At 33.3% G+C, this 72,089-nt stretch overlaps 1 protein-coding gene across 1 annotated transcript; it reads left to right on the top strand.

Moving 5' to 3' along the window:
* The first annotated feature begins 44,309 nt into the window (after window positions 1-44,309).
* Window positions 44,310-53,194, top strand: LOC134853173 (uncharacterized). Its single transcript, XM_063869129.1, has 6 exons — window positions 44,310-44,396; window positions 44,847-44,927; window positions 46,529-46,604; window positions 47,409-47,908; window positions 49,857-50,112; window positions 52,035-53,194. Exons 1-6 carry the CDS (start codon window positions 44,319-44,321, stop codon window positions 52,877-52,879), a joined length of 1,836 nt encoding a protein of 611 aa, XP_063725199.1. The 5' UTR covers window positions 44,310-44,318; the 3' UTR covers window positions 52,880-53,194.
* The last annotated feature ends 18,895 nt before the right edge of the window (window positions 53,195-72,089 follow it).

Here is a 72,089-nt window from a genome sequence, read left to right as displayed (position 1 = left end):
ACCTCTAGTAAACTAGCAACAGCACAAGGATCAACATTAGTAAATTATGGAAAAATCCAATTATTCTTTCTCCCCACAAGAACAATGGAGCAAAACAAAATTCTAAACAAACCATTTAAACAAATATTTCATATTACTGATATTAAGCACAATATCATTGGCATACCATTTATATCTAAATGTATACCAACAATCAACATCTTAAATAGTAAAATACTAATCAAAGATAAGTACACAAAAACAAAAAATACAGCTCTAACATTTTTTCAAAGATTAAACAAACAACCACCATTCTTCTCAAAATTTTATCCAACTTATAATCAACAACGGAAACACCTGAAACCATTATCAGGAAATGTATATAATTTTTCAATAAAATAAGTTCACCAGTATGATAAAAGTCAAAATAAACAACAACTTTTTATGTCAGACTTTGAATTTAAACCTTTTCACAAATTTTTCAAAATCACGAATTCATCTATTAAATATTTGAAAAACACGAATTCCGATATCATTTCGTTTCACGTGTATAACAATACACCGTATCAAGTAACATTACCCTTAGGACTCTTAGGATATTGTGAAACAAACGCTACAACTTCACCCATACATGAAGTAACCTACCGCGTAAATAATATACTCCAATTATTAGATATTTGCCAATCCACAATTCTTGACGAAGAATTATCCATAAATAACATAGTAAGTAATGAAAAGAGAAACACAGATTACTTCACAAAAACACCATATTTTAAACCAACATTCAATATAACAAGTTACACAAAAGAACAACAAAAATTTTTAACAATGTTTAATTTTGAACACTCACAAATTACACAAATCGAATTTGATAAATTAGCAAAACAACTGTTAAAATATTGAACAGTCTACGCAACATCAAAATTTGACGTTGGAAAAGTCAGTTCATCACTACATCTCCCGTTACAACCTGACGCAGTTTTCAAAAAACAAAGAGCTAGTAAAGTACCAATTCATTTACACGACAAAGTAAATAGATTACTTGATATTTTAGAACAATACAAAATTATCTCACCAGGAAATAAAGAAGAACAACCACAAGGTAACACTTTTATCAACCCTGTTATCATTCTAGCAAAAGGTGAATCATTAAAAATAGTTTCAGACGCTAGATACCTCAATTCACTAATTGACGAATCGAAATGCAATTGGCCTATTGAACCAATACAAATTATCTTAACAAAGATAAATGGAAAATACTTTACAACCGCAGATATGAATAGTGCATACAATCAAATGCAACTAGATGAACAATCGTGACGTTTAACACAATTTGTTATTGGAAATCAACAATATGAATTTAATCGCTTATTCTATGGAATATCCATAGGACCAGCAGCATTTTCAGCTTTTATGAGTAAAACTTTTAGACCACTAATACTCAAGAAAAACGCAATCACCTATTTAGATGATGTTTTTATGCAATCACAAACCAAAGAAGAAATGTTTACAGTTTTAGAACACTATCATAAAAAACTTCAGAACGAAAATCTGAAGGCCGCTCCCAATAAATCACACTTCTTTCTAACATGAGTTAAATTTTTAGGACATAATATTGAACGAAACACAATCACTCCATTAAAATCACGCATAGATGCTATTCAAAAACTTCCTCAACCAACAAACAAAAAAAATCCAAGAATTCTTTGGAATGTTAAATTTCTTAAGCAAGTACGTTTATAAAATGCAATTATATTTAAGACGGTTCTATAATATCCTCAGACAACAAAATAAATTTGAATGGACCACTGAACATCAAACACGATTTGAAGAAATTAAAAAACTTTTAAATTAACAAATTTTAAACAGAATTCCAGATCCAAATCAACCATTCTATGCAATGTGCGATGCTTCAAATATTGGCATCGGCGCAGCATTAGTACAATCACATAGTGGTACAAATAAAATGAACCTTATATCAGCAAATTCAGCAAATGAGCTACGACTCTCAACTCTAATGAGAGAATGTACAGCTATAATTTAAACACTTACAGAATATGAATTTCTGATACTTGGATCAAAAAATCTAACAGTTCTGTTCACAGATCATAAACCAATCATTTTTCTCTTTACACAAAAGTCAAATCCAAATCATAAAGTTTATAGGTTTCAATTAATTCTAATAAAATTTCTAAACTAACATATAGTTTGGACAGCAGGAAAAAATCTTGCATTACCAGATACATTAAGTCAAAATACACCACCTGAATTACTCACACGAAAAACTACAGTTGAAATACCAAAAAATATAAAATTTTACCTTGCAAAAGACGAAACATCACCCCGACTAGAATGCAAATATGCAGTAAAAACTGACATTGATCAATCACAAATAAATAACCTTCAACACTTTCCACTTTACTTAGATTGCCAAAATAATCATTACGAAGTTGATCTACTAGGAACATCAACTTTCAAACCAATTCCATACTCACAATGGATAAAAAAAACGCCCAACAAAAAAGAATAAAACACCACTCGCATAAAAAAGACTTTTTTCCATTAATTGGAAAAGAAATTTTAACTGATAAAATAAATTTATCAGGACCACAAACAAATGATTCAAATTACACAATAAATCAAGTTTTTGACCTCCAAGCCCCACTTGACACAATTCCCCTATCAAAACTAGAAACTGACAATATTTTTCTCCCTCCAACAGATAAAATTACACTTGAACTCTTAAAACAATATCAAAATCTCGACCCAGTAATGAGACAATTAAAATCATGGCACAAATACAAAACTAAGCCCGTAAAAGCAGATACCACAATTTTAGGAAATAAAACACTCCTCCGATATTTCCGAAAATTGAATAACACAGCAATTAATGAAAATACAGATCTTTTGGAATATCAATTAAATGATTCTACAGTTCCCTGTGTTCCTTTAAGTATGATATTAATAGCTTTTAACATCTCACATACACGAAATAATAAAGAACACTCCGGATCAGAGAAAACATACTCAAACTTTACACAAAATTTTTATTTCCCTAATGCACCAATTTGGATGAAAGTACTATGTGACGATTGTATAAAATGTCAACTAAATAAACCTTATCCAAATCAAAAACAAATAGCACAAAAACAAGATTTTAAAGGACAAAGTTTATATTTTAACCACCGTATTTCATTCGATACAAAAGGACCAATTTCACCATCCTCTGAAGGAAACTCCTACATTATGGTAATTGTCGATGCATTTACACATTATGTAGCACTCAACCCAGTACCACATTGTAATGCTTACACGACACTTTATGAACACTGGATCGCTAAATTCGGATTACCCGAAATCTTAGTTACAGACAACGGTACAGAATTCATAAATAATGAAATCATCACACTATGCCCTTTATATAACATCAAACATAAAACACGTACATCTCATGCACCTTGGAAAACGGTTTAGTCAAAGGTATGAACCGTTCACTACAAGAATATCTCAGATGTATCATAAATGGAAATGATACAAAATACACAGAATGGTCAGCAGATGTAAAATTATTTCCCTGAGCATTTATTTCACAAATCACAACAACTCTAGGAATGTCACCATACGAAATGGTTTTTAATCAAAAGCCACGTAAACCAATTATGTTTACAGCAAGTTCTCATAAAAATGCACAAGGTTATTGCCAACCAAATAAAGACTCAATTTGTTATAACCAACCTTTACACACGCATGATGAAGATCATTTTCATCACCCACAAATCCTTAAATTAGCCTCCGGCACACACACCGAATGGATTTCAAATAGAGATAAAAAACACAATGAAATTTACCAAAAAGTAACAAAAAAATTGTTACAAAGGCAAAACATTAACGAACAAATTAATTCACGCTTTACACCAGCCACAGATTTGAAAATTGGAACATTTGTCTTAATACCTAACTTTAATACACAAAAAGGAGTTTCTAAAAAAATACAACCCCTTCGCAATGGACCATGCCAAATAATTGCCAAACCCACTGACGTAACGTATAAACTCACCGATTCAAATCAAAAAGAAATTGTTCAACATCGGAACAATCTATTGCCTTTCTACCCAAAAGAGTACACACTACGCGAATTAACTCAATTATATTCTTTCACAGGTTTAAAAGTTATTCAAAATTATCCACATACGGAAAAAAATAGATGAACAACACAACTTTCATCATGAAAAACAAAATACAAAACCAACTACAACTCAAAACAATACAAAAAAGCCAGATCAAAAAAATACCTCAAAAAGAAAGAAAAAATAGGAAAATGATAGAAAAAATTCTACCACAAAAATAAGTAGAGAAATCAGAAAATAAGGAACCATCACGACTTAGAAATCAACCACGTAAAAACTACAAAACATCCATCCCACAATCTAAAATATTAAAGAAAGTTGAATTTCAAAAACAACTTTAGTTTTCAAATTAATAATCCTTTCCCCTCTGGATCATATTGAAATTTCATTTTTCAAAATAACATGCTGACAAAACACGCAACATTTCTAGTTCAGATTCAGCCAATAGGATTCATTCAATCCGTCAACTTCTATAACTATAACACCAACCTGTTACACGAATGATATTAAACTCCAGGCATATCTATAACTATAATTTTACAACCTCCAGGTCAAAAATAAGCAAACCACTCAAACTTGACAACTAAAATAAAAACCACCATAATATCATAACCCTCCCTTATCTAATAACGCAAAGATCAACAATATTTTCCCAACTTAGACCTCAAAAACCCTCCAACCAAAAAGCGCAAATTAGCCTAAAGTAAAAATACGACCGTATTCATTTGGCCTAAAGTACAAAAATCTCAAAACTACCCCAGATCACCTGAAAAACAAAAATAAAGCAAAGAAGACCTCCCAAACACCATGAAATTAGCCCCCAACAACTTTTCACAAAACTCAACCCACTTGTCAAAAAAATCAATAAATAACTCGACCACACTTGAATATCGCCCCAAAAAACAGAAAATATTCGACCAGGAAATCATTTCTTAAATGCTCTTCTTTCGATCAGTCAATATCTTTAAAAATACAATTTTTAACATTTTCATAAACTTTTTCCTAATACTTAAACTTTTATTCATATTTCTATTTGATACCTTTGAAACTCTTATAATAATTTTAATCATTTTTTGCAACATTTTTTAAATTTTCTACTCCCTATTTGAAATTTACCTCCAACTTTCCCAAATCATTGACCATATTCACAGGTACGATAACCCAAAGTTTATCTAAATGATACGAACAATTTTTAGTGGAACAGATCTTTTTTTTACTATTTGTAATTTTTATAACATTTTTATCATCCCTAATATTGACAATGTGCAAATGTATAAAAAAGGCAATAATCACATTCGCTTTAGCAACAATCCTTTTAATTCTTTTCCTTGAAGAATACCACAATAAACATAAACTTTTTCACTAGAAAAAAACCAATCAGAATACTTTCTAAAATTGCTAACCAACAATCACAAAATCAGTCTTCACCGACATCATCCCAAGAAAACCCGACAATACCTACAACTACCCAAAATCCCCAAACATCCACACAAATTTCTTTCCAAGATAACCCATACACTTTTGAAGAATTAAGTAGAATAAGAAACATTAGTCAAAATCAAAATACAGTTGAAATAAATAGACAAACTATACATCCACGACGAAATAGAAATTTTCAAACCCCCCGAGTTCATTTTGATATACCCCAATCACCATCACCAATTACTCCAGAAAACCCAAATAGCACATTACCAGAAACTCCCCCACTCCTTTCACAACGAAGCACCTCAAGTATACCCTCAGATAACTTAGGTTCAACACCAACATCTGAACAAATACGTGAGAATCCCTTTAACCCCCCCAATCTCACAGCACGACTACCATATTGGACAACGCACTCATTTACACAAGGTGAACCAAACTTAAGAAACGACCCAATAGATATTTCTACGGATACCACAACATCATCATCACTACCATCAACACCATCAATAAGCCAGATTTCACCGAAGCCTTTCCGTCTAAATTTTCCAAATAACCTCGACGCTAGATATCGAGAACAATCATCAACAAATATCCCTTTAAGATTAGATTGGAATACATTCACAGCACCCCCACCATTATTTGGACAACATCAAGAAAGTAACAGACTCCATAATTGGGCTCAATAAACTACAATATAGACAAGATATCCACGAAGACATTCGTGAACATAACATTCAAATACTCCAACAAAATAGTCTCCAATTGAAATTCGAAATCACGATTAAACTTAATAACATTTTTCAACATCCTTACCCATTAAACCCACCCAATATAACAGCTCAATCGCTACCACCACCATTTATAACAACTGAAGTAATATATAAGTACGACAGATATACCAAAAACACAATTGGTTACATCACATTTTAAAACCCTTACTCAGGATTATTATACACATGTGTATTCTAAAAATATTAACATTTCAACAAATCTTTTTTCTAATATTTTACGATCAGAACACAAATCCTTCTCCTCGCACAGGACCCCAGGACTTATTAGTAACACTCTACGATTGTGAAGAAAACGAACAAAAAACACTACACAAATATGCAACAAATCAAGTATCACAATGCGAAACAGAACCACAAGCTATAGAAACTACAAATGTAATAGCGACACTGTATTCAAAAGCCCGAGCAACAACAGTCGCAGGATAATAATTTACAGCAACATTTTCCGAAAAGAAAGTACATTTTTCACAAGTTTCAAACGGAAATAAAAACCGACTTGATCACGAATCATTCTACCAAAGTAATATAGAACGATTTCTACATCTAAATCCCGATGATTGTAACTACTCAGACTAAACATCACAAGAAATAAAAACACGGACAGAAAAATAGTATATTTTCAAATCTTTGCCGATTCTGTACATCAAGCAGAACTTGAAAGATATCAAGGACATATAAAACTAGATGAAAAATACCCATACAACGGCGCACACGGAAGATAAACTTATGACATACACGATAAACACTGGATACCACACATTGGAATAAGTAATCCCTCAAACTGCAAAGCAGACACAAAAAATAAAGGATATCAAGAAATAATGTTTTTTGATTGGAAAATACAGCTCGAAAAAGTACAACTCACACGAGATTTATCCGACAAGACAATGATCTATCAAGGAATTAGATTACCTTGCAAAAACGATCAAGGTTTTTGTGATCCTACAACACGGACACAAGCAACAATTGTTTGGTTTCCCGAAGATACATGCACAACATTTCAAGTAGCAAAAATACACGCTCGAATGATAAAATTTCACGAAAAATATTTTATAGAATCAATTCCATACGAACAAGTCAATCCATCCCGAAAACAAAGTACTGATTTTAGAAATATCCATAATATAGAAAATAAATTAACACGTTTCCAAATATATCAAGAAACAGAAATTGCATGCAAATACAGAAACCCACTTTACAAAACACAATATTCTGAAATACTAGTTGAATACGAAAAAGAATTCGACATGACCACTGGAAAAATAAAATTTGACCCTTATGCCACAGGTCACCCTCTAAACGAAGGAACATCATATATACCAGTTAACTTTCAAAAAAGCACAGGTCAACCTGGTGGAAAACTAAAACCACATGACAGTAGAAGTACACGTTTACAAGAACTATCACTATTGAATAACACTTATTTTGGTAATATTCACTATGATATTCACTTAGATATGAAGTTAGACCACACAATTAGTCGAATTTTTCAAAATGTCACTTTCCGAATTAGAAACACTTCACCAACTATGCGAATTAGAACCGACACAAATCCTACAATCACTTGCACTAGCAGTATTAAAAATACCCTACGCAGGATACTTATTGTCAGGAAATAGATCAAATTTTCTTGACTACGAAGGAAAATTTTTATGGTTTTATACTTGTACCAAAAAAGTATCACCACTATACGTTTTTGAAGATAAACGCTGCTATAAAAGAATCCCTATATTCATAAAAAAAATAAAGTAAATTTTGTTGACACCCTTTCAAGACGAACATATTTTTGGGATACCGCAGTCCCATGTGGATCAGAAAATAGCCACAATGTAGTACAATTGAATCCTGATGAAGATAAATTTTATCTCCTTACTCCATTCCCTACTTTAATGCAATCACTCAAAAAATTTTCACCCGAAAGCATCAGAGCTAATGCTCGTAATCCAAATATTGATTTACAATCAATTGGAATATATTCTAAATCAGATATCCAACACCACATTAGAACACAACAATTCCAAGAATTATTAACAAAAATGGACACTATACAAAGACAATCAATTGATCAAAATTTACGAAAACTTGCCGAAACCGCAGGATTTGCAGATAAATATACACAAGATTATAGCGGATATCTTAAAGACATTAAAGACTATATATATCTAAACGGTGAAAAATTCAGACCACAAGATATTTCACCTAAAAATTGTTTTAGCTTTGTTACCCTAAAAAATGAAATTCTAGATTTTCTAGGATGGCCATATTACATCTTAGAAAAATTAACTATCCTATACGCAATGTTTAACTTTATAGGATTTCTTTTTTCACTTTTAAAAGAAATCTAAAACACATGCGCTATACACACACAAGTAAAAAGACAAGCAAGTGTAGCACGCATACTGTTTGCAGGATTTTTTGGAATTTTTTCATCATCATTGAACAAAATACTTCTAGACGCACAAATAAAAGAACATAACACGAAAATATCCACAAGACAGAACACTTACGACGAAGAACATAATAATATAGAAATAACACCAACTGCACCACAGTTGCCAACCCTACCACAAAACCATCCATTATCATTAGTCCCACGTAATTTCCGAAACCTAGCAATCACAAATAATCACAAAATAAAAATAACCATCATACACCATTTGATACAAACTATTTATCATCCGATGAAGATGATTATCACCAACCAGATATTTTTGCACCATATACTAAAGAATATCGCACACAAAGATCACGACAACCTCAACCTTCTCGAAATATAAAAATTTACCCACAAAACCCAACAGATGTACAACATCCACAACAAATGCATATGCAAAACCCATTTAACACACAATCTTTTCAACCAATACAACCACAAAATCCAATGTCAATGCATTCATATCAACCAACTCAAATACAAAATGAAATACCGCTTCCATATTACCTTCAACAATACGAAATAACAAGAAATCAACTTTCAAATTTTTCGCAAATGCCAAATGCCGCAGAATCACTACAGATGACAATGAATCCATACCTCATGGGTGGATCATCAATAACATCCAATAAACCACTGATGGTATTCACAGGAACAGACCCTGAATATTCTGTAGAAGATTATCTAAATGCAGTAACAGCAAATTTAATTTTAAATATAGGACTTGAACCAATTAATACGCCACTACATCAAAATTGGATACATAGACGCACAGCACTGATACAAAAAACCTTAGATGGCGCAGCTCAAAAGTGGTTTTCAGTATTACCTATGGAAATAAAATCAGACTGGAAAAGATTTACACAAGAATTTTCAAAAATGTTTGACTCCGAAAGAAATAAACAACACCAAAGAGTTTTATGCAATGAAATTCGCAGATTACCAAATGAAACTATCAAACAATTAGCAGTACGTATCGAAACACTAGTTCGAAAAGCATATTCACTTAATACACATGACTATAAAAACACAAAAATGACAGAAATTTTAATGATGACCTTAACACCTCAATTAAGGAAAATAGCCATAAAAAAGAGAGCATCTCATCCTTCCTCAATTCGAGAACCAGATTTAGATTTCCGAAACTTATTAGATAAACTAGAACAAGCAGAAATCACAATGAAACTCGAAGAAACAGAAAATCTAAAACTACAATATGTTAATCGAATTGAAACAAACACTACACATATAAATAACATACAGGAATCAGATACAGACCTAATTGAAAAAATCACTGAAATACTAAATATCTATGAAAAACATCCAAATTTTAAAGGCAAACCATCCTTCAAAAAATGGTGTAATTATTGCCGACGATACGGACAAAGTATTTCCGAATGTAGACAAAAACAACAAGATAATCAGAATAGACCAAATAAATCGTTCTATCAATATATGAAAAAAAAAAAATCTACCAAACGAAAATATATATACTAATAACAGTTCAGGAAAACCACTTCCAAACAACACCAATTACACAAGGAATCAATCACCATATAACTCAAGTTATAGAGGAAGATCACCAGAACGAACAAATACACAAAATTCTTCACAAAATAATTATAACCGATCAAATAGTCGAAATAACTATTCAAGATCAAATTACAATGCAACACAATTTGTTTCTAGATCCAGTTCCCAATCAAATCCAAGAAATAAACACTATTCCAATAATCAATCACGAAACTCATCATACAACAGAAAAAGAAACTGTTCACATAATAGAAATAGAAGTTATTCGAACAATCGAAATCAGAATTACCCGAACAATCGATCAAGAAATAATTCATATAATAGATCAAACTATCACAGATCAAATGGTAATTATCAAAAAAGATCACGGAACAATTCACAAAATCGAAATTCAAGTTACAATAATCGATATAGAAATTATCGAGTCACCACATAGGAGTAATAACTATTATCATAATTCTAAACATCGATACAGAAGTAGTACACCAAAACATCAAAAACATATTAATCAAGTACAGACAAATGAAGAAACAACATCAGACCCCCCAGGTATTGATGACACAGGAAGTAACGAACTACAACTAAATCATATAAACTGTGGATCATCAGATACAGAAAGTGATACAGAAAATACCATCTCTGTAAATATGATAACAGTCGAAAACGACTATGAACCTATCATATATGAACAACCTTTTACATCACATATATATGAAAATCAATTGGAACTTCTTCACAATTATTATATTGGACCCACCAATACTACACAAACTGCACAAGAAGTAAATGAAATTAACACGGTAATTAAACCCGATTGAAAAGGTAAAACACAATGTTCAAACACAAATCATATTTGTCAAAATATATAGAAAGAACAACCCAGAGAAAAAATTTGAACAATACCATTTCTCTTAGAGAGTCCAAGAAACAAAGAATTTCAACCACCAGATCTTGAAATTGATTTTTTAATTGATTCAGGAGCAGAATCAAACATAATTAATATTCCCACATGGAATGATTTCAAAACATTACATCCAAAATTAACGCCTCGTGCAACCTCTAGTAAACATGCAACAGCGCAAGGATCAACATTAGTAAATTATGGAAAAATTCAATTTTTCCTTCTCCCCACGAGAACAATGGAGCAAAACAAAATTCTAAACAAACCATTTAAACAAATATTTCATATTACTGATATTAAGCACAATATCATTGGCATACCATTTATATCTAAATATATACCAACAATCAACATCTTAAATAGTAAAATACTAATCAAAGATAAGTACACAAAAAAAATACAACTCTAACGTTTTTTCAAAGATTAAACAAACAACCACCATTCTTCTCAAAACTTTATCCAATTTATAATCAACAACGGAAACACCTGAAACCATTATCAGGAAATATATATAATTTTTCAATAAAACAAGTTCACCAGTATGATAAAAGTCAAAATAAACAACAACTTTTTATGTCAGACTTTGAATTTAAACCTATTCACAAATTTTTCAAAATCACGATCTCATCTATTAAATATTTGAAAAACACGAATTCCGACATCATTTCGTTACACGTGTATAACAATACACCGTATCTAGTAACATTACTCTTAGGACTTTTAGGATATTGTGAAACAAACGCTACAATTTCACCCATACATGAAGTAGCCTACCGCGTAAATAATAAACTCCAATTATTAGATATTTGCCAATCCACAATTCTTGACGAAGAATTAACCATAAATAACATAGTAAGTAATAAAAAGAGAAACACAGATTACTTCACAAAAACACCATATTTTAAACCAACATTCAATATAACAAGTTACACAAAAGAACAACAAAAATTTTTAACAATGTTTAATTTTGAACACTCACAAATTACACAAATCGAATTTGATAAATTAGCAAAACAACTGTTAAAATATTGAACAGTCTACGCAACATCAAAATTTGACGTTGGAAAAGTCAGTTCATCACTACATCTCCCGTTACAACCTGACGCAGTTTTCAAAAAACAAAGAGCTAGTAAAGTACCAATTCATTTACACGACAAAGTAAATAGATTACTTGATATTTTAGAACAATACAAAATTATCTCACCAGTAAATAAAGAAGAACAAACAAAAGTTAACACTTTTATCAACCCTGTTATCATTCTAGCAATAGTGAATCATTAAAAATAGTTTTAGACGCTAGATACCTCAATTCACTAATTGACGAATCGAAATGCAATTGGCCTATTGAACCAATACAAGTTATCTTAACAAAGATAAATGGAAAAAAACTTTACAACCGCAGATATGAATAGTGCATACAATCAAATGCCACTAGATGAACAATCACGACGTTTAACACAATTTGTCATTGGAAATCAACAATATGAATTTAATTGCTTATTCTATGGAATATCCATAGTACCAGCAGCATTTTCAGCTTTTATGAGTAAAATTTTTAGACCACTAATACTCAAGAAAAACGCAATCACCTATTTAGATGATGTTTTTATGCAATCACAAACCAAAGAAGAAATGTTTACAGTTTTAGAACACTATCATAAAATACTTCAGAACGAAAATCTGAAGGCCGCTCCCAATAAATCACACTTCTTTCTAACACGAGTTAAATTTTTAGGACATAATATTCAACCAAACACAATCACTCCATTAAAATCACGCATAGATGCTATTCAAAAACTTTCTCCACCAACAATCAAAAAAAAATCCAAGAATTCCTTCGAATGTTAAATTTCTTAAGCAAGTACGTTTATAAAATGCAATTATATTTAAGACCGTTCTATAATATCCTCAGACAACAAAATAATTTTGAATGGACCACTGAACATCAAACACGATTTGAAGAAATAAAAAAAACTTTTAAATGAACAAATTTCAAACACAATTCCAGATCCAAATCAACCATTCTATGCAATGTGCGATGCTTCAAATTTTGGCATCGGCGCAGCATTACTACAATCACATAGTGGTACAAATAAAATGAACCTTATATCAGCAAATTCCCGATTATTCACTCCAGCAGAGCTACGACTCTCAACTCTAATGAGAGAATGTACAGCTATAATTTATACACTCACAGAATATGAATTTCTGATACTTGGATCAAAACATCCAACAGTTCTGTTCACAGAACATAAACCAATCATTTTTCTCTTTACACAAAAGTCAAATCCAAATCAAAGAGTTTATAGATTTCAATTGATTCTAATGAAATTTCCAAATTAACATATAGTTTGGACAGCAGGAAAAAATCTTGTATTACCAGATACATTAAGTCAAAATACACCACCTGAATTACTCACACGAAAAACTACAGTTGAAAGACCAAAAAATATAAAATTTTACCTTGCAAAAGACGAAACATCACCCCGACTAGAATGCAAATATGCAGTAAAAACTGACATTGATCAATCACAAATAAATAACCTACAACACTTTCCACTTTACTAAGATTGCCAAAATAATCACTACGAAGTTGATTTACTAGGAACATCAACTTTCAAACCAATTCCGTACTCACAATGGATAAAAAAAACGCCCAACAAAAAAGAATAAAACACCACTCGCATAAAAAAGACTCTTTTCCATTATTGAAAAAAAAATTTAACTGATAAAATAAATTTATCAGGACCACAAACAAATGATTCAAAATACACAATAAATCAAGTTTTTGACCTCCATGACCCACTTGACACAATTCCCCTATCAAAAATAGAAATTGACAATATTTTTCTCCCTCCAACAGATAAAATTACATTTGAACTCTTAAAACAATATCAAAATCTTGACCCAGTAATTAGACAATTAAAATCATGGCACAAATACAAAACTAGGCCCGTAAAAGCAGATACCACAATTTTAGGAAATAAAACACTCCTCCGATATTTCCGAAAATTGAATAACACAGCAATTAATGAAAATACAGATCTTTTGGAATATCAATTAAATGATTCTACAGTTCCCTGTCTTCCTTTAAGTATGATATTAATAGCTTTTAACATTTCACATACACGAAATAATAAAGGACACTCTGGATCAGAGAAAACATACTCAAACTTTACACAAAAATTTTATTTCCCAAATGCACCAATTTGGATAAAAGTATTATGCAATGATTGTATAATATGTCAACTAAATAAACCTTATCCAAATCAAAAACAAATAGCACAAAAACAAGATTTTAAAGGACACAGTTTATATTTTAACCACCGTATATCATTCGATACAAAAGGACCAATTTCACCATCCTCTGAAGGAAACTCCTACATTATGGTAATTGTTGATGCATTTACACATTATGTAGCACTCAACCCAGTACCACATTGTAATGCTTATTATGCTTACACGACACTTTATGAACACTGGATCGCTAAATTCGGATTACCCGAAATCTTAGTTACAGACAACGGTACAGAATTCATAAATAATGAAATCATCACACTATGCCACTTATATAACATCAAACATAAACCACGTAAATCTCATGCACCTTGGACAAACGGTTTAGTCGAAGGTATGAACCGTTCACTGCAAGAATATCTCAGATGTATCATAAATGGAAATGATACAAAATACACAGAATGGTCAGCAGATGTAAAATTATTTCCCTGAGCATTTAAACACACAAATCACAACAACTCTAGGAATGTCACCATACGAAATGGTTTTTAATCAAAAGCCACGTAAACCAATTATGTTTACAGCAAATTCTCATAAAAATGCACAAGGTTATTGCCAACCAAATAAAGACTCAATTTGTTATAACCTACCTTTACACACGCATGATGAAGATCAATTTCATCACCCACAAATCCTTAAATTAGCCTCCGGCACACACACCGAACGGATTTTAAATAGAGATAAAAAACACAATGAAATTTACCAAAAAGTAACAAAAAAATTGTTACAAAGGCAAAACATTAACGAACAAATTAATTCACGCTTTACACCAGCCACAGATTTAAAAATTGGAACATTTGTCTTAATACCTAACTTTAATACACAAAAATGAATTTCTAAAAAATTACAACCCCTTCGCAAAGGTCCATACCAAATAATTGCCAAACCCACTGACGTAACGTATAAACTCACCGATTCAAATCAAAAAGAAATTGTTCAACATCGGAACAATCTATTGCCCTACTACCCAAAAGAGTACGCACTACGCGAATTAACTCAAATTTATTTTTTCGCAGGTTTAAAAGTTATTCAAAATCATCCACATACGGAAAAAAAAATAGATGAACAACACAACATTCATCATGAAAAACAAAATACAAAACCAACTACAACTCAAAACAATACAAAAAAGCCAGATCAAAAAATACCTCAAAAAAAGAAAAAATAGGAAAATGATAGAAAAATTTCTACCACAAAAACAAGTAGAGAAGTCAGAACATAAGGAATTATCACGACTTAGAAATCAACCACGTAAAAACTACAAAACATTCATCCCACAATCTAAAATATTAAAGAAATTGAATTTCAAAAACAACTTTATTTTTAAAATTAATAATCCTTACACCTCTGGATCATATTGAACTTTCATTTTTCAAAATAACATGCTGACAAAACACGCAACAATTCTAGTTCAGATTCAGCCAATAGGATTCATTCAATCCGTCAACTTCTATAACTATAACACCAACCTATTAGACGAAAAATATTAAACTCCAGGCATATCTATAACTATAACTTTACAACCTCCAGGTCAAAAATAAGCAAACCACTCAAACTTGACAACTAAAATAAAAACCACCATAATATCATAACCCTCCCTTATCTAATAACGCAAAGATCAACAATATTTTCCCAACTTAGACCTCAAAAACCCTCCAACCAAAAATGGCAAATTAGCCTAAAGTAAAAATACGACCGTATTCATTTGGCCTAAAGTACAAAAATCTCAAAACTACCCCAGATCACCTGACAAATAAAAATAAAGCAAAGAGGACCTCCCAAACACCATAAAATTAGCCCCCAACAACTTTTCACAAAACTCAACCCATTTGTCAAAAAATCAATAAATAACTCGACCACACTTGAATATCGCCCCAAACAATTAAAAAATATTCGACCAAGAAATCATTTCTTAAATGCTCTTCTTTCGATCAGTCAATATCTTTAAAAACACAATTTTCGACCTTTTCATAAATTTTTCCATAATACTTAAACTTTTATTCATATTTCTATTTGATACCTTTGAAGCTCTTATAATAATTTTAATCATTTTTTGCAACATTTTTTTAATTTTCTACTCCCTATTTGAAATATATCTCCAACTTACCCAAATCATTGACCATATTCACAGGTACGATAACCCAAAGTTTATTTAAATGATACGAACACTTTTTAGTAGAACAGATCTTTTTTTACTATTTGTAATTTTTATAACATTTTTATCATCCCTAATATTGACAATGTGCAAATGTATAAAAAAGGCAATAATCACATTCGCTTTAGCAACAATCCTTTTAATTCTTTTCCTTGAAGAATACTATAATAAACATTAAACTTTTCCACTAGAAAAAAACCAATCAGAAAACTTTCAAAAATTGCTAACCAACAATCACAAAATCAGTCTTCACCGACATCATCCCAAGAAAACCCGACAATACCTACAACTACCCAAAACCCCCAAACATCCACACGAATTTCTTTCCAAGATAACCCATACACTTTTGAGAATTAAGTAGAGTAAAAAACATTAGTCAAAATCAAAATACAGTTGAAATAAATAGACAAACTATACATCCAGGACGAAATAGAAATTTTCCAACCCCCCGAGTCCATTTTGATATACCCCAATCACCCAATTACCAGAAACTCCCCCACTCCTTTCACAACGAAGCACCTCAAGTATACCCTCAGATTACTTAGGTTCAACACCAACATCTGAACAAATACGTGACAATCCCTTTAACCCCCCAATCTCACAGCACGACTACCATATTGGACAACGCACTCATTTACACAAGGTGAACCAAACTTAAGAAACGACTCAATAGATATTTCTACGGATACCACAACATCATCATCACTACCAGAAACATTATCACTACCATCAACACCATCAATAAGCCAGATTTCACGGACGTCTTTCCCACTAAATTTTCCAAATAACCTCGACGCTAGATATCGAGAACAATCATCAACAAATATCCCTTTAAGATTAGATTGGAATACATTCACAGCACCCCCACCATTATTTGGACAACATCAAGAAAGTAACAGACTCCATAATTGGGCTCAATAAACTACAATATAGACAAGATATCCACGAAGACATTCGTGAACATAACATTCAAATACTCCAACAAAATAGTCTCCAATTGAAATTCGAAATCACGATTAAACTTAATAACATTGTTCAACATCCTTACCCATTAAACCCACCCAATATAACAGCTCAATCGCTACCACCACCATTATAACAACTGAAGTAATATATAAGTACGACAGATATACCAAAAACACAATTGGTTACATCACATTTTATAACCCATACTCAGGATTGTCATACACATGTGTATTCTAAAAATATTAACATTTCAACAAATCTTTTTTCTAATATTTTACGATCAGAACACAAATCCTTCTCCTCGCACAGGACCCCAGGACTTATTAGTAACACACTACGATTGTGAAGAAAACGAACAAAAAACACTACACAAATATGCAACAAATCAAGTATCACAATGCGAAACAGAACCACAAGCTATAGAAACTACAAATGTAATAGCGACACTGTATTCAAAAGCCCGAGCAACAACAGTTGCAGGATATTAATTTACAGCAACATTTTCCGAAAAGAAAGTACATTTTTCACAAGTTTCAAACGGAAATAAAAACCGACTTGATCACGAATCATTCTACCAAAGTAATATAGAACGATTTCTACATCTAAATCCCGATGATTGTAACTACTCAGACTAAACATCACAAGAAATAAAAACACGGACAGAAAAATAGTATATTTTCAAATCTTTGCCGATTCTGTACATCAAGCAGAACTTGAAAGATATCAAGGACATATAAAACTAGATGAAAAATACCCATACAACGGCGCACACGGAAGATAAACTTATGACATACACGATAAACACTGGATACCACACATTGGAATAAGTAATCCCTCAAACTGCAAAGCAGACACAAAAAATAAAGGATATCAAGAAATAATGTTTTTTGATTGGAAAATACAACTCGAAAAAGTACAACTCACACGAGATTTATCCGACAACACAATGATCTATCAAGGAATTAGATTACCTTGCAAAAACGATCAAGGTTTTTGTGATCCTACAACACGGACACAAGCAACAATTGTTTGGTTTCCCGAAGATACATGCACAACATTTCAAGTAGCAAAAATACACGCTCGAATGATAAAATTTCACGAAAAATATTTTATAGAATCAATTCCATACGAACAAGTCAATCCATCCCGAAAACAAAGTACTGATTTTAGAAATATCCATAATATAGAAAATAAATTAACACGTTTCCAAATATATCAAGAAACAGAAATTGCATGCAAATACAGAAACCCACTTTACAAAACACAATATTCTGAAATACTAGTTGAATACGAAACAGGTTTCGACATGACCACTGGAAAAATAAATTTTGACCCTTATGCCACAGGTCACCCTCTAAGAGAAGGAACATCATATATACCAGTTAACTTTCAAAAAAGCACAGGTCAACCTGGTGGAAAACTAAAACCACATGACAGTAGAAGTACACGTTTACAAGAACTATCACTAATGAATAACACTTATTTTGGTAATATCCACTATGATATTCACTTAGATATGAAGTTAGACTACACAATTAGTCGAATTTTTCAAGAAATGTCACTTTCCGAATAAGAAACACTTCACCAACTAGCGATTTAGAACGGACACAAATCCTACAATCACTCGCACTAGCAGTATTAAAAATACCCTACGCAGGATACTTATTGTCAGGAAATAGATCAAATTTTCTTGACTACGAAGGAAAAATTTTATGGTTTTATACTTGTACCAAAAATGTATCACCACTATACGTTTTTGAAGATAAACGCTGCTATAAAAGAATTCCTATATTCTACAAAAATAAAGTACATTTTGTTGACACCCTTTCACAACGAACATATTTTTGGGATACCGCAGTCCCATGTGGATCAGAAAATAGCCACAATGTAGTACAATTGAATCCTGATGAAGATAAATTTTATCTCCTTACTCCATTCCCTACTTTAATGCAATCACTCAAAAAAATTTCACCGTTCACCCGAAAGCATCAGAGCTAATGCTCGTAATCCAAATATTGATTTACAATCAATTGGAATATATTCTAAATCAGATATCCAACACCACATTAGAACACAACAATTCCAAGAATTATTAACAAAAATGGACACTATACAAAGACAATCAATTGATCAAAATTTACGAAAATTTGCCGAAACCGCAGGATTTGCAGATAAATATACACAAGATTATAGCGGATATTTTAAAGACATTAAAGACTATATATATCTAAACGGTGCAAAATACAGACCACAAGATATTTGACCTATACACCTATAAATTTTTTTAGCTTTGTTACCCTAAAAAATGAAATTCTAGATTTTCTAGGTTGGCCCTATTACATCTTAGAATAATTAACTATCCTATACGCAATGTTTAACTTTATAGGATTTCTTTTTTCACTTTTAAAAGGAATCTATAACACATGCGCTATAAACACACAAGTAAACAGACAAGCAAGTGTAGCACGCATACTGTTTGCGGGATTTTTTGGAATTTTTTCATCATCAATAAACAAAATACTTCTAGACGCACAAATAAAAGAATATAACACGAAAATATCCACAAGACAGAACACTTACGACGAAGAACATAATAATATAGAAATAACACCTACCGCACCACAGTTGCCACCCCTACCACAAAACCATCCATTATCATTAGTCCCACGTAATTTCCGAAACCTAGCAATCACAAATAATCCAAATTCTAGACCAAATATACCACAAAGTCCCATCCAACATATAATGACACATCATTCACAAGATGATAATACATACGAACAAATTATAGAACAACCCCATACCACCGCTTTTCAGTCTCAGAATAATCATTTTTTTAGCCCATGATGAGCCGACAACTTGGATCCCTACACCGCTCAAATTCCCACCCAACCAACTTCCAAAATACAATCCCAATAATCCCACTTTTTGCTTTCCCACCACCCGATTTTCCAATCATTAATCATCAAGCACGAATTCGGATACTAACTCAGATATTTCAGTTTTATACTCTATCTCACAACTTAATAACCCTAATATAGAAACCCCTGACGAATTTGCAGACTCTGAACCATCTCCATCAAATAATTCTCAAACCAACTCCTCAGTTTTTTCAAAACCACCTTTTCAACCAATCCTACCAAATAGTTCACTCCCATCCGTTTCCACTCCTTCTTATGCTTCGCAATTAACCCCAACCTACTACCACTTCATTCCGACCGATCATATAATAATTCTCCAGATAACCCCCAAATTTACCAGGAACTCGATAATTTTTTTACCCTACAACGACAGTTAATACACCCTAACACCCTCACTATACATCACCTTTCATCCACAATAGAATCCTCAAACCCACCTACTCCTACACCCTCCTCCGCTTACACTGTTACACTACACCATTAGCACAATCATCCACATCCACCGAAACATCTAATATCACTAACCGAGCTTATCGCACTTTTAAAAGAAAATTCCCGAACCATCCATTCCCGACCAAACCAGGAACAGCCTGCGAATATATTAAAAACACCAACACGAAAGATTTTCTAGCAATCACCTTACCCTCATTTCCACAATATACAATAAATACACCTAACGACACTAATGACACACGTAGTTTTGTAGATGAACATGTTTTAATGCCCACACTTCATTGGACAGCATATTATCATTTTACTAACCCCCTTTGCCTGCCACTATCTAGTACTCATGACGACAAGAATAAAAACATGTTATATAGACTCACCGCAACACTAACACCTAGACAATTTACTTATGTAGGATATAAAAAATTACTAAAAACATTCACTGCACCCCGAGCTAACGAATTTACAATAGAACATTACGACCATAATATCATCCGAACTAATCAAGACCAATTTTTAGATGAAGATCGCTTCGCTAACCCACAACTAACAGAAAAATTTTTCATCAAAACGTCATATGTATTCACACTCAATATTTTTGGTAGAAAATCTGATCACATAATTTCTGAAGCACTAAATGATATTCAAGCTTACGAAAGTTTCAAAGACAAATTTCAGTTGTTTCCACTAACCTTTCACTTCCTTGCACCACATGAACGCGATTTGCACTGTTCACACGACATTATGTCACGCACTAAACAGACTCACACATATACATACTATCGCTTCATACAAAATCATTTTGACTTGCATACTCCATCAAGACAACCACACCATCGTTTTCAGTTTCTTAACTCGAAATACACATCACAATTTTTCCTTAATTTCACTTATTGCATCAAAGAAACTGGCCTCCACGGCATCCTCCGCATTTATGACCCAATAACACAAATGTATATATTTTGTCCCACCATGAAGACCTTCAACGCCGAAGAATCCAGACCCTTCCTTATCCCGCATGAATTTATCCAGCCTATAGAAATACCAATATTAGAATTCATTCACAATACTAAATATAATCACAAAATATATAACCTCATTCAAAACACACCTTACGAGTTTGCAGTAGGCACCGAAGAACTAAAAACCATTAAAGCACTTCAATTGCTTTGGCCACTGCTCCAAACTAAAAACATCATTCGCATACTAGCCAAATTACTAACAACATCAGATATGATACGCGACATCTTCCCCACGGCTCTTTCCCAGACGATTAACAGGTAAGTATAATTTGAAATACTCTTCACTAATAATTTTAAATTAGTACTAATCATTCTTTATTCATGTTTCATTTACATTTCTAGTCTTCATACCACGATCATCTGCAAAAACAGAAAATAAAAATAAAAATACAAACTTGTTAAAATTCTCCTAAAATTCATTAATATCTTGCACAAAATATTATAATAAAATTCATACCAAATGTAGTAAATTAATTTATAAATTATTTTCCCATGAAGCAGTAAAACTGAATACGATGAAAATTTATAACTTTAAAATTTCCCCCAAACGCAGTAAAATTGAAATTCTATTTAATAAATTGATAAAATGAAAATGCAGTACTAACTTTTTGATATTTTCATTCAATCGCACAGGATTTCTATCCAAATTCGCACAGCTCGCCCATGAAGAATTGTTTAAATAATGATTTTAAGTTTCAAGTTTTCACACTCAACAACTCTTACACACGATAACAAGTTTCAAGCTTTCCTTTAACCCGGTTGGAAAGGAATTATATACTAAGCCAAACTAACCAACGCAGCTTACTAAACACCACAATTATAAAATAACAGCATGACTAAGAAAAGAAAACCAACGGTACCCAAACCGGATTAACCCAGTTTAAAACTGGATAATTTATTCTTTTGAAGACTATTATAAAGTCTAAGAAAGAAATAATAAAACACAAAAAAGTCGCAAGACAAACCCATACCAAAAACAATTTGATTTTTGAAAAAAGGACACAACCAAAGTAACATAAGAAAGACCAACATAAACCCAATATAAAACGTTATCACATAACAGGACCTCTCAAAGAAACAGCACGAAATCATACTCCCACTCCTGGCCTAACCCACCAGAGATGTACTATAGCCGGCCTAACCCACCGCGCTACATACACGCTTTGTGACCACACTTCTATTTTTAATAAGAGGTACTCAAGGGTGAGTAACTCTTCAAAATAACCGAACTTAAACAAAATGCTTTTGTGAAAACAATTAAGTAAATTCATGATTAAAAAACCGAACTAATATAATTTCATAAAATGTAAATCATACCTTGCAGTATATAGATCAACACACAACAACAAAGACGAATATCTAAAGACAAAATGATCCCATCACACTCGAACAAAGAATGGCTAATCACAACCGATATGCCGTCCACAATCACAACTCAAAGGATTTAGAGTACGACTTGACTTCGCAGAAAAGGACTTCATTGAAATAGACCAATGACCACCTCGATGTTCAAGTATACGTGCAGATCCGAGTTACGAGGCATCCCTTCCACACACGATCTTCCACACACGCAAATCATTTTGAAGTCAGATTGATTTCATTGGGATTTCATTGATCACAGTCGTTGTCACAAGACGACGCAACGATTGTATGTCCCTAACTCCAGCGTCCTGGAACTTCTTTAACCAGAGGAACCGGACAAGAATATGATGCTCGCCAAATACCAACGTTCATCATCCATCCTTTGAATTGCAGAAAGATGATTCTAAAAAACTCTGTAAAACCCTGATGGGTGGAACCTGATCTAAACTACATTTTATGATTGGATAAATTGGATATTTTACCACTGTAAAGTATTTAATATTAACCAATCATAATCCATCTAACTAACAACTCACTTATTTGTAAGTGCTGAAATTACTTGTAATTTCAGCACCAGAGAGATTTGAATTTAACTTAGAAATTAGTTGCCTCTCCAAGAGAACTTCAGCAGCCGCAATAAACCAGTATACCCTAGATCTATTGAGCCTAGCAGAGACTAGTTAAACACCCTGAGACTAGAAAGTATAAGAGTAAGATTAGGATCGGTATTAGACTAAGAAAATGCACGAATCTAACCGGCCGAAAATAAGATAGCGTGACGAGCAGACAATGTACCCTATCCGAAATTACTCTATGAGTTAACCACATCGGTCCCAACTCAATGAAGTCAGCGCTACGAATGCTTGAGAACAGCAACCGCCTCTTATGAACTATAATTTCTTAGTAGCACTATATCAAAACATAATATTGAATTAAAGCTTTGGTTTATTAATGCTGAAACTTCGCTGCTTTTTTTGTGAAAATTTGGGAAATTACCAAGTTTGGTAAAATAGTGATCCTCGGAGTGCTGTTCCACAACCTACAGCAGAGTAGGCACATCTCTTGCCTCTGCAGCACTATGACTCAGTAAATCAGACTTTACATAGGTTATAAATTGCCTGTGTCGAAGACTTTCATCCAAAAAAGCTTATCATACAAATAATTATTGTGGTGAATGAAAATAATAACATATCATACAACTTCCATTAATGAATTTTGTAGGACAAGCATTTCTTCCATGCACAAATTCTTTTATTGAGGAAACTTTTTAATCTCTAAACCAGTTTTATGAACATAAAAAAGACTTCCGAAAAAAATTGCAAGACTGGGTCTGGACTACGTTATAGGCAAAAATTTGAATTAGTCCTGACAAAATATTTTTTAAACAGAAGATCGAAAAACACATTGAGGTTTTCTGCTGTCTGAAAAATTGCTTTTCTTTTTCACCTAATAACGAGAAAAACTATATATGTTCAAAAAATTGATCACAATGTTCAAGTTTTGAATTGTCCCGGGTTGACCTCCATAGACCGAAAATGCAAATCATATAAAACAATAAACTGATACTATGAAAAAAAGCTTGTAATACAAATTTCATTTGTTTTGCTACATTTTGAGTAGTAGAAGAGTGAGCAAGAGTGGGGGAGGGGGGTGCCTGGTGACCCCCATGTATTAAGATAGGCTATAGAGTATCCGGTCACCAGGCTATGTATTAAGATAGGGAATAGATTTCCTATGTATTAAGATAGGGAATAGATTTACCATGTATTAAGATGGTAAGGTTTCAGATGGTAAGTTTCAGAAAACTTTTGGCGCCCGATCTTACCATGTTTTAAGATAGCGTTTAGATTTCCCATGCATTAAGATAGTGTATAGATATCCCTGTGTATAAAAATTAGAAATTCCTTGTATTAACATAGGGGATAGATTTCCCAATGTATTAAGATAGGGAATGGTAAGGTTTCAGTGTGATGGTAAGAAAATAGTAAGAAAAACGTTTTTTTTTGGATTTTGTGTGGAAATGTCTAGTTTTTTCGCAAAAATCTCGGCATGCGTTATGCAATTCTTGAGTGTTACATGTAGAATGTGCAATGAAGAGAATATGTTTATTGGTTCATGGTAAGTCCATGGTAAGATGTGCAAAAATTTGGAAATGCTTATAAAAAAAATTGATATTTTTTCAAAAAACTTCAAAACACGATATGATTTGATATAATTTTATAATAATAACTGTTTTATTAGATGATCCTTTTTTAGAAACTGTACTCAATCTAGCTTAAACTATGCTGAAACCTACTGAAACTTTAAAAAAATTTTCAAGTTTTTGGAAAAAATTGCAAAAATTTCAAGTATTTGGAAAAAATTGCAAAAATTTCAAGTATTTGGAACAAACTGCAAATTTTTGTAAAAAATTGCAGAAATCTCATAATTTTGGTTAATGAATGGTTGTTTTTGATCTAATTTTAAACATACTTTTACGTATTGGTTTTAAAAATAAGCTAAGATTGTATTTTAATTGGCATTATGTTGAGACAATGATACAAAATTTTGAATAAAAAAATGACTTTTTCCACAATTTTTTCTCAATATATTGAAATACAATAAAGTTTACCTTAATTTGAGCTAAATACTTGGTTATACAATGCTCTAAACACTGAAAAGAAGGTTCATACTTGCAGAATCAATATTGAAACTTCCGGAAAACAGTGAAATTAGTCGTAATTTTTGAAAAGGTAAAATGAAAATTAATCAAATTTACATGAAATTTTCCATTTCGATTTTTTTATTTTGATTTTTAACTAATTGTTTTTGTCCAGTTCAGGGATGATTTTTAGGAATCTCAATTCAAATGAACATTAAGCGCAGAATTCTATGAAATTTCTAAATCAAACTCCATGATTCAACTCCTCCTCACTTTTTTCTCATTGAATTACCCAAATTTGTACAAAAATTAAAACTTGTGAGAAATTTTTTATGTTAAAATTTAGAAATTTCAGATTATTGATAAAAAATGAACAGTTTATTGCTAAAATTGTTTAAAATGGGATAAATGATTCTTAAAAATTTATTCGATATCGGGTCAAATTCAACAAAAACTTCTTCATAACTGATGATTATCTCTCTGTTGCTTCTGCAACATAACTTTCAAGATTTTCCGTAGAGTTTTTCCATGCGAGTCTCAAAAAATTGATTTAGCAAAGCAAATCAAGGTGCAAACTGGAACAGTTGTGTAATTTTCCGATTTTTATTAAGAAAAAACTCTATGTAGTAAACATGTAGTAATGTATTGTATATAGTGTTGTATATTCTATGTAGTATTGTGTATGTATGTAGCAAGGAAAAGTAGATCTTGAAAGCAAGTTTTCGATTTATGCTTTATGTATCTTCTTCCAAAAGATGTCGAATTGGGTTTGCTTCTCAAAAATTATCCTCAAAACATTTGATCTTTCATATAAAGTACCTAATATATCAAATGATAACAATTTTTTCTAATGAATTACGCATAAATATAAGACTTTGAGAATTTTTATGTCGGATTTTTTCTCAAGATATACTTTATAAGCTAAATTTTAGTAAAATTATCTCAAATCTCCTAAGGAATAAATTGAATTTCTATCTCATTTTAGCATTTTCTCAGTTTCTGCTTCATTTACTATCTACCAAATGAATCCAATTTGAGCAAATTTTTTACTTGAAAAATGAATTTTAGATGGAAAAATGTATCTTTTCAACGAACGTTCAATAATCCGAAGCTGAATTAATACCATAAGTCCTTTAATAAAAAGCTTTAAAGAATTTTTTCAACCTGATAACTGTATAATGCTGTTTTAAATCTGAATTTCTCTTTTAGACTAAGTTTTTAGTTGAAATGATGTATATCATTATCTTGAAACTTTCAAAGTTTAGCAAAATATACATTTTTTTCCAGGTCATTTATCAATTTCTTTTCTGAAATCATCAAAAAATCAATAGACTAACATAATTCTTAATAAGTCAAACCACATTATCTGCTTAAAAAGCTCTGCTCTATGAACACTTTTACAAGCAATAAACAAGGAAAACTTTAAAATAGTAACTACAAAAAACCTTTCAATTAGTTGATATTTTCCAAATATCCAAGTTTTACACTTTTTAGGCGAATACTTAAATACTCATTAGCATATGTTATGCACTTTACTACAAATTTATCACAACAAAGTCTCCGCAAGCTTGCAACCAAGGGAGTTTTTACTGTTGATTAAAAGTTTTCGGATCGAGTTCCATGGAAAGCTTCACGACGATTTGAACTCGATTTTTGCTGTCTTTAACATCAATCAAAACCTTTGAATAAAAAAATAAATGACAGTTCAGGTAATGTAATGAAAACACTGTATAATTACTGACTAGATTTGTTACAATTGCTGACACTTTTCAGATTCGGTAAAAACTAATAATCATAGTAATTTCTAAGTTTTTCAAAAAAAAAAAACTTAAAAATTTTACCTTCTCCTGAAGTGTGTTTGCAGTCTGCTGAGCACATAATTTAATATTATGCTGAAAATGGTTCTTCTTGAAATGATTAGCGAGTTCCTCGCTGCTATAAGTATAAAAATTACAGTTAGAACACTTCAAAACACCACATGTTCTACGATGTCTTGATGCATCTTTGTGAGTGTATTCCCTGCCACATTCAAGACATGCAACTCTTTCGTTTCTATTGAGTGAAGACATCTCAATAGTAATGAAAAATTAAATGGGAGATTTAAAACGTACCAAACTTTTAGACAAGGTGAGTTGAATAGCCTCAAAAAAGAATAAAAGTAAATAAAAACAGCAAACTTATTAACCAATTGTTTTCAACGAAAAGAAAATCAGAGTGGATATGCTATTTAGCCTAGCTGAAATAAAAATCATCCAATCTAACCATGGAATTTTTAAAAGTATCAACCAATCAGAATCGAGCATTAATTACAAGGAAACTTTTATCTTTCTGATATCAACCAATCAGAATTGAGCTTCAATAGTCATGTGACTCCCGACAAATTCAATGACCACCAATCAGAGTTGAGCTTCAAAAGTCATGTAATTTTCAACAAATTAAATGTCAAGCTATCAGAATTGAGCTTCAAAAGTCATGAAATTTTCAAGAAATTTAATGTCAACCAATCAGAGTTGATCTCTTCTTCTCATGAATTTTTCAACAATTTTTTTAAAATTTGTAGATTTTGAGAATACTTTCACAGACATTATTTGTGTTGATAACCAATCAGAATGAAGTAATAACAGATTTTAAAAAACTTTGTAGAACAGAACCAGACTATGTTTATGAAACTTCTTAATCAATAAATTTTATTGAATTTTTCCAACATAACTAAGATTTGAAATTTGATACCCTCGTGGGATAAATGAGATTTCTTGTCTAGTTTTTGTTGTTTTTTCGATATTCAATTCAAGTTTTGAAATTTCGATCAAAATTTTTTCGATTTGTTCTATTTCTAACCAGTGAAAAAAGAAATTACCAAAATATACGTTTTTATCGTTTTCTTTTTAGTATATTGTAGTATAAACAACCGGAAGTCTATTAAATTTGCATAAACGATCAAAAGATATTCTGACAAATCTGGATTTTGTATTTGTATCAAATTCAAAACAGTAATCGAATTGATGTTCCTTATCTCCAATTTCTGTTTCATAGGCTCTTCCATTGTTTTGTTTTTTACTGATCGACCATCCAATCTGTGTTAACTCTTCTAAATAAAAACATTGTTGGTAAATTTGACAGTACTCTTCTTTTTTGTAATCTCCTCTCCATCTTTTTAACAAAACTATTGAACTTTCTGTGTTTCTATACAAATTAAAACTAATACAATCTCCATCAACTTCATCTGCCCACCACTCTTGTAGTTTTTTGTAGTAGTTTAATTTTAAATTCTGATAAATGTTCAATTCAGACATTGAAAACGCTTTTGATGGAAACATTTTTCTTACTGAAATATATGAAGAAACTTAAAAAACTCGAATTGTTTTATCATTTTTAAAGTATTTTGTAGTAACAGTCGCCGTAAATATTTTTTAATTATTTAGAGTCTAATTAGTTTCAAGGAAATTCATGTAGCCAATAGAAACCTCAAATTACAAAAAAAAAAATTGAAAACAACCAATGAAATTCAAAAAATCTAAAAAAATAATGATAATGTTTTCAACTAAATATACATTCTTGTTTGTAATTTTCTTAAATTGAGGCAAAATTTAGCTAAATTTTGATGAAAACAGTTATTAAATAAATTTATCTGTAATTTCATAAACAAATACTGGAAAATTATTTCATAATTGGTTAGTGTTTTATGTCAATTTCGATTAAATTGTATGTTTTGTCTGACTTTTCCTCAGATATTATAGCTCTAAAAATACACTTTAGTGAGAAAAAATAGTTTTGAACCAATAATATCTCAATTACCAAACATGCAAAACATCACAAAGCTTTACTGAGGTTCACAATTATCAACAAACATAAAGTCTCCCAATATTTGGGACAGTTCTTTGAATTCATTCAAAGTATAGTTGACATATGCAACTTGCTTCAAGTCTTCATTTTCCTTTGCAGTAAAGAGTCGAATCTGAATGTAGGGTGGCTTGCTCACGTTGTACTTCTTGATTGTGACACACACCCTCCTCATGTTGTACGTTGCTATTTCATATACTCTATTACAGATGTCGAGCTCCTGATCCATAGTTGATTCTCTGCCAGATTTGGCTTCATATATAGGTACGAGTCCAAGATTTTCAGCATCGTGAATAACAGTATTCCGTATTGCGGATATTGCTTTGCCTTCTTTTTCACTAAGATAGACTTCTTGAGACTTTTCAAATTGTCCCAAATCATTTATTTTTAATAGTTGAAAGCACGGTTCCAAACATATTTTTCCCTTGTTGGATTTTTGGAACCAAACAAATCTCCCAATTCTCTTTTGATTTTTTGAAAATTCAATATAGTTGGAACTATCAACTTTTCTCGAGTACATTTTTAAAAGTATCAACCAATCAGAATCGAGCATTAATTACAAGGAAACTTTTATCTTTTCTTATATCAACCAATCAGAATTGAGCTTAAATAGTCATGTGACTTTAGACAAATTAAATGACCACCAATCAGAAATGAGCTTCAAAAATCATGTAATTTTCAACAAATTCAATGTCAACCTATCAGAATTGAGCTTCAAAAGTCATGAAATTTTCAAGAAATTTAATGTCAACCAATCAGAGTTGATCTCTTCTTCTCATGAATTTTTCAACAATTTTTTTAAAATTTGTAGATTTTGAGAATACTTTCACAGACATTATTTGTGTTGATAACCAATCAGAATGAAGTAATAACAGATTTTAAAAAACTTTGTAGAACAGAACCAGACTATGTTTATGAAACTTCTTAATCAATAAATTTTATTGAATTTTTCCAACATAACTAAGATTTGAAATTTGATACCCTCGTGGGATAAATGAGATTTCTTGTCTAGTTTTTGTTGTTTTTTCGATATTCAATTCAAGTTTTGAAATTTCGATCAAAATTTTTTCGATTTGTTCTATTTCTAACCAGTGAAAAAAGAAATTACCAAAATATACGTTTTTATCGTTTTCTTTTTAGTATATTGTAGTATAAACAACCGGAAGTCTATTAAATTTGCATAAACGATCAAAAGATATTCTGACAAATCTGGATTTTGTATTTGTATCAAATTCAAAACAGTAATCGAATTGATGTTCCTTATCTCCAATTTCTGTTTCATAGGCTCTTCCATTGTTTTGTTTTTTACTGATCGACCATCCAATCTGTGTTAACTCTTCTAAATAAAAACATTGTTGGTAAATTTGACAGTACTCTTCTTTTTTGTAATCTCCTCTCCATCTTTTTAACAAAACTATTGAACTTTCTGTGTTTCTATACAAATTAAAACTAATACAATCTCCATCAACTTCATCTGCCCACCACTCTTGTAGTTTTTTGTAGTAGTTTAATTTTAAATTCTGATAAATGTTCAATTCAGACATTGAAAACGCTTTTGATGGAAACATTTTTCTTACTGAAATATATGAAGAAACTTAAAAAACTCGAATTGTTTTATCATTTTTAAAGTATTTTGTAGTAACAGTCGCCGTAAATATTTTTTAATTATTTAGAGTCTAATTAGTTTCAAGGAAATTCATGTAGCCAATAGAAACCTCAAATTACAAAAAAAAAAATTGAAAACAACCAATGAAATTCAAAAAATCTAAAAAAATAATGATAATGTTTTCAACTAAATATACATTCTTGTTTGTAATTTTCTTAAATTGAGGCAAAATTTAGCTAAATTTTGATGAAAACAGTTATTAAATAAATTTATCTGTAATTTCATAAACAAATACTGGAAAATTATTTCATAATTGGTTAGTGTTTTATGTCAATTTCGATTAAATTGTATGTTTTGTCTGACTTTTCCTCAGATATTATAGCTCTAAAAATACACTTTAGTGAGAAAAAATAGTTTTGAACCAATAATATCTCAATTACCAAACATGCAAAACATCACAAAGCTTTACTGAGGTTCACAATTATCAACAAACATAAAGTCTCCCAATATTTGGGACAGTTCTTTGAATTCATTCAAAGTATAGTTGACATATGCAACTTGCTTCAAGTCTTCATTTTCCTTTGCAGTAAAGAGTCGAATCTGAATGTAGGGTGGCTTGCTCACGTTGTACTTCTTGATTGTGACACACACCCTCCTCATGTTGTACGTTGCTATTTCATATACTCTATTACAGATGTCGAGCTCCTGATCCATAGTTGATTCTCTGCCAGATTTGGCTTCATATATAGGTACGAGTCCAAGATTTTCAGCATCGTGAATAACAGTATTCCGTATTGCGGATATTGCTTTGCCTTCTTTTTCACTAAGATAGACTTCTTGAGACTTTTCAAATTGTCCCAAATCATTTATTTTTAATAGTTGAAAGCACGGTTCCAAACATATTTTTCCCTTGTTGGATTTTTGGAACCAAACAAATCTCCCAATTCTCTTTTGATTTTTTGAAAATTCAATATAGTTGGAACTATCAACTTTTCTCGAGTACATTTTGAAGAACAAACTGATCAGATGAGGAGAAATGAGAGAAATGACTTTGAGATTAAATGAAAATGGAAGTAAGCAGTATGAGTCATCGCCATTTCCATATATGGAAGTAGTACCAAATATGGAAGGATTTCCCTATATGGAAGCTGCGTAGGCGTTACTACTACTATATAACTCCACCATTTTCTGCAAAAATCATTTTTCCCAATGGCAGCTGCTATGTGTCAAGCTCTTCCCAGCTTTTATTCAGATTATAATAGTAAATCATTGTTTATTTCTGTTTCCAACGGTTTTTACGAAAAATACATAGTAACCCAAGATTATTGCGTCTCTACTCATGATTCTTTCTGTTCCTTGGGAAATTGCAAATTTCATATAATTTTAATTGGAACTTCCCTTAGCCAAATTCTTCAGAGATTAGACAAATATCAATATATATATCAAGAAATTGATTGTCTTTACACTTTGTACAAGCACAGATTCTTTTCGAGTATTGTCACATCAAGTGGGGAACTCTTCAATCAGCTTAGTTGTGGAGTGCAGCATAATTTACGATGGAAAGGGGCAGAAAAAACACCAAGCATATCAAGGAAACGACTTGTTCGCAAAAAGTTCAAAAAACATTATCTAAGTTCTAATCAAAAACTTGCATCTACGCAAACTCTTGGCTCAGCATTTTTAGACAGAATTCGTAAAGTACAAAACTCAAAATATGAACATTATTTGTTAAAAATAATTGACTGTTTTATTGATGGTTGATGATTTGTAAATAGTGATCATGTCAATTTTTCATTAAAAAACTTCTGATATTCCATCTATTTTCTCTCATATGTTTACAAAGTTACCATTAATTACCGAAAAAAAAATCACCGTTGTCAAAAACATTTGCAAAAAAACTTTCAAACATGTAAGAAAGATGTAATATTTGTTTTGATTTTCAAAAAGTTGCAAAAACATTTCAATTTTTTTAACAAGTTGTAAAAAGTGTTTCAATTTTTTTGACATAATGCGAAAAATGTTTCAACTTTTTTGAGAAGATGCAAAAGTGTTGTACTTTTTTTTAACAAGATGCAAAAAATGTTTCACTTTTTCACTACAAATGCGAAAAATGTTTTATTTTTTTCGATAAAATGCGAAAAGTGTTTCAATTTTTTCGACAAAATGCGAAAAGTGTTTTACTTTTTTCGATAAAATGCGAAAAGTGTTTCATTTTTTTCAACAAAATTCAAAAAGTGTTGTACTTTTTTGACAAAATGCGAAAAGTGTTTTACTTTTTTCGACAAAATGCGAAAAGTGTTCCAATTTTTTCTAGAAAAGGCTAAAAGTGTGTACAAGGGGCAATATCGATTAGGTATTTTTTTACTTTTCAGAGTACAGTTTTTCTAGTGTACAGTTTTTCTAGTGTTTTTCCGAATTTTTGTGTAAAAATTAATCAAATTTTTTAACATGTGTGCGAGTTCGGAGCACTTAACTCAGTTCTAATTGTTTTTCAATGGTTTACCTTGAACCTCTCATCGATTCTCATAATTAAAATGAAATTGAAGAAATTAATTACAGAAAACGAAGTCAAAACCAAACATCCTTTATTTACAAAAACATTTAATCAAAGAGCTGTCGAGCAGCAGAAGAGTTCTGGAGGTTCTCTATGGAACGCAGAGCTCGACGAGGTTCCATTGCTGGTGGTTGTTGTGGAACTGGAGGTGTCATTGTTTCTGAGAATCCCTCATCTTCATCTATTGTGATGGGGTTTTCGACTGATCCTTCCTCCTCCCATGGAAAGAGGAAGTCGTCGACTGGTTGAGCCACATATCTAGAGTCAGGAATCTCGGGGTAGTTCATTCCCACATGATCAGAAATTTCCTCCATCATTTGCATTGTTCCAAGTTGGTTCTCTGTGATGGGAACTTGCATCATATGATGTTCGTTGAAATCCCTTCGCATCACTTCCACCATGTGCCAGACTTGGATTGGCATATCCATTCGTGCCAGAAAAACTCCAGAGACTGTTTCTCGCACTTGAATTTGTACTAGATCAGGAGAAAATTCTACAGAGTACATAAGGTTGCTGTTTTGCACTGAGAAGATCATTTTGAGCAATAAATTGAGCACAAGAGTAAAAATAAGAAAGAGTTGAGAGAGGGGTAGATGACGGAAGATAAGTTGAAATTAGGATGTTTAGAGCTGAGAGAGGAGGTAGTGGACGGCGGTTTAGTTGAAAATAAAATGGTTTTTAGATAGGAGTTAGGGTTACCTTCAACTTGACTGTGTGGGTTTGACCAACCAGAATTGATTTTCCTTATTTGGATTGTAGTCGTGTCCAATCAAATTTCAGCTTCCTTTTATTGCGTTCTTGGATAAAAGTCGTGTCCAATCGGAAACAAAGCTCCATTTTGATTATTGTCGTTTTCAATCACAAAAATGTTCACTTCTGTTCTAGTTATCGTATCCAATCAGAGAAATTTTTAAGGACTTAAATCTTCCAAATAAGTAAAATAATACACAAAAGCAATCGCAAAAATAAGTAACCAAAAGTTGTTTGCTGTAAAAATAAGAAATATTGCCGATATAAGTAACAAAAGAAGGAAAATTAATAAAAGTAGCATCTCTGCAATTTTTTCATTTCTGATCAGGAACTTGCGTCCACTCAGACTCTTGAATCAGCTTTTTTGGAAAGGATTCGAAAAGTTCAAAACTCAAAGTATGAGAGTGATTTGTTGCAAATTGTTGATTGTTTCATTGATGGTTATGGTACTGTAAATAGTAGCGTATCAATTTTTCTATTAATAGTTGAATATTTGTTTATAAAAATTTTGTCAAAATTGTTTTTATTTAAATCAAAAGTTTTTTCAACAAACAAGTTTGCAATTTTCAACACGTCTGCAAAAATTAACTCAGAGTTTTTTCGCAAGATGCAAATTTTGGTTTGATTTTTTCAACAAGTGTGCAAAAATTTTCAACAAATTTTTGTGTTAGATGCAAGTTTTTTTGTGGTTTTTTTGAAAACAAATGCAAAAATCTAACTTATTTTTTCTTATTCATTTGCAAAAATGGCAAAATTTTATTGTAAAAAACTTGTTAAATTAATGTTAAAAATTTTTCATAATTGCTGACTTTGAGTACTATTCCCTATCTTCTTAATACATTGTTTTTCCAATATTTTTGATCAAAATACATGCAAAAAAGAGATTTTTTTTTGGATCAAAATTAAAACAAAGATTTTCATTTTATTTAATTATTAACAGTGCAAGAAAATACTTTTTCAGTTTTCTTTAAAATGCGAAAATATTTAATGAAATTTTTCTTAATTTGCGAGATTTTTTTTGATTTTTTTAACAAGTAGGCAAACAATTATGAAAAATTTTGCATGGTGCAAAAATTAATGTAAAGTTTTTAACATGCTTGCAAAAATTGGTTTAATATTTTTTGCCATCTTTCTAACAAAATTTTATAGAACAGTTTACCAGATGCTCAATTAGTTTCATTTTTAACAAAGTTTTACCTTTGAAATTTCCCAATAAACTTTTTTTTGATCTCTTTGCTCCTATCTCTTGAAAATAAAATTTCTAGATACAAAGAAATTAAATTACAAGGCACAAGATAGTAACCAATTTATTTACAAATCAAAGAGCTGTCGAGCAGCTGAGTTCTCAAAACTTTGCAAGTTCTCAATGGAGCGCAAAGCTGGTCTTGCCTCCATCACTGGTGGTTCGCTGACTGGAGTTCTTGGCTCAGAGAACCCCTCATCCTCTTCGATTGTAATTGGGTTGTCCTCAGATCCCTCTTCCCAAGGAAAGAGGAAATCGTCGAATGGTTGAGCCACATATCTAGAGTCAGGAATTTCGGGGTAGTTCATTCCCACATGCTCGGACACTTCCTCCATCATTTGCATTTCTCCAAGTTGATTCTCTGTAGGGGGTTCTTGTGTGATATGATGTTCGTTGAAATCCCTTCGCATCACTTCCACCATATGCCAGACTTGGATTGGGATGTCCATTCGTGCCAGAAAAACTCCACAAACTGTTTCTCGCACTTGGATTTGTACTTGACGGTAGTTAAGTTGAAAATAAAATGATTTTTAGTTAGGAGTTAGGGGTACCTTCAACTGGAATGTGTGGTTTTAACCAATCAGAATGGATTTTCCTTATTTGGATTGTAGTCGTGTCCAATCAGATTTCAGCTTCCTTTTATGGGATTCTTGGATAAAAGTCGAGTCCAATCGGAAACAAAGCTCCATTTTGGGTATTGTCGTTTCCAATCACAAAAATTTCATTTTTGTTCTAGTTGTCGTATCCAATCAGAAGACCCTTTAAAGGACTTAAATCTTCCAAATAAGTAAAAATATACACAAAAGCAATTGCAAAAATAATTGACCAAAAGTTGTTTGCAGTAAAAATAAGAAATATTGCTGATATAAGTAACAAAAGAAAGAAAATTAATAAAAGTAACATCTCTGCAACTTTTTTCATCAAATTAATTGAATTTTTTGTATGTAATCAATGAGAAATTGCTGATTTTTGAGTAGATAGTCAAGTTCTTTGATTTTGATGTAAATTTGGGAAGATAACTCAAAGTTGACGAATTTTTCAAAGCAGACTTCTGGAAATCTGATTCCAAACCGAATCAAGCAGGATTTTGAACTTTGAAAATCTTTAAAGAAATGAAGGAATAACTTTGCTGAGGTGTTTTTACAATTTTGGGATTTGGATAGGGGATAAAAAGAGTTTTTGATATATTATCGTACGATTTTTTGATCAATTTCAAATTCTCGAGAATAAACAAAATTTCTTTCCTTGTGAGGTGTAATTCAGCCGTAAGTTTAAAACTTTGATACGCAATATGTGAATCAAAAGTAAACTCTTTGATTGAGTAGGTTTCTCTGAAGAGACTTTTACTTAGTCGGATAACTGTATTTTGTACAATAAAGACGTCCAAAAAATTATCAAAAAAGTACACGGAATATTTTCTTTTTTTCCTGTAGAGTAATTCAAGGAAGTTCAAATGCTTTTTAATTAACATTCTTCAAAAATGAATATTTTGGGTCCAAAGTTATGTCTAGAAACTGCTTATTTCTGATTGGTTGAATTTTTTTCTGGAAAATTCTAGAAATTTCGAAGGAATGACGTCATTACCACGAAAAAATTTTGATCGAAATTTCAAAATTTGAATTGAATATCGAAAAAACAACATAAACTAGACAAGAAATCTCATTTATCCCACTAGGGTATCAAAGTTCAAATCTTAGTTATGTTGGAAAAATGCAATAAAATTTATTGATTAAGAAGTTTCATAAACATAGTCTGGTTCTGATCTACAAAGTTTTTTAACATCTGTGATTACTTCATTCTGATTGGTTATTAACACAAATAATGTCTGTGAAAGTATCCTCAAAATCTACAAATTTTAAAAAAATTGTTGAAAAATTCATGAGAAGAAGAGATCACCTCTGATTGGTTGACATTAAATTTCTTGAAAATTTCATGACTTTTGAAGCTCAATTCTGATAGGTTGACATTGAATTTGTTGAAAATTACATGATTTTTGAAGCTCATTTCTGATTGGTGGTCATTTAATTTGTCTAAAGTCACATGACTATTTAAGCTCAATTCTGATTGGTTGATATAAGAAAAGATAAAAGTTTCCTTGTAATTAATGCTCGATTCTGATTGGTTGATACTTTTAAAAATTCCATGGTTAGATTGGATGATTTTTATTTCAGCTAGGCTAAATAGCATATCCACTCTGATTTTCTTTTCGTTGAAAACAATTGGTTAATAAGTTTGCTGTTTTTATTTACTTTTATTCTTTTTTGAGGCTATTCAACTCACCTTGTCTAAAAATTTGGTACTTTTTAAATCTCCCATTTAATTTTTCATTACTATTGAGATGTCTTCACTCAATAGAAACGAAAGAGTTGCATGTCTTGAATGTGGTAGGGAATACACTCACAAAGACGCATCAAGACATTGTAGAACATGTGGTGTTTTGAAGTGTTCTAACTGTAATTTTTATACTTATAGCAGCGAGGAACTCGCTAATCATTTCAAGAAGAACCATTCTCTGCATAATATTAAATTATGTGCTCAGCAGACTGCAAACACACTTCAAGAGAAGGTAAAATTTTTAAGTTTTTTTTTTGAAAAACTTAGAAAATACTATGATTATTAGTTTTTACCGAATCTGAAAAGTCTCAGCAATTGTAACAAATCTAGTCAGTAATTATACAGTGTTTTCATTACATTACCTGAACTGTCATTTATTTTTTTATTCAAAGGTTTTGATTGATGTTAAAGACAGCAAAAATCGAGTTCAAATCGTCGTGAAGCTTTCCATGGAACTCGATCCGAAAACTTTTAATCAACAGTAAAAACTCCCTTGGTTGCAAGCTTGCGGAGACTTTGTTGTGATAAATTTGTAGTAAAGTGCATAACATATGCTAATGAGTATTTAAGTATTCGCCTAAAAAGTGTAAAACTTGGATATTTGGAAAATATCAACTAATTGAAAGGTTTTTTGTAGTTACTATTTTAAAGTTTTCCTTGTTTATTGCTTGTAAAAGTGTTCATAGAGCAGAGCTTTTTAAGCAGATAATGTGGTTTGACTTATTAAGAATTATGTTAGTCTATTGATTTTTTGATGATTTCAGAAAAGAAATTGATAAATGACCTGGAAAAAAATGTATATTTTGCTAAACTTTGAAAGTTTCAAGATAATGATATACATCATTCCAACTAAAAACTTAGTCTAAAAGAGAAATTCAGATTTAAAACAGCATTATACAGTTATCAGGTTGAAAAAATTCTTTAAAGCTTTTTAGTAAAGGACTTATGGTATTAATTCAGCTTCGGATTATTGAACGTTCGTTGAAACGATACATTTTTCCATCTAAAATTCATTTTTCAAGTAAAAAATTTGCTCAAATTGGATTCATTTGGTAGATAGTAAATGAAGCAGAAACTGAGAAAATGCTAAAATGAGATAGAAATTCAATTTATTCCTTAGGAGATTTGAGATAATTTTACTAAAATTTAGCTTATAAAGTATATCTTGAGAAAAAATCCGACATAAAAATTCTCAAAGTCTTATATTTATGCGTAATTCATTAGAAAAAATTGTTATCATTTGATATATTAGGTACTTTATATGAAAGATCAAATGTTTTGAGGATAATTTTTGAGAAGCAAACCCAATTCGACATCTTTTGGAAGAAGATACATAAAGCATAAATCGAAAACTTGCTTTCAAGATCTACTTTTCCTTGCTACATACATACACAATACTACATAGAATATACAACACTATATACAATACATTACTACATGTTTACTACATAGAGTTTTTTCTTAATAAAAATCGGAAAATTACACAACTGTTCCAGTTTGCACCTTGATTTGCTTTGCTAAATCAATTTTTTGAGACTCGCATGGAAAAACTCTACGGAAAATCTTGAAAGTTATGTTGCAGAAGCAACAGAGAGATAATCATCAGTTATGAAGAAGTTTTTGTTGAATTTGACCCAATATCGAATAAATTTTTAAGAAACATTTATCCCATTTTAAACAATTTTAGCAATAAACTGCTCATTTTTATCAATAATCTGAAATTTCTAAATTTTAACATAAAAAATTTCTCACAAGTTTTAATTTTTGTACAAATTTGGGTAATTCAATGAGAAAAAAGTGAGGAGGAGTTGAATCATGGAGTTTGATTTAAAAATTTCATAGAATTCTGCGCTTAATGTTCATTTGAGTTGAGATTCTTAAAAATCATGCCTGAACTGGACAAAAACAATTAGTTAAAAACCAAAATAAAAAGTTCGAAATGGAAAATTTCATGTAAATTTGATTAATTTTCATTTTACCTTTTCAAAAATTACGACTAATTTCACGGTTTTCCGGAAGTTTCAATTTTGATTCTGCTAGTATGAACCTTCTTTTCAGTGTTTAGAGCATTGTATAACCAAGTATTTAGCTCAAATTAAGGTAAACTTCATTGTATTTCAATATATTGAGAAAAAATTGTGGAAAAAGTCATTTTTTTATTCAAACTTTTGTATCATTGTCTCAACATAATGCCAATTAAAATACAATCTTAGCTTATTTTTAAAACCAATACGTAAAAGTATGTTTAAAATTAGATCAAAAACAACCATACATTAACCAAAATTATGAGATTTCTGCAATTTTTTCCAAAAATTTGCAGTTTGTTCCAAATACTTGAAATTTTTGCAATTTTTTCCAAATACTTGAAATTTTTTTTAAAGTTTCAGTAGGTTTCAGCATAGTTTAAGCTAGATTGAGTACAGTTTCTAAAACAGGATCATCTAATAAAATAGTTATTATTATAAAATTATATCAAATCATATCGTGTTTTGAAGTTTTTTGAAAAAATATCAATTTTTTTTATAAGCATTTCCAAATTTTTGCACATCTTATCATGGACTGACCATGAACCAATAAACATATTCTCTTCATTGCACATTCTACATGTAACACTCAAGAATTGCATAACGCATGCCGAGATTTTTGCAAAAAAACTAGACATTTCCACACAAAATCCAAAAAAAAACCGTTTTTCTTACTATTTTCTTACCATCACACTGAAACCTTACCATTCCCTATCTTAATACATTGGGAAATCTATTCCCTATGTTAATACAAGGAATTTCTAATTTTTATACACAGGGATATCTATACACTATCTTAATGCATGGGAAATCTAAACACTATCTTAAAACATGGTAAGATCGGGCGCCAAAAAATTTTCTGAAACTTGCCATCTGAAACCTTACCATCTTAATACATGGTAAACCTATTCCCTATCTTAATACATAGGAAATCTATTCCCTATCTTAATACATAGCCTGGTCACCGGATACTCTATAGCCTATCTTAATACATGGGGGTCACCAGGCACCCCCCCCCCCCCCCCCACTCTTGCTCACTCTTCTACTACTATTTTGTCATCAAATTGTGAAAAAAACGTTTGACTTGTTTAGTTATAAAACTCTGTGTATTGTCAAAAATCAAATATAAAAACGGTTTTCTTTCAAAAAATGCTACCCATATAATTTCCATCTATATAAATTTTATGACTAGCGTTTTTCGATAGCTGCAACAAAAACTTTATGAAAACGTTTCGAAATCGCCTCAAGAAAAAAAATGTTTTTTTTTTTCCAATCGCTAAACGAATTTTAATTTTAACGAAAACATATTACAAAAAAAATTTGCGTGCAACATTTAATTTTTGTTTGTATAACTTAGTCGTGGAAAGTAGCAGATTTAGGGGGGGCGGGGGGCGGACGCGCGCTCTGAAAAAAAAACACATTTTTTTTGGACAAAAATTTTTAAAAAGTGCCTAATAACGCCCTTTTTTTAGCCTTTTATTCAAAAATTAGCCTGCGGCGCAGAACGTTTGGTCAAATTATGGTCTTCATAGTGGTTTGTGAGAGCTCAGAAAATCAATTTGGTCGACCTAAAAAATCGAAATTTTTTCGAAAATCTGACCACCACCCCCCCCCCCCCCCCGAGAAAATCCTAGATCCACCCCTGGTCATGGATAATCAAAATTTGGTTTTTTTTTCGATACTCTTTTCAAAAACGCTTAAAACGCTTATTTTTGGAGAGACAAATTTACATATGGTTTCATCACTTCAATTGTGGAAAAAGGTCTTTTTTGGAAAATTTGTTTGATGCTTTTATTAGATGATTTGTGTAAGACAATCTCTCAGACAATTCAGGTCGTTTCCGATGCATTGAAAATGCAAGACGGTCAAACCATTGGTGACTCTAGTTTTGAATAACCCAAGGTCTTTGTCACTTCTGTTTCCTTACAAACACAACACAAAAATTTTAGGCAACTAAAATAAAAAAAGAACAAAAATTTTTAGGTTTATGGAAACACACTAGTCAAACAATTTCCATATTTTAAAAATCATTTATCATAGAACTTTCATTCAATTTTCATGAAAATCACGTATCATAGAACCTTCATGCAACTTAGGGAATTGCATGAAAGGTGCATGATTAGCATTTTTTCATATATGGAAACTGTAAGGCTAGCATTTTTGGTTAACTCGGGTTTTGAAAAAGTGGACTCATAGCCATATGCGAAAAAAAACTTACTTGGTTACCCTAATTACCTACACATTTTGGTCCCTCATGCTTTTTTGTGAATCCGATTATTATCTTCGACAGTAAAATTCATGTTATTATTATGAGGGACAGCAGAAGTCGTTTGTTTTTGCGCAGAAACTAATTTTAGCAGAGCAGTTTTGCCTGATGTTATAAATAATCAAACATGTGATATCAAATTGAAATCATATGATTTTTACTTTGGATACCTGGATTTTTTAAAGACTGCAAATAAGAATTAAATATATGCAAAATATAATTGGTGCTATAGCGTTTAAGCAGACCGGTTTTTTAGCAGACTCAAAACAGTTGACAGTTCAGAATGCTAACTTCAAAGACGGTTTTGGCAAAGAATGATAACTTGCTGCACTTGGCTTTTCTTACAAGATTCGGTATTGTGCGCGTGAGTCAGTGATTACCTCTTTTTTATCATTCTGTTTTCAATGGTTTTCATTTATTTACACCATGAGATCATTATCTTTTTAAGGAAGCTCATACCAAAAGTAAACGGTCAAGCCCCAAAACGTAACAAGTTCTTATGGCATCGTGAGATAAATATCTTAAATAGGGAAGCTCAACCTTAACTAACTTTTGCTTATCATACAACACCGACAGTTGTAATAATGACTTTGGTCTGATTACAGACTGATTAAAGACCCCGTTTTTTCGTTTGATATTAAAATGTTGGTCTGCTAAAAGGCCGGTCCAAAATCCAATTGAACAAATTAATAGCTTCAAGTTATGACGTGCTTACTTATCAATGCTATGCTAAAACAAACACAATCAGTCCAAACAGGCACGTGGCTTTTGAAAAAATTTGAATAAAAACTTCAATAGATCTCATTTCAAAAACCAGTTGATGCAGTGTTTTCTACTTCATATCAATGTTCAGACTGTTGATTCATGCGTATGCTTTTACTTGCGTTTAAACCCAATTTCACCTGATGACCTAATCAAATAGTCGTGAAAGATTTGAATTGCTATAATTTCTCTGAATTACTAAAATGGTTGGAGCTGCAGACGATGATTTCTTCAGGGAGCTTGAAACTTTGGAGGTAAAAATACCAGGAGGACAAAGATTTCCGTTCAATGACGAAACTTTGATGCGATTATTTCTTGTTCAGCTTCCCAATTGGAAGCACGATGGCCAAATATCATGGATTCCGACAAACTCTGATCCAAGACTACGCAGAGGACAAACGCAGGTATCAAAAGAGCGTCAAAAAAGGGATAGTAGATTCCAACTGAAAAGAGAAAACGATATATCTAAATTGCATAAGTTATTAGTTGGTATGGCAGGTCGGAACCAGAACGGAATTGCTGTCTTCCCCAACATCAGTACAAGAGAGGTGTTCAAAACTTCAATGGCCAAGGTCGACATGGATTTGGTATTAGCTCATTCAACTAAGGGACTTTTTGTGTTCAATGTGTACTCTCAATCAGTTACAGAAATGACGGCGACAAAAATTCAAACTAATTGTAAAGAACATTTCAATTTTGTAAGAGCGTTGCTGAAGTATCGTCAGGAAGACACAAATGATGAAGTTCCTATTCATACAGTAGTTTGCCTGCCACGTTATGACAGCAAGGAAAAATTGATTCTGCTTGAAAAGGAGCCGCGCGGTAGAAGTCGAACACTGATATTCAGAAAAAGTCAGCTGAAACGGGGAATATTCTCTAGCGTATGGAGACGAAAACTGAAAGAACTTCCGGATTTGATTGATCGGGGTTCGAAAAGTATGCTTGATATCTCAGTAGCGAGATTATCATTTCTCAGTTTAATTTCTCAAAGTTTCCATCTCCTGAACGATAAGCAAGTAAGTAGCCGGAGTAATATTTTGTGGAAAGTTTTGACTCGATTTTTTTTCTGACAATATTTTGAAAAAAAATTATAGATTCTTGTTTAAAATTGAATTAACTTTCATTTATTTGATTTAAGTCTTTTATTTTAACGAAACAACAAAACTAACAATGAAGCACCAACATCATTATTTATCATTACAAACCCTGTGCTGGTAACCAATAAAGTAAGTAAGCACCTTAAATTTGAGCCTGTTGAAATATGATAAAGATAAAGATTTTCATCGATAAGGATTTTTATCGATAAAATACTCGAATCTAAGACGCCTGATCATCATTTTTTTTATTCATGCTTCTATCTAATTGCATCAATTATCAACTCAAAACTTTGGCGGTGACAAATTGAGTTTGAGTACTTGATAAATATGCGTTAAAATGCGACCAGTTTAAAATAAAATACTTTTCAGTCGAGCAGATCCGCAGAAGATTTATTCATTCAGAAAATTACTGAGATGATTTCGTCTACCCTGACCCTAGCCACCTGCAAGGTAAGTTAATTCATATCAAAAAAGTTGAACAGAATGGGTGTGACAATTAAACAATTAAAACGCTTTCTGAATGCTGACACATTTTTAACTGTCACTTGAGTTGACCTGAAATACTTTTCAACAAGTTGAAACGAATCAATTAATAAAACAAAAGTCGATTTTTTTCTATGCACATTATTATTTAAAATTTTATTTAACCTTGCGATAGAAAGGGTATTGCATTTGGGTACCAGACATTTTTCCCCTAAACAAATTTGTCCACAGGACTCATCGGACTCACTGAACTGGTGGTTCCTTGGTTCATGAAGACTTCAAAATTTTAAGTGTATATTGCACGCATTGCCAGGTGGTAACGAACACGCATTGACGGCGAAATTCTTGGTTTCGAATCTGACTAGGACCAGTTCTTTTTCAAACGGTAATTGCCCCGGTTCAAAATCACTTCAGCCTAATATTTCTCTTTTTTTTGTCAGCTTAGTTGTCACATCTATAAATAGTTTACTTTGGCTGTAAACAATTTTAGCTGCAGTTGCTTTTAACATTTTAAAAATCTGGCTGAATCAAAATTTGCTTTTCACATTGGTTGTAACTGAACCAGCTCGATTTGTTAAAATTTTACTTTTATTTTTTTTTCGTCTTTTTCATCGGCTTAATAAATTTCGGCCTAACTTATATCGACTTAGTGGCCTCTAATAGGATCGGTACGTTTGAAAAAAAGTTTTTTCGCGTGTGTGTGCTCTGACGGAAAAAGGGACTTGACATTTCTTATAAGTTTAGACTTGCTCCGAATTTCTTTGCGGCATGAAGGGTTTCTGCTCATGCCTTTTCGCGTTTGATTCTGTACCGCTTGATAAATCTAAATTGAAATCCAATCAACAATCCGGCGCATGGTAACACAACGTCTAGAGATGGCAAAGTCAGTACTAATTTAGTAATGCGACAGCAAAAAACGTGAGCTCTGTAAGACTACTGTGTAAAGGTGATCAGTTTTGGACATCTGCTCTGTTCGGACTTTCGTAGTTGTGAACGAAACAAATTGAGTAAGAGTAGGTATAAGTTAATCTCAAGCTAAGGTACCTATCTAAATTGGAACACTCCTCACGATGCGTGCATCTACTGCCCACGTTGCCTCTACGCTAGATCCTCATAGTTATGATCAAATTGTGTACAATATGGCTAACATAACTCCAGGATCCTGCATATCGTTTCTCAAACAGCAGGCATCAAAATTTTTTTAAACAAAAACATCAACAAATGAAAAATGGGCTGGAAAATTGATCTTGATTTGATAGCGTGGTTCTGTTTTGTTTCAATGAGAGACCTAATTGTATTTTTTCCCGCTTTTGATTTATGTTATACTAAAAATTATTATCGAGTGTAATTTTAAACGACGTTCAAACCAAACCACAAACATGCAAATATATTTCATTTTTTTTGTAGAACCTAAACTAAACATTGCAGTATATGGTCTAAATTTTTCTTTTTGTAATTTTTTAAGCACTTTGCAAGAAAAAAAGCTTATAAACATACACAATTTTGCAGGAAAAAAAATAGTCAAAGCAAACTTTTTTAAATAATTCAACAACAAAGCTCTGTTCCAGTCATGCATGGCGCTTGTTGATTGCTCTACAAGGACAGAAAGCTCAGCAACATCGCCCAATCAACACGTTGGACCAGGTAACTGATGTTGCTTTGAAGCAAAACTTATGATAATTTCTAGATTTTTGAATGAAATATACAATCAAGTTTTGTCTTGATATCTATTATATCTTGATCTTTTTTTAATTTCTAAATCAATTGTGGTATTAAGATTATTTGCTTCGAGACAACTACAGAATGCCTGCGCGGCTTTGGTGCAAAACTTAAAAAAATTAGTACGCGAAAAATGTTAGAAATTAGTTTGAAAATTATAAGTGCTCCAAAATAAAGTTTAAATTGTAAAAACCTGGAAACAAATTTCTGGATGTGAACAAACCGGTTTTGAAAAGGAAGTTCATATTAAAGAGTGTCAAATATTCTTCACTAAAACGTAAGAGCAAACTGTTACGCTTTAGATTTTTATTGTTGTTCTATTTTCCAAGATAGTGACGGAAAATTTCTGTTTTTTCTCCAAAATTGATTCAATAGGTAGCCATTTTTGAACTTAATTTTTAAGTATCTCAAAGTTTTATCTCAAAATTTAAAATTATCTCAAAACTTATCTGGCTTTGAAAATAAATTGCCAATTTGGCTCATTTGGGACATTTGATCCGCTCAGAAGTTGATACAGTTTGAATTCAGGCAAGATAATAAGTGTTATTATTACGTTACTATGCGCCAATGTACTTCATGAAAAGTCCGAAAAAAAATCTTCAGAAATTACTTTTTCAAAAATTTATCAATTTGTTTTCAAATGATGCTTTCAAAATTGTTTCAATTACATTGAAGAGCAGTCGGAGCACACAATTTCGCCCAGATGCAAGCAGTCCTGTTTGTTTTTAGAAGTCGAGGCTAGCGTACCAGAATTGGAACCTGTAGAAGTGAAGGACTCTCTTTCGTATCAGTACTCTACAAAACTAACTGCAAAAGCAAAAAGGATTCAATTCAATTACACGGACCCTGAAATACAACAAGATCAACAACAAAAAGTTGAAGTGTTCTTCCCGCCACTAAGCACCCTTGGGACCATGACTGTCAACTTTGAGCTCAAATTGTTACCTATGGATCAATGTATGACACCAATTCTGTATATATCACCAGCAAAGCATGTTCAGTTTTTGAGGAAAGTTAAAGTTACGTTGCCATGGAGAAGTTTAAGCAAAACTCAGCTTTTGAAAGCGGGAAGTTTCGCAGTTGAGTGTAAAGATTTCAGGAGAGACATATTTTCGAACGAGAATGGCATAATTGTATCCTCGTTTTCGTTCTCGCCAGTTGGTGTGATTGCAGAAACAGAACAAGCTTCTCCTTCTACAAAAAACGACGAAAATGCACGAAAAAAGGCGGTTAGATTTTCAAATACAATTTCTTAAATAGTAAAAATGTAATCCGTTTTTCTATGATAAATAACGGGTTTAATCTCGGGGAAAGCGGTTAGAAAATTCAATGTAACTTTACTTCGCTAGAATTGGCAACTATTAATAAAATTTTTGGAGATATTAGCCCGCACCGGAGTTCCATGGATAGTAATCGATTATATTGAACTTTCGTGGTCTGTCTCAATAAATTTCGATGAAATGGATTTATAATCGATTAAAAATGGATTATAATGAAACTATTTTTTTATTCAATAAAATCCAAATATAATCGATTATAATCGATTATAATCGATTTTTTTTTGAAAAAAAATGAAACTTGTTTTCGAGGCAAAACATTCCTTTATAATCAATTAAAATCGATTATTGCAGTCGCTACGCATTAAGTTTTTAGGCTTCATAAAATGTTGTATTTCACTTTTCAATCTTATAGTTGGGCAAATGCGGACTGATGGGGGGCAAAGTGGGGGGGGGGGGGGGGGGGGGACAATAAAATGGAACAATATTGCAAGTTTTGCTTTTGCAAAAAAAATTAGATGATAATCAATTATAGTGGTTTTTAAATGGATTATAATCCTTTATAATGGATTATAAATGGATTATAATCCATTATAATGGATTTTAATGGATTGTGTTTTTACGAAAATAATCGATTATGATGACAATATAATCGATTACCTGGTCTAAATTTGCCACAATAATGGATTATAATGACAACATTTTATACAACATTTTTCCATTATAATCGATTATTATCCATGGATTTCCGGTGCGGGAGATGCTAGTTTTTCTCCAAACTTTGATTTCCAACCATTCAGTAACAATCAAACTAACCCATAGCTACAGTAGCGGATTGAGGGAGGAGCAGAAATGCAGACGCCCACAACAACCCCCCCCCCCCCCCACCCCCCTCAGGGATTCGACCTCCTGCCGACCCAAAGGGTCCCCCCTTTGTACTATTTTGAGATATCCATTTTTGGCTGACTGACCGTTAAGTTTTTCTAAAGGAACCTTCGGCGCCAATCTATACCAAAACTGAGGGAGGAGCGCGCCGAAAAAGCGCAATTTTTTGGTCGAAATTTTCCAAAAAATGCCTAAAAACGCCGTTTTTCGCTTTTTTTCAAAAATTTGCCTGCAGCGCAGAAAATTTGGTCAAATTAGGGTCTTCAAAGTAGTCCTTCGAAATATAAGGGGCTCAATCAAAATACAAAACGTTATAGACTTTTTGAGACAATCAATGTCCGCTTTAGACGTTGTTGGACAAATATGAAGCGCTTGGCTTTAATATTTCACCAGACGGTTCCAATTTTTACAGTGAACCATTTTAATTTTCTCGCAAGCTCTCGAACTTTGTAGAGTTGCCCGGACTATCCCAAGCTTCCCCTAACTTCATTTAATTTTGAATTTTTTTGAGTTGAAGAAAATTAATCTTTCCAATGAACAGCTAAATTTATTGAACTGTGTTCAAAGGATCTTCGACATCCCGAACAACTCTCTAATGAGCTTGAATTTCAAGGCCATACAACACCATGGAAAACAAAATTTTCGTTTTTATCCCGCATGACCCAATGAATTCCTATGACTTCATCTATCATATGTCAAAGGTCCAGTCATGTATTTTAAGTAATTATAAAAAACATTAAAGGTTGGGAGAAGTTTTCGCTAAATTCTTTGACTTTAAATTTAAGTTTTCAACTTTTCTTCTCGTGACTGTATAATTTAAAACTTCGATAGGTTAATAACGTTTTTAACTGCCTCGTTTGTATATATAGTTTGAGTTTTTTTGATTTGGGTAAACCTAGTCCAAGATTTTCTCTTTTTTTTTCATTTTAAATATTTGCGAAGTTCGTTCCTCAATTCCACATTTTTCGACCCGAAGCAAAAGTCGTGAAAGTTTATAGTATTTAATTTGTTTTAGGTAAACCATTTGCTCAGACTTGTGGAAGGTTATGACGAAGAGCGTCTTTTCGAGCCATCTAGAAAGTATTTGTTGATGAAACAAAATACAAAACCTAACCCAGATGGTATATACGAATTCGTCCTTGACCTCAGAACTTTTAAAGGTTGGCAAGAACACGATCAGTTTCGATGTGCCGAGAACTGGGGCTTTGAACCTATCAGCAGCAAGCTAAAGTATGATTCGACCCACCAAAAAATAGCTGTGAGCCTCAAAGGTAAGTTAGCAAAAAAATCTTTGTTCTTATTCCACAATCGTTGTTTGTTCAAAACTCTCAAATGATAATATTCTTATAAGCAAAACCTTTTAATCAGAGTAGTTCATAAAAAGAAATGAAACCAGCTCTATCGGTAACTCTTTTTAAAATCACGCTTTTAAGGTTTTTTGCAGTTAGTAAGCCTTGTTTTTCTTCCCTCAGAAACTGGACCGCTAACACCCAATTTATCACTCTTTGGAGTTGATTCACGATTTTTTCTATAGGCGGTATATACTAATTGAGAGGGTAGATATTTGACAAATTTACCGTTGAATTTCGCTGGTTTTTGTATTTTTGATGCTTTTTATCCAAAAATTAGCTCTTAACTTGTCAAACGAGGCCAAATTGTGCACTGGATAGGCGCACACTGTGGTATCTGTAGTTCAGTGGAATTCAGAGACGAGTATTCAAACAAGTCTCAAAATCTAGGTGAATTGCACGTACAAAGTTTCCTTGGTCTCTGCGTACAAAAAACTGTAGTGTAAATTTTGTCGGCACTTCTGTTTTATCTTGATTCCAAAATTGTAAGTGGTTTCCGTAAAATGTGAGTAGATTCAGCAAACTTAAAAGGAAAGCGCGAGTTTGAGTAATTTTCGCAGGCTGTAAGTTATTTCCGCAGTTTTGTTTAAAAAATTGAACTAAACCAGTTCTTGCCGTTGAACAATTAAAAACAAGAGCTGGAAGTTTTTGCCAGCGATTTCGGAGTTTGAAAGGAAAAGCTTAATTGGTGTCAATAGAATCCATGAAAAAATCTTAAGTCATTGTTTGACGAAATCGGTGGATGTACTTTTATGAATTTGGGATAAATTTTCCAGCAAGAAATTTTTGGGATCATTTTGAAAAGAAAATAACCAAACGAAATTGGGATTAGTGGGTTGAGAATGTTTGGAAGCATAACGCACAACACAACGCCAAATAAGGTCATTATTTGGGATTAAAGGGTTGAGAGTGACTTCAAATCATTAGGGCAAAATTTGAGATGAGATGAGAGTGAATTCAAACCATAGTGAGATGTTCATTAAGGTATATTTTTATACGGTATGGTTATGATGCAATATCTGCGCTTAAATTTTTCAATTAGATCCTGAAGTTCAAATCTCTAAACTCTGACTGAATATGTAGCATTTTGATTCAAATTGTTCTGGTTTGTTCTTATCTGTCCTCGTCTGAAAAGAGTTTCTCACATCTTTATGTTTTTTTGTTGGAAATATTGCGATGTAGGATAAAATGTAACAAATTTGATTCAATTGAATCGAAATGAAACTGAAATGCAATGCTAAATTAACGTGCTGCAGTTTGTTCAAATTGTAGGAAATGAGATCAAACTTGTGGGGTAGGTTATTTGGCAGGAATTCAGATCGAACGTATAGGCGTAATTTGGCAGTTGAGATCGAATGGTTGGAAGCAAGACTCAACTGTTAGCTGTACTTGAAATTGAACTCGCTGAAACACCTGGTAAAAACATATTTACTTTAAAACGCTACTATAAATGTTAATGGAATCCGCAAACAAAATGGGGATTCCGCTTACGGTTTGCAAATTCTGCTCGCACTTTGAGGGTTCCGCTCACAGTTGCGGATATTTGAACAGCTCAGTTTTACCATACATATGTTTCATAATTTGTTTATGGATTCCTTAAACTGTTCCGGATTACGCAAAAACTGTTGCCGATTCCGCAAGCTCGCCTGTTTTGAGGCAATTTTAAGTGGTAGTGTTTTTGTTATTTTTTTGTGGAATCCAAAACAGCAAGAAAGATTTTTAAAAACTGGAAAGGTTGCGGAGTCCGCGACAAATCTGATCCTGACTCACTGCGGAAACCGCTAACAATTGCACAGTTCGGCCTGATAATGGTCCCGTGTTTTGTTTTGTTTTGTTTGTTGTAGGCGTTTCCCCATCGAACGCTCCCATAGTTTTGGTCAACCCAGCTAAATTGCCGGTAAAATTCGAGTTCAAACAAATAGAGGAGATGTTAGAGAACATTGATTCCGGTAACCTCACAAAAATTGCCTACCAGTTTAACGAAACCGGACACAATTTAGCAGCTGACAAAAAACTGTATCTCCATTTTTCAGTTTTTGAGAACAGTTTTTACATCGAATTTCTCTCTAAGGAAAAGCTGAACAGCTTATCAAACACAGCGGTGAAGTCGCCAGTTGTTGTACAGGAGTTTCTTCAGAAATTGGGAGACTCGTGGGTTGAGTTCATGCGTTTAGAGTTACGTGTTCAAAGAAAGTATTTAAACGAGTTTTACTGTCTTGATATCCAAGATGCGGTCGCCGATTATCTGCGCAAGAAGAGATTGGACGAAGTTACAGCCCTCAAAATAAAAATACGCTCCAGCTATCCAAATTTGGCTCAAAAATTCGATGAAGTAGAAACTGGCGATATCCAACCGGAACGTAGCGTCCAGATTCGTCAGATTTTTTGCTTCTTAACACACGTTTTCAACTACGAATTTGAAAACACTGAAAAACGTGAGAGTGAATTTACTAAAATAAAAGAAACAACTCTCACGAAATTGGAAATTCTGCCCAAACATGATGGTCTGGAACCAAAAAACGCAGAAGAGTTGGCTAATCACATGATCAATATTGGTGAAGCAATGTTGAAGACTCACATGACAAAAGCATATTGGAACCCAGATTTAGGCTTACAAGAAAAGTGGATTTCGCTGTCTGTGGATTTACGGGATATTCTGGACGTTGGTGGCGGTGATGACTTGCACTAAATCGATCCGACCTGAATTATTTGGAAGGACTCTATTTCATCTCTTCATCTAGTAGCGTAAAACTGTTAAACTTGATGATTGTCAAAAAAATGCAAAAAAATTGCACCTGCAAAAAATATGGCTTTCATTCGTGTATATCCTATGAAAAATCCGTCTTAAATTGGCATCAAATCATTTTTGTAAAACTTGATTTAATTTTAGATTGACGTAGATATTTCTGTAAATATTTTTAGCAATCAATAATCCAAAGCTGTACATAATATTTTGTTTGTAGAAACTTTAATTTGAATCAGCTGTAAGACTATCAAAGTGAACAAAAATGCAAATACATTTTTTCTATATAACTTTTTGTCTCAAGTTTTTTTTCGAAAACTGACGAATTAAGTAAGTTTTCCCTTATTCCGTCCAATGGTTTTTTGATTGATTTTTCTCATTAAAATTTTCTACAAATAATCATTGCTTAAATTTTAAAAATGGCGGTTTTATTTACTCAATCAGTTTATATAATTCCGTTTGCCCTCGCAACCTGGCGACTCGCACTAATCAAAATTTCAACTGACATAATAAGGCAGCTTAAAATTTAGTTTGAGAATGGATTCTAGTTTCTAGATTTCCGAGTGGAATTAATCAGAAGTTTAGTGATCACCCTGTTTTCTCAAAGTTAAAGTGTTTTTGCAATAGTTAGACCGTTTTTTTAAGTTGCGCAGATAAGTTTTATTCGCCCACAAGTCGAGATTATAGTCGAAAATATTTTTTTTACATTGAAGTGCAACTAACTTGAAAGACGGTTTAACTGTTTCAGAACACAAACATAGTTGTAAGCAAAAAGCAAATTCGTTGCAAATATGTTTGGCCGACAAATGTGGGACCTTCTGTAAAAACTATTCTGCCCAATCATCAATTTTTGTTTCGGTCAGCTATAAAGTGGTGAAGAACTTTGTATTCGGGTATGTTTTTTCTTTTTTTTAACTTTTATTTTGGTTTTCCATGTAAATCCAGTTACCAATTATAACCATCGGAATGGGTTGAAGGGAATATCATTCAAACTTTTTCAGTCGCGATTTTGAAAAATGATCATGTTGAATTTTCTTAATGCCGAGAAAAACCGGTTTAAATTTTTTAGCTAACAGAGTGAGTCAGTAGGCTTTTTTGTTTTTTAACTAAGGCAGTTACCACAATTGGGTCGAATTATGTTTCATATTAAAGCCCTTTCATTATTGATTTGAACAACTCTAACAAAATTTCATAAATAGCAGGCTAATAGTAGTCTAGTTTGCCGGCGCTCCAGCAGGGGCGGGGGGGGGGGGGTACCTACACTACACAGGGGTGCTCCAGAGCCTAATCCCAAAACCACATAGGCGCTCCAGACACAATTTCTCTGTCCTCCAGACGCTAATCCCAAAACCACATGAAACTAATTTTCAATGCTAATTTTCAAACTAATTTTCAAAACACAGGGGCACTCCAGAGAGGAAAATAAAACCACTTGTGTTATATACTAAGTGCTCTGAAATGACTATATTATAATGAGTTACTGCTCTTGTGATATATAATAAAAAGGTATGCCTGGTGACTGCACTTTCGTGCGTTAACATTCGATCAAGACTATGGGCAGAGTTGTAAAGAACATTTTTACTTGAACGAACTTTGTGGTGTTTTTATGCAAAATAAAAGTATGGGAAAGCTACTAGTCTATCAATTGCTTTTATTCAAACGTATTTGATTATTCGTTCTGAATATTGACTGAGAAAGGGGCGGAGCGAATGATTCGACTTTGTTTTGTTAAATTTTTAAAAGATCAAAAAATTCCAGTGGTCTATCTAAATATCTACCACCGATATATAGGACAGAGTAAGTGGTATCTGCAAGGTTACTTTCACTTCCACTGGCTTGAAATTCAGCAGGTCCGTCAGTTGTTGGAAAAAATACAAAATGAAATTGGAAAAACGTAGAGTTACTTCAATTTGACCGTGAAAGATTTATTTGACCGTGAAAAAAACCTATGCGGAAAACTCTGAACTCGAAATTATTTTCTGGCTACTTGCTCTCTGTTTTTCTTTTCCAGCAAAAATGACATAAGCTATGTCGTTGCCATTAAACTTAGACCATATGGAGGTCTTATTGGCATAGATAAATCTTCATTGGACAATTACTTCGATGATTCAAAAAATATTACGACTGCATGCAAATTTGCACGATGCCGCGGGATTCGTTCACGAAGTTTATAACACTGGTCCCAACTACTGTTATTTGCAACAGTGGAAAAATAGCAACAGCCTGATTGGTCACTTCAGTGGTATTACTTTCTGTTTTAATGTTAAAATGACAAAACAAAGTCTCTATCAATTGTTAGAATGTTGAAGGAAAGATCAGTCATGCTAGACTCGGAAGGATTCCGTTGTACGAAAAATAATTTTACAGCTCAAAAACCAGTCATTACAACTTCTGATTACAGTGACTCTCTTAGTTTTCTACCTCCAGCCAGTTTCAATTCTATTTCTAAATCTGAACAAAAAGCTTAGAACTGATTGGCTAAAAAATTGCACGGAATTCACTGAGAAAGCTTTGATTATTTATGTTTAAACCTCAATCAGATTATTCAAAGTTTTTACGCTAAAGGAAAATAAAAGAGTGATTTTCTGACAACGTATTTGGATCGAAAAGTTGAGAACCAGGATGAATTGGGTTGTCCAAGAATTGAAAATTTAGATTTCAAAAACTATCCAACTTGCAATAGAAATTTTCATCTAAACCACTCCAGAAATCACTGCGCTTTGAAGAAAAGCAAGGCGTTTTTTGACTGGCTGTAGAATGAGCAACAGCGAGAGAGTAGCAAAAATGGAGACGTACATATCTCCAAATTAAGTGTTATGTGCTTGGATGAATCCAGAGAGTGATATCAAAACAAGGGATGAACGAATTGGTTGCCGAGTTCGAGTTGTGCAGCGAAAAGAACAAATCACTTTATCGGAAGAAAAATTTACTACTTTAAGAAGGTTTTATTCGGTGAATGACCAACTCATATACTTTCAACGATTCAAGTTTATTCAAAAAGATAGCCAGCAAACGAGGAGTTTAACTTCCCTAGCTAGTCCTAGTACCCAAACGTCAGCTTGGAGCTCGAATGGATCTCAGCAGCAGTGACTTACCTGAAAATTTTTAGAAGTTAGTAAAAAACAACTCAGTGAACAAAATCTTATATCATGTAAAAACTAAAAATTTCCCAGCCAACTATGTAGTGAAAATGTATGACAATGCAAATGATACTACTAATTTTTACTCTGGTTATACTCGAGACGAGATTTTTTACTGTTCAGAAGAATTAATACCATACATTTTTCTTCCTCAAAAAGAAACGGTTGATATAGATAGATAGTCAGAGAGAGAGAGAGAGAGAGAGAGAGAGAGATAAAATTAAGTTGAAAACCTGAAGGTCTAAAGTAGCAGATGATGAGCCGGATGCAACTATAGTTACTGTTTTTTTCAATGATCGAATAACAACGAACAAAAATCTTGAAAATTTTGTTTTGATGCCACTGTTCCCAGATCATAAGTAGTTTTTATGTCTCAAAGGATTTCAATTTTAATTTTGATAAGCTTTTGTATCTAGAAACTTTGTTTGATGCAACTGAGCTGTGAAGAAACATCAGTTTGGTTTTTCATAATGTCTGGTTTAGTTGAGTACGTACTACCCAACACAAGGATATGATTAAAATTATTGACACGTCGACAGGACTATTTATGGCAGTTGTAGGACCTTCAGGATCTGTAAAAAGAGAATTAAATTTCAAACTATTAAAAGGGAGAACTTTTTACCCCAAATTTGAAAGAGTTTTAGTTTTTTCCAAGGATATAAAACCCATAGTTCGAGAAAAGGTAAACGCTCCCAGTAGTCAAATTGAATTCGTAAAAATTGATAGATTTGATCGTTTGAGAAATATAGAAAACATTCTACTAGCTAATTTGATGACTCAGGCGAAGAAATTTACAATAATAAAGAATTCGTTAAACTGGCAACGGTAGAAAGACATAAGTAACCAATTTTTTACGAAATTTTTTTGAACTGGCTGCAAAGGAAACCTTCGGACTTTTACTTAGAGATGTAGATCCCCGAACATCAGACTGTCTTAGATACGGTTCAAACATAATACCTCCTGGCCCCTCAATTTTCTATTCACCATTATATGAGGCGACACCCAGCTCAAATGAATTCAACTGCGGAGCTTTTTTAAAAAATCATCAAATACTCAAGTCATATCAGTCGTTTGCATATGCCTGCTCAATGTAGTCAACGGTCATGTGCCTGTTAGTATTCCAAATCCTAATAATTTCGAAGAAACATATAAGATTCGCAACTATCAGAGTTGAATTGCTTAAGACACCTATATGCAAGAACAACTATTTCTTCAGTCAAACCAACCCCCGAAACACTGCAGAATGCCACAGCAGAAAACAATCAACAAGAACAAGCTCTCCTTTTCACTGAAGATGAGGGAAATGAACTGGAAACAAGTGCTAAGCTTAATGACGCTTTATCCACTAAAATTATTATGTTACAATTACAACTCATGGACGAAAACAAACTTAAGCGAGCGAAAAAAATTCTGGAAAATGTTAAAAAGTCAAAGCGAGTCATTATAAACAAAGAAAATGAAGAGTTTAACGTTGATAAAAATCCAACCAATCTTAGGGCATCAGTTTTTTTGTATGAGATACAACGACAAACTAAAAAATTGTACAACCCTGCTTTCATGCTGATTTTGATATCTCTCAAACTTGACGAACAGTTGGTTATGAACAAGTATGCCAAAGTCTCGGTACAGTCAACGACTACGGAACAAGTCAACAAAAGCAAAAAGGTCGAGGTCCCACAATATCCCCTTCAACAGCAAGAGCCAAACTTTCAACCAACAAAAAAACATCGACAAGTTCCGGCTCAAAAATTATTAAAAGACGCATAACCTAAGGATTGTCGCATACAGTGAAAAAAAGGCAGCGCAAAAGCCGAACGCGACGAAGGAGAAGAGGAAGACTCTGAATCGTACGAAACGCCCAATAACAATTCAGATTCTGCAACGACAGAGAAGACGAAGACAAAATCATAACTGTGGCATGAGTACACCGGCTGAAGAAAAAATATTAAACAATAAATTTACAAGTAAAAATCCAGCATTGATTGGCAGTGTAAAGAAATTGAAAGAGACATCAAGAATTCCAAGAAGTAAAGTGAAAACGTTTTTACTTACAGAGCCTGCATATACAAAGTATCGAACAGCTCGTCGCAAAACACCACATCTCAAAGTGATATTTTATGACAAAGATGAAATATGGTCTGTTGACCTGGCGTATATTGACAAAATTTCACATTACAACAAAGATATAATTTATCTTTTGATTGCAGTGGATGCATGTCCCCTTATCTACTTGTACAGCCATTAAAAAACAAAACAGGCCACCTCAGCTGCAGAAGCATTCAAGCAAATGTTTAAAACAAAACAACAATAAAAAGTCTAGGTAGACGAGGGCACTGAATTCAAGGGGTCCTTCATAAGTTTTTGTGAGAAAAAAGGCATTGAGGCCTATACAACAGAGAGTGAAAAAATTCGCTTTCGCCGAGAGGAACATTCGATCACTAAAGAGTTTGATTTATAAGTTTTCGAAGGACAAATGGACTTACTCTTAAATCGAGAAGCTTCAAGATTTTGTCAACCTAATAAATTTGAGAACAAACCGCGTCATCAATTGAGCCCCCAACTAAGTGACAAAAAGGATGTTCCACGGCTAATTTTATTAAGAGCGGAACAACCATTGAAACTAGTTCGCCGACCAACGCTCTACTTTGTCAATTTTGTTAGAATAGGAAAAATTGACAACCTTTTTCGAAAAGGTTATAAACAATCCTTCACTGACGAAGTTTTTGAAATATTTGACATACGAACAAGGAACCCACCGACTTATAATCTTATCGGCGCTGTTAAGGAACCAACAGAGGGTAAATTTTATGAGCCCGAACTAATCAGAGTATTGGAAGAGGAAGGGTCAAACTAAACAATGACTAGCAACTTTGGAGGAGACAAAGATTCCTTTGCGACTACGTTGGTGTCATCAGCCTCAATGAATATCTTCATTGACAACTCACTAGCAAGTTTTAAAAATCTGCTGAGTGAGATATTGATCTTCAAAGCTAATGGAGAGTTGCATTGACAGAAATCACGTTTCCCACTCATTTTAACAAAGTAACAGATACTAAAATAGTGCACTACAAAAAAGACAAAGTTAAAGCAAGCCTAAAAGTGTCAAAAGATAAAATATCCAGACCATATGACAGAGAGATAGGTGAAATCACAAAGCGTGAATATGATGAATTCGAGAAATTATCCAGCGAAATCAATCGGAAAAATGATCTCAATAATTTCAGTTATAGCATCGACTCGACTACCAAACATCTTTCAATTTGGATGCCTTATTGCGGAGGCATTACCTTTGAGAGTCCCATGATTCCCAGTATCTTAGGTTTCAAAGGTAAAAAAGATGGAACGGGCTACCATATTGGTTATGAAGAATCCAGTCAAAGACATAGCGCTCTCACATCACAAAATTTCATCTCCGAATACCCTGTTGATATCTCTGCTGGAACTCAAATGATGTTTATCTACTTGAACATAATTCATTATCAGAATGTGGGCGATATCAAAGCACCGTTTAGGGGTCATTGATACTAATCGACGAGTGGAAAACGGTTACGCTTGTAGCATTGAACCAAATCATCGCGAAGTTTTTGGCAACTTGGGTTACAAAAAGCTCCTCGTGAATAACATCCAGAACATTGCAGTAAACTTTCGAACAGAAACCGGTAGGTTTGTGCCATTTGCGGAGGAGGAGTAAAAATAGTTTTGACCTTGAAGTTTCGAAAGTTTTCTGATTAAGAAAATGGAGGCGTATTACCATAATCAAGCGACGATGCCAACAGTTCTTGGGACATTACAGACAGCGGAGTAGTGGCTTCGGCGCTCTTGCTTTGTGTATTGGACGAGTTGCGCTTCCATTAGCTCGGAAATTTATAGTACCAGCAGCAAAACGTATTGCAAAAGAATTACTTGTTCAAGCAGCACCCGAATTAATAGATATAGCAATCCGGAAGAAAACACCAAAACAAGCCTGGAAGAACAGAGTCAATAACACCATCAAAGAACATGTTGGAGGTGGCCGTACTAAATATCGTAGTATAAAAAAAACAAGACGACAAAAAACTAAAAGGAAAACAAAAGATCTCATTCCAACGAAAAGAAACCCATGAGAAGTTGCTCCAATTTTTTCCCAGAGTGCTAAATGAATTCTATTTATTACCAACTGATGTAACTCACAGTTCATTAGATTTATTTGAAAAACCTTCTTTGCTCGTTACCTTTGAAAATGCGTTCACTCAAAACTCTGGTCCATCTTATTCACCTGATTGTCCAGTGCTCGAATTTGAAGTTTTAGGAGACAGAAACAATTAAATCGATCTTCAACGATTTCGCTTGGAGATTGTAGCACGCGCCGATCAAAACATTGGTATTGTTCTCTAATTTCATGCAACAGATGCAGATTAAAGAGACACACCACACTTGGTCAATAACCCCCTTTCATCTGTTTTTTTTTCCGAATGTACAATGTCCTTGAATGGAGAAAAATTTCTACCACTAACTGCAATTTTGCACATCAAAGTTTTTTTGAGGTGCTGATGGTTTTAATAAGCGGGCGGAAGATGTCGCGGAACACAAGCGGTTCGTAAATGCATCTACGGAAGTCCGTCTAATTGGCAAAATTACATGTGATTTCTTATCATATGACAAGCATCTAATCAGTGGTGTTATAAAGAGACTTTCCCTAAGACGATCTCATAATGACTTTTTTATTATATCAGAGCATCAAGATAAACATTGCCAAATTCAAACGCACACCTATATGTGCGCAAAATTGTGGTAACCGTTTTGTACTATCATCAATAGGAAAAACTCAGTTCAAAACACCAGCAATATACAACTTTATTGAAGTTTTACCGAGAACATTTTTAACCACAATAGGGGTACAAAGCTGGCGACAGGAAGATAATTTTGCCAAAGAGCCAGTTCGTCGAAAGGTTGTGGCAATAATCACAAATACAGCATATTTGAGTACAAATTGAACAAATCCGTTTCATTATCAATTTTTGGAGTGAACGAAATCATTGTTTACCGAATTGGTTTCCTTTTGCATGTTGCCCTGTATCAACGACTGATAACAAACGAATATACTATAACACATTGGAACCTCTAGACTTTGCTTCTAAGAATAGTCATGGAATCAGTTTGGCTGATTATCACAATAATTATATGATGGCATTTGATCTCACATTTACTCAGGAGGCTTCACATGACTTTATTCATCCTGAATTGACGATTTCAGAAGAGCGTAAATTTGGCGCTCCACTTGCTGGAAATATTGAGTTATTTTTCATGGGAGAGCGCACATCAACAGTATACGTCTATTCTGACAGAAAAATTGCCAGAAATACTCTCATGACCTAGAAAAGAGAAAGAGAGAGAGAGAAACGGCAAAAAATGGACAACGTTCAGATATATGAGCTTTAAAATCAATGCAAACATTTAGAGTATTGCTCTGAAGGTATTGGACCAGCTAATTGTCCATTGACGTTGAAAAAAGGCCATTGAGTTTACTTGTGAACGGATCAAACTCTGATCAACCTGGTGTTCATTGGTTACTGTTTGCTCGAGCTGATGTACACGTTTTCTTTGCTGATCCCCTTGGTCAAAAACTAACAACGTATCCAAACGTAAACAAAATTGCGAGATGTTTCATGAGTTTAGATGACGTTGAAATATATCAAATACTGATGAACAGACCTATTCAATCAGCAAACTCAGTTTTATGTGAACTTTACTGTTTTACCGTTGCCCATTTGATTGCTGTTGTTTTAAACCTTATTTCGAAAATTCTAGGATGTTTGAGAAAACATGAGAGACTGAAAATGAAAAAAAAAGTTCTGGAAAACGGAACATGGTTTCAAAATTTTTTTTCCAATTAAAAATTTTACAAACAATGTATTTGAGTCTATTTCTAATTGACCATATCCATTCAGTAAAATATCAATAATCTTAGAAAATTGGGCCGCATGCTCGCCATTCAGAATATGAGTGAAGCCCTCAATTATTACATTACTGAGTTTTATGTGAGAAGCATAAGCATATTCAAGTTATTGGAAAATGAGGAAAAATTGGGTTCATAACTTGTGATAAAAAATTTTGAAATTGTTTCGAAACTGTTTAAAAAAGTCAGGAGACTGTTCGAACATGGCTTCAACCAACTTAGTAGTTGAGAAAACGAATACAAAGAAAAATGAAATTCACTTTCCCCACAATTTAATCTGCACTTGCGATCGGCGGCGTCATGATCCCAATCCAATCCTGATCGCTTTCACACCCTTGCTCAGAGCAGCTTATATTTTCAGATAACCACGCTTTTTTCTAGGTTTTTTGACATTTTCACTTGGTTGTTGTATTCTTTTCATTAATTTTGTAACCTTTGAATAGTTGTCAGCTAATTTATTGAATTCATCACTGCTCAATGTATCTGCTTGACGAAACCTGCAGAAGCCTTCTGCTTATTTTTTTGTTAATTTTACGGTTAAATAAGTACCACTTTTCTCAGATGTCTTGATACCAGCTCGGATTATTGGCTTGTCACCGTTAGAAATATCACGGACATCGTCAAAATATTCATTATCTAAGTCAAGTCAAGAAAACATGTTCTTTTTCGCATGAAAGATCAGCAATTGTTTTGCATGAAGAATTTCAAGAAATGAAAAAGGGACTTTTCAATACGAAACAAAAATTTTTTATTACCGCCTGTGTTTATGCACAATGGCGCCTAACGTACACTAGATCCTACTCAGTAAACATTGTGAAGAGTTAATAGAAATCAATTGGTTTTTGCCTCTCAGCGTGACATTTAAATGTGGAAAGTAAATTGCCTTAGGATAGTTTCAGTTACAGATACCCTAATAAAACCCAGGGGTGTGTAAAGCAACCCAAACTAATTTCTTTCTTTGATGTAAGTCGCCACGAAAAATAATGCAATAAAACTGATTACCTTGTAGCCCGAGGTGAAACACCAATCCCCCATACTTTGCGCTTTAGTGGATAAAGTTGATCTCACACACTTGTTTTAAGTACCAATAAAAATTAATAATCTTAAGCTTGCAAATAATTCATTCTTTTTGATCTCATTCTCAGACTCTGCACTTCGATAAATAACCAATTTATTCTGATTTTTAATTTTTTTTGAAGTATCTACACAGATTCAGAAAATTTTCTTTAACCTGGAAGCTGATGGATCTTTTGTCGTTATTTTGTTTTCTTTTCGTGTTTCAGTCTACACTGCACCATCTTCTCGTCTAGTTTCGAAAAGACAAGAATTCTTTCTCAACTTCGGAATCTTCGTGCTAGCTTTGGGCTTCCAAACTTTCGGGTTAATGGCTTTTTTGCCACCATAATTTTTTTTTCATTTTTCTCTCCATCGATTTCGGTTTTCCTACTTTTTTTTAAATTTTGAAGGGTAAATCTTTTTTGATTGGACTCTCATCAGCACTACCTAGTGACTGACATGGTCAGGCAACCAAACTCGGTGGGCTCATGTGCTTTTTAAAAACAAACAACAAACTCAACAAACCAGAAAACAAACCAGAAAACATCCGCCTGCTCAACACAGCCCATTCAACAATCTGTCAGCCTCTCGTCCTACACGAGCAGACGAGGAAGAGTTGTAAGCTGTTGACCACATGATGCTGCCAAACCAAATGTGTGCAATGATGCAACTCTTTCGAATAGAAAGAAAACGTTCGAGTGACCAAAGTGATGTTAAAGAAAATTTTCCCGACTTTCGAAGAACAGATGTTGTAGATCAGCTTAGCTTGGACCAGTTAGCAAGAAAGATTCTGTTCTCTTGCGACTGTCAAAGCATCTCTTTCTACGAAAATCAAAAAGGCACATTTCGGGATCTTGCCGAGCGAGAAGATTTTGGGATATCGAGTCCCCCTCATCACCTGACAAAAACAAAGCAACCAAAACAATGGTATGCGAAATTTTTCACAGGTTTTCGGCATGAGAAAACTTTCACAGAAGATATGATAATTCGTCTAAGCAAGCGATTCCCTCGATTTAAGCATTTTACACTGAAGACTTTCAAGACCTCCATACCGTATTTGAAATTTTTGACGACCGAACAGAAACTACCCTGATTATTAAACAAAACCGCAAAACTGCAACCAATAGTGATCGCGTGGCTGGAGAAAGATTGCAAAGCCAGCGAAATTGATACATTCACGGACGTTCTGGAAAAGTGATACCCGAACATGATGTCGGAAAAAGCGAAAAAACGGGAAAAAAACAATAATCTGCGATGAATGCGGTGTGCAGATAACAAGTAAAAGAAACTAGACAAAACATCTGCTTAGAGTGCATGGAATTGGAGCAACAAAAGAAATGACTCGCATCATTTGCAGCAAAGGTCGCGATTCATTCGAAACACTGGGACATGCTCGAGAACACATTGCCACGGAACAAATAATCGAGATAGAAAAGCATTGTGTATTCTGTAACACTCTTTTCCCTTCCTAATATGCTTACGATAAGCGTTGGGAAGAAGAGCATGGGCTGCCAGCGTGCGAGCCTAAAGTCAGCAAAAATATCGAAGGCGGGATCTCTGCTACACTTCAACAGAGCGCTTTCAGCTGAAAGCTTAAAAAGTTGGAACGTGTAATCGAAAAAGGAGAAGTAGACAAGCTTAGCCCAATAATGAATAAGAAGGAAGCAATTAACCAGCTGATTTCTGATCATGTTCAGAACGGACCTCACAAATTTCAGCTACAAGGCAAAACTGGGCTTGTGAATTTTGTGAAGGAAGACGACCAGTCTCATAAGACTACACTAATTGTCAACACAGCCAATTACAGTTTGTACTTCGGAGGGCTAACCGACGAAACCATTAGCGAAATGGTTGACCAAATGGTTAATACAATTACATTGCTTGGTTATCACGGGAGCGAATATGTCATAGATGAAATAAGCAGAATCAACATTTGTTTGGCAAAACTTTCCCCAATCAGAGCAGGCTCGTATATCCCGCTGCCGCCGAATTTGAGGAAGCAACAGAGAAATGTAGTAAATGTCCACAACACATCAGATCATAACAGTTTCGATCGAAAACTATCAACCAAATGGGGTGGAATTCAACGGTGACTACCAGACTCCTATGAACTTGTTTGACATTGAGCGGTTTCAGCGGCTCAATATTGTATAAAATCAACGTTTTCCGGTATAATAATTTGAAAAAATATATATTATGAAAAAAACTTATATACGTTGTCTACAATGCTTTATACGAGATTGAGTAGAATCCGGTAAATTAATTAGCTTTTGGGCAACCTAACTTATTGGATATGAGGACAACAAGCTAGCACCCGTTCACATGTCTAAAAGTTACGACAACTACCACCGACAACTACGACAACAAAGACGACAACTACCACCATGTCCTCATCGAAGACCTCTGTAAGATGGTGATGTTTGTATGAAAACAACCATTCCTCGAACGAAACGAAAAATGTAGAAAATACTTTCACAATTGCACGTCAAGCGAAACCTTGAAAAATTGTCAAAAAAATTATTATAATACTAAATATTATTATTAGGACTAACTATAAAGATGTCAAAACACAAAAAAAACCAAAAAGTCTTGAAGAACTTAATGGCAGTTGGTTTGCCCCGCGTGAAATCTACTTCGATCTGGAGTCAATAATTGTCCCTGTTCTGGGACCTGCCCGTAATCCAGCTACTTCGCATACTAAAACAGTGGAAGTTCATAAAGCATGCTGCTATGGACTAGTTGTAGTTGTGCATTGCACCTCAACTCCAATCAAGTACGAAATTTGTAGAGTACCAGAGGCTATGAAGAAATTGACAGAATCAATGGAATCATTAGCGAGGGAGATCTACAAAAACAAACGTAAATACTTCACCGTTGTAGGACAATTCGAATTTCCGGGAGAAGCGGCAGACACTTGTTGGGTTTGTGAGGAACAGTTCGCTGAAGAATCCATGGTGGTAGTTAACCACACCACGTTACTAATAAATTTCTAGGTTGCGCGCATCAGGCATGTAATCTAGCCAGGAGAACGCTTAACTTCACTCCGTTAATAGCTCACAATTTGTCTAACTGCGACATAGATGATATTGTAAAAGCCCTTCACAATGCGAACATGAAAAACCAGTTTTCGGTAGTCCCCTCCACTGACAAAAAATATATCTCGCTGACTATTTTGTTGGTTTGGATAAACAAAATTGAGGACAATCACGGGAATGAATCAAAATTAATGATAATCTTCGGTTCAGAGACTCATACAAGTTTATGCTTTCTTCATTGAGTCAGCTATTGAAAATCCGCTATCTGAAAACATAATTTACATCAATCGGTTACTCACAAAAGCAAATAGATCTCGTTTAACAAAAGAGCTACTACCCGTATTTATACGTGAACATCATCGAGAACTTTGAAGAAACAAAATTGCCAGCAAAAAGATTGTGGATAAACAGTTTACAAGGGGACAAAATGGAAGACAACCATGCAAAAAAAGTATTTCACCAGCTACGATGCAAGAACGTAGGAGAATACCATGACATCTATTTAGCCTCAGATGTTTTTCTTTTAGTATGTGTGTTTAGGCAATTCAGATCTGTTTGTCACGAAACGTATGGACTGGACTGCTCTTTTCACTACACCGCATGCAATCTTGCAGGAGACGCGTGCTTAAAAGCGTGCAGGGCTGATTTACAGAGCGCGAGCACTTGGATAAAACCCAAAAGTTGATCCGCGGTGGTATGTCATCTGTATATGCCAAGAATTATTGGAAAGCGAACAACAAGTACACAAGCTCTTTTGACCCCAATGAATAAACAAGCTTCATAATTAACATTGATGCGAATAACCTTTACGTGGGAATCATGGAGAATTATCCACTACCAATAAAAGATTTTTTCTAGTTGAAAGAAATTTGCCACAAACACTGATGACTAGCCCGGATTCTCAATTGGGATACGAGGTGGAAAGCGATCTCGAAATTTCTGAAGATTTGCACGGATACTTTCAAAATTTTCCCATCAAACCTACGAAGGAAGTAGTTACAATGGATATGCTCAGCACGGATCAAATCGAAATGCTTGCCCGAGTGAATGTTAAGACCCTTTTCATAGTACCAAAGCTGATGCAGACCCTCAACCCGAAGCACAAGTATGTTCTCCATTAATTGACTCTCTTTCTATATGTTCAGCTTGGCATAGAAGTCAAACTAATTGATCGAGTGCTACAAATTAAGCAAGCAAAATGGTTGGCTACTTTTGTTCAGCTCAATACCGAACTCAGAAGAAACGCAGTAAACAAGTTCCAGCAGGACTTCCACAAAACTCAAGTAAACTCTGCATTAGGTAAAACTATCGAGTCTATGCTGAATAGGAAGAATGTTGAAATTGTGAGAACCGAAATGGAGCTTCTAGAAAAAACATCTAAGAGCAATATGAAATCATTCCAAATAATCGATGATCAAATTGCCACGAAATCCTTAGAGTTTTCAAGCGTGAAAGGAACTAAGCCAACCTTGGTGGGGGCAGTAATTTTGAACCTCGCAAAAAAGTATAGGTTTGAGTTTCATCACACAAAACTGAAACCAAAGCTCGAGTTAGAATTATTACACATTGATACCGATAGCTTCATATATGCCGTGAAAAACGAGTACATATATCAAGACTTCAATTTTTTTAAACCAGACTTCGACTTTTCCAACTACCCCTAGGAGCACCCGCTGTATAGTGAGGAAAACAAAAAGTCGTTTTAAAAATGAAAGACGGGATGGGAGGGAAAATTGTGGAGGAATTTGTAGCCCTGAGGTCAAAACTCTACTCCATACTGGACAAGGGTGAGTTGATTGCTTATTAAGTATAATGTTTTCTTGTCTAGTTCCTGTTTGTTTTGAAAAAAAACCTTTATTTTTTGAAGCTCTCGAAAAAACACCTATATACTTTCATTACCCATTATAATACTTGTCTACTCATCACTGGAAGGGTTGAGTTGATTGTTTCTTAAATTGAATAATTTATTGTCTAGTTCCCGCTAATAAGATTTATTTTATGAAGTTCTTGCTAGAAAAAAACACCCGAATAATTTCAGTACCCCCTATTAATAATTGCTGTCTTGTTTAGATCTGAATCAAAAAGTTTCGGCAAAAGTAATTACAAAACTGGCGCAAAGAAAACTACTTCATGCCCGATTCAATGAATGCCTGTTTGATAAAAAGACGCTGCGTTTGAAAAATTACACGATAGAATTGAAAAAACATGAGATACAGACTGTTGGAATGCAGTCTTCGATGCAGTCTTAACTCTTCCTTTCGTTCAATGCAAGATTTCCGAAGATAATTTCTTCTTTGAGATCATAGATAACAGTTTAAAGGAAACTGAAAGTGAAATAGTCAATCAATCTTCCTTTTCATCGATTGAGAAAAGCATGCTCGATTTTGTAATACCGGATCAAGGCATTAACCAGCTTCAGTATATTCCCAAAGAATTGAGAGCAAGTACATCAAATGACTTTCGAGGACCGCGCGCATACCCAAAAAACACTTTTATAATATCTGAAGCTACTGAAAGCAGAACAGTTGAAGAAAGTGACTCTAGTGATAAGAGTTTGTCCCCGGAAAAAGTGTACAAAAGAAAAAAAATTTCATATAAAAGACTGATTACCATTGCTAAGCTGTTTTGCCACTTTTAAACTAAGCTTGTTTGCGTTTTAAAAAAACTGTTTGTACTGCAATAATCCTTTATAGGGTTTGTTTCCTTTTTTAACTGCTAAGCTGAAGTGTTTCTAATAACGTGTTTTGAAAACAATGGGTGGAAAATCACTCTAACATATATGTGCCATTTAAGATTTCTACTACTACCTTTTTATTATATATCACAACAGCAGTGACTCATAAAAACATAGTCATTCATAGCACTTAGGCTATAATACATGTGGTTTTATTTTTCTCTTTGGAGTGCCCCTGTTGTTTGAAAATTTGTTTGGAGTCCCTATGTGGTTTTGGGCTTAGGGTCTGGAGCATCGAGAAATTGTGTCTGGAGCGCCTGTGTGGTTTTGGGATTAGGCTCTGGAGCACCACTGTGTAGGTAGCCCCCCTGTTGGAGCGCCAGCGAATTAGACTTCTACTCAGGCTTTTTATAGAAGTTTGTGCCATAAGTTTAGTATTTTTTCAAAATTGTTTGTGCTATTTTTGCAATCACAATAATGCCTAATTTCAAAACAATTGCTACAAAAAGTATTTTAAATCAATCTGTTTCAAAATGAAAAAAATATATATTTAATTTTACTTTTTACTCTGGTCATTTTTCAACAGAAACCGTTTAGCAATTTGACTTTTTTTCTGTGACTCTCAAATATACCTTAACTTTAAGTTTTTCGCGTCCTTTCATCCAACTATGCACAAAAAAACACTAATTGAAAAAAAGATACATGAAAAAAAAGTTCATGCTTTTTTTCAGATTATGGTCGGAACGTTCTGTGATACCTGCACAGCAACCAGCTATCGTTGTTCTTATAATTGAAGCGTTCTTTACTTCTAAATTTAATTGGAATTTTTAGTTAATAAAAAAAACTTCAGGTATCAATATGATCAAGTGTTTAAAGTTTTGAGACTTTTTGAAATGAAAGTAAAATTTTTCGAGATGTTTTTGTAGATAATTTTGAAAAAATGAGGATTATTCGAGAGTTTTTTATATATAAGTCAGCACAACTGCAGTTTCTAGGTAAATCTTCTTCCAGAGTTTGAATATTAGAAGCAACGTAATAACATTTGCACCTAATATAGATTAATGTTTCAATAGTTATTATGGAAAAAATTGAAAAAAGTACTCAAGATATTGAAGCACTTTAGTTGACTCACAACAGATTTTTTACGAGCCTTTTTGCGTTATGCATTTTGAAAAACCAATTTCCTCATCAAACTTACAAACAAAATTTAGTCACCGGGTGATCATAAACATTGACAACTATGCTGTCAGTATTTTTCAATTTGCACCATGTCTGGACGACTAAAAATTGATTTAAAAATTTTTGAAACTTTCATAAAACGGTAACAGCAAGAACGACAATGAATCTATCATTAAATTCAAAGACTTCCTTGCAAACCACTAAGGGTAGCGGTCAAAAACAACCAATTTTGGAGGTCAGTTTTGGTCAACTTTATGCATGTTTTAACCGACCAAAGAAAGTGACAAAAAAGTAGTCTGTGTTCCTGGTAAAACGATATGAAACATCGGTCGCGAAGGTTGAGCCAATTTGTTTCTTGGTCGCGCTGTCTCCGCCTTGTTCTGGAAAGTTGCGCCGTCTCCGCCTTGTTCTGGAAAAATGCGCCATCTCCGCGTTGGCCTGGAAAGTTGCTTCGCATCCGCCTTGGTCACGAAAATCTGAAATTAGTTGGTCGCGTCGTTTTCTGAGCTGCGCGTAAGCTGATTGCCCCGTCTCCATCTTGCTGAATATTTTGGTCACCAAAGTCGGTAAATGGCTAATATCGCTCGCGAAAATCTGTACCAATTATTGGTCGCGCTTTTTCGATTGGCCAATTTCTGTCTCGGTCTCGTAAAGTCTGAAAATGTCAACTTTCCGTCGCGAAAGGCAGTTTATATCTACATTTGGTCGCGAAAATCTAGAAATGCCAAAAAACTGTCGCGAAAGTCTGGACATGATTCTGTGACCTCGACCTGGAAAAGATTATTTAACGAATCTTTGGGTTTTGTGAAAACATGGCGGACGTGAAATACAGTGCTGATTTCTATTAACCGGACAAAACGCGTTAAACTTGAAATTTAAAACGCCTTTTTCTCAAATCGGGTTGAATTTAGGTGCAAACTTATGAAGACAAAACTGACTTAAAATTTTAGTAGAATTAATAAGTTGTAATTTTTTTTGCGAAATTCGGGCCCAAAATTTTACCCCAAAGTGGGTCATTTTGGCTTTTATTAGTTAATCAAAAATTACGCCGAAAATACCCAGTCGATAACAGACATAATTATGTCAAAGTGAGCCCCTTACGTAGCCCAACAAACTTTAAGAAGGGTATTTTCTCCAAAAAAAATTGCAAATTGTTTAAAAATTCTTTATAAATAAAAAGTTGGTATTTTATATAGTAAAAACCACCTTTTTTGTCCATCAAACAAAAATAAATTGACTTATACAATGTTTTTGCGAATACGACCTTCTTAAAGTTTGTTGGGCTACGTAAGGGGCTCACTTTGATATAATTATGTCTGTTATCGACTGGGTATTTTCGGCATAATTTTTGATTAACTAAGAAAAGCCAAAATGACCTATTTTTGGGGTAAAATTTTGGTCCCGAGTTTTGCAAAACAAATTACACCATATTAATTCTGCTAAAACTTTAAGCAAGTTTTGTCTTCGTAATTTTTTACCAAAACTCAACCCAATTTGAGAAAAACGGGTTTTAAATTTCAAGTTTAACGCATTTTGTCCGGTTAATTTAAATCAGCACTGTACAGTATCAGCTGTAATCCACGTTTGAACGTCAGCCCTAACGCTCAACCTCCTATAAGTGCTTTCAAACACGAAATAAAAACCGAAAAAAAAACAATCCAATTTATGTGAAAACTGCTACGCCAGGTAATTTTAGTAAAGTTCAAAATTGTGTAGTTTACCGATAGCACGCAGGGGCGGATCTAGGATTTTCTCGAGGGGGGGGCGGTTTTTCAAACAAAATGGTCTGGAAAGTTGCTTCGCATCCGCCTTGGTCACGAAAATCTGAAATTAGTTGGTCGCGTCGTTTTCTGAGCTGCGCGTAAGCTGATTGCGCCATCTCCATCTTGGTGGCGAAAGTTGCGGCTGAATATTTTGGTCACCAAAGTCGGTAACGGGGCTAATATCGGTCGCGAAAGTCTGTACCAATTATTGGTCGCGCTTTTTCGATTGCCCAATTTCTGTCTCGGTCTCGTAAAGTCTGAAAATGTCAACTTTCCGTCGCGAAAGGCAGTTTATATCTACATTTGGTCGCGAAAATCTAGAAATGCCAAAAAACTGTCGCGAAAGTCTGGACATGATTCTGTGACCTCGACCT

Source organism: Symsagittifera roscoffensis, chromosome 8 (genome assembly GCF_963678635.1).
Source record: "Symsagittifera roscoffensis chromosome 8, txSymRosc1.1, whole genome shotgun sequence".
Taxonomy (NCBI): domain Eukaryota; kingdom Metazoa; phylum Xenacoelomorpha; order Acoela; family Convolutidae; genus Symsagittifera; species Symsagittifera roscoffensis.
This window is presented reverse-complemented; position numbering and strand designations above follow the sequence as displayed.

Excerpts from the sequence above, each read along its gene's own strand:
- LOC134853173 (XM_063869129.1), top strand. The coding sequence starts at position 44,319 with ATGCTTGATATCTCAGTAGCGAGATTATCATTTCTCAGTTTAATTTCT. Across the intron at positions 44,397-44,846 it reads ATCTCCTGAACGATAAGCAA|TCGAGCAGATCCGCAGAAGA; the intron begins GTAAGTAGCCGG and ends AATACTTTTCAG. Across the intron at positions 50,113-52,034 it reads AATAGCTGTGAGCCTCAAAG|GCGTTTCCCCATCGAACGCT; the intron begins GTAAGTTAGCAA and ends TGTTTGTTGTAG.